Here is a 72,089-nt window from a genome sequence, read left to right as displayed (position 1 = left end):
ATATTAAGACAACAACAAGCAGGTGGTGAATTTCCTGAATGTAGTTGAGGAAAGGCGCCCCCTTTCGACTCTCGAAGTGGTGCTTCGGGAGTTCGCCTCTGCCAAGGTTGAGCAGCTAGTTTTATGGCAAACTGCTCTTTGGCGTCGTCGTGCTAAGGTTCATTGGTGCATGTTTGGAGATGAGAACTCCCAATTCTTTCACGCTGCTGCAAATTGTCAGGCCCGCAGAAACAAAGTTAAGGTCCTTGTTCAAGATGGTGTGGAGATCTACTAGAACAATCTCAACTTGGCCCTGGCTACTAGCTACTTCAAAAGTCTGCTAGGTCAGCCTGCTATGTCTTTGCCTATAGTTCAGCTCAGCTCCTTATATGCGCCAACGGACCTGACCGAGCTCGTGGCTGATTTTACTTTGGCAGAAATTGTGTCCGCCATCAATGGAGCCCCCCAATAATAGGAGCCCTGGCCCGGACGGCTTCACTAATGAGTTTTACAAGGACTTTAAGCATCTGATCAAGGATGATATTCTGAAGTTCTTTGCTGATTTTCATGCAGACAATGTATTGCTGGAAGGGATTAACATGGCCTATATCACTTTGCTGCCTAAGAAAGATACTCCACTTGCTTTAGGCGATTACAGACCTATCTCCTTGGTTCACAGTATGCCCAAATTGGTCTCTAAGGTCTTAACAAACAGATTTCAACGCCGAATTCCAGATTTGGTGCACCCTTTGCAATCGGGTTTTTTGAAAGGTCATTCAATCATTGAAAACTTTGCTCTAGCCACTGAGCTGGTTTAGATTGCTCATAAAAGGAAGCTGCCGGTTATCGCCTTAAAGTTGTACTTTCAAAAGGCTTTTGACAATGTGAGTTGGAGCTGCCTTTTGCAGATCTTACAAGCTCGTGGTTTCCCGCAGAAATGGACCTAATGGATTTCCTCCTTGTTATCCACTGGCAAATCGCGTGTTTTAATGAATGGGGAGCTTGGTGATGTTTTTTCTGCCAAGAAGGGCTTCCATCAAGGGGTTCTCTCTCTCCATACCTCTTCATCTTGGTTGCGGATGTGCTTCAACGCCTATGCTGCATGCATTTCCAGGCCGACAGCTTGCTGCACCCCCTCGGTTCAGATGTTCTATTCCCAGTTTTGCAATATGTGGATGACACTCTGCTTATCTTCCAGGGAAATTTGCAACAAGCTCAGGTTATCAAAAACATCCTTTTTGCTTTCTCGAATTTCTCCAGTCTGCAAATAAACTTCCACAAAAGCACGTTGGTCCTGGTTTCAGTTGAGGTTGATACTACGTTGGAGATTGCTCAGCTTCTTGGTTGTCCAGTCTCCTCCTTCCCATGCACGTACCTCGGTCTGCCTTTGTCTCTGCATAAGATTACTCATGGTATGCTCCTACCAGTGATTCATAAAGTTGACAAGAGGCTGTCGGGCTGGCCAGCTACTTTTCTTTCATGGGGAGGCAGGCTTACATTAATCAACTCGGTGCTTGCCGGCATTCCGAGCTACTTCATGACTTGCTTCCCATGGCCAAAGGAGTCCATCTCTAAGCTGGAGGGTTTGCTACGCGCCTTCTTCTGGCAAGGAAAGAGCAAAACCTCGGGCAGCCACTGTCTTGTGGCTTGGGACAAGGTTATCCAGCCACGATGCGCAAGTGGCCTGGGAGTCAGGGATCTATCAGCTCAGAACCAAGCTATGATGTGTAAGTTTGTGGCCAAAGTTCTTCAGTTTTTAGACATACCATGCTATCAATGGCTGGCTTCGCAATACTATAGAAATAACTTACCCAGTGGCAACAGTACGCGCAACACAACTTTCTGGAGAGGTCTCAAAACTTATATTCCGCTGGTCTTGTTTTCCTCTTGCTGCTCGCTTGGCTCCGGGGCTCTCGTTTCATTTTGGCAAGATCGGTGGCTCTAGGTTGGAAGGTTGATGTTTGTGCTGCCAGTTTTATACTCTTTTGCCAAGGATAAGCTATGTTCAATCCCGTCGCAAATTACTCAGGATGGTTGGGATATACAACTGCACCCAAATCTCTCGCATACAGCGACACAAGAGTTGCAGGTCCTGCTTGACCTCATCGCAAATGTCACTCCGACTGACGCCAATGTTGATCACCAGGTCTCTTCTCTCTTTGGGAAGGAGCTTGCTACATGTTATTTCTACAAGATGCTCACCTTCCGGGGAATGCGGTGTGCTTTTGAGCAGAGGATTTGGGATAGGATCATTCCTAACAAGCACAAAGTTTTTCTTTGGCTGGCTTTTCATGGGCGCTTAAACACAAGGGACAACATGTTCAAAAAAGGCTGGTCTGCGCTTGTCTCCAATGCTGACTGTGATATCTGCCCCGCTGTGGAGTCCATTGACCATGTCGTACTGCGGTGTCGGTCTGTCAAACATCTCTGGGGCAAGCTGCAGTTGAACCCGTTGGCTTGTGCTTCCCCTAATCTTCTCTCTTTCTTCGTGCGCGTTTCCCAGCAACCAATTCTCAAGAGGAAATGGATGTTGCCCTTGCAGCATGTGTCGTCACTCTATGGCATGCTCGGAATGATCGCGTTTTTAACAGTACTTCCTGGTCTGACCCATACACATGGTTCTATGCTACGGACTTGCTTCGTCTTTGGCTGCACAGAGCTAAGCGGCAACATGACAAGGATGATTTGAAGACTTGGGCGCTTTGTTTGTCCAACTAATTATGCTGTAGCTTTCTGATGTTCGCCTTCCTTCTCTTCCTCTCCTCTCTGTCTCTTCGCACCTTGGTGCGTTCCTCTTGATTCCTGTAATGGACTCTTTTGTCCCCCAGGCTACGGCCTATTTGAAATATATAAGGTAGAGCGATCTCTACCTTTTACTTTCAAAAAAAGTGTGGGGTTTATATATATTTTTTAGAAAAGGAGGATGACCCCCGGCCTCTGCATCTGGGTGATGCATACGGCCACAAGTGTGGGGTTTATATATGACCTTGAAATGGAATGTATGAACAGCAACGACTGAAGGCTCAATGTTTTAGTGTACTGTACTTGGCTGTGATTCCGATACAAATTTATTCGGCCGTACTTCCTTCCTAATCATGTTTCTACCGATTTTGATCAGGTTTGTAGGATATTGCACAAAATAAACAAATTGTTAAATCAAGAAAGACATACAATTTCTTCAGCAGTTGAGCTGAATGTTAATGGCATGCAAACTTAAACAAGATATGTTTAAATTTCCCCAGAGCATTGACGTGTGGTAAGTTTTTGATTTTATAAATTCCTACTTTTATTATGGAATTGGGGGGGGGGGGGGGGGGGAGTACCTTCCTAATGCTCCATTTACGAAATCACCGTAGGCGCCTCGTCGTCGACGGGAACGTCTCCTCCCACTGAAAGCGCATCGCCGGAAATCCTGAAATAAATCCAGGAATAATGCGAGCACCAGGATTTGAACCCTGGTGGGTTAGGATACCACTGTCCACCTAACCAACTCAACCACATGTTGATTCGCGTTCCATCTTTATTTAGTAAACTGTAAATAAGAAATAAGTGCTACCTACACACACACAAAAGAGAGCAATAATTGCTTACCATGTTCTGGTGCCTCTGTACATATATATAGCACAACAGTTGTGTCCACCAGTCCATCCATCTATCTGCACATAGATCCTTAACAGATCATACATGATGCAGAGAAGGTTCGACTGCCAGATGAAAGCAAATGCAGCAACCGTGCTACTCCTTGTCCTCCTTGTATGCCACGCGTTATCCGCAGAATGTAAGTGCATGTTATTTCTTCGAGTTTGTAACTGATGGTTATCGTCGCCGTCGTCCGGATTTCAAGATCCGAGGCCGCGGCGGCGGCGCCGGCGAGGTCAACCTTGACGTGTGCCGGCCAAACTTTTGCGGAGGTGGTTCTCAAGGCGATAACTGCTGGTGCTGTGAACCACTGGGGTCTTGCAGCTACGGGTCGCTGCAGGATTGCCTCGCGAACTGCCCCTCATCCCCAACGCCCTGCGGTTCCTCGGTAGTACAGACGACAGAGCGATGCGAGTTTAGTTGGCTGGATGATGCGAAACTTTCACTTTGAAAGAGACGTCCAGGCTAGAAATCAGACAGCACAATTCTGGTGCATGTCCGACGACAGATGGTCAATAAGAGAGTTACGGTAACGGGAGTTCATGTTAGCTCTTGAAAGAACAAAAAGGAAACATGTTCACATTTTCTACACTATCAGTTTTGGATTATGCCGCTGAAATGTTTTTTCAGATTCGCTCTCCATTCCCGAAAACAAAAGAGACAGATTTTGTTGCAAATAGTAGCTTTGTAATTTTTTTAATCATCGGCCCGGAGCCAAGTAGGAAAATTTCATCTCTCCACCGAAGATAACTCAACTAGATTTTGATTATTAAGAAGACAGGCGCATCTCTCTCCAGTCTCCACAGTCAACCATGATTGAAGGAAACCAATAAAAAGCTCTTAAAAATTCATCGGCGCACGTTCAACGGAGTAAATAAGAAAAAAAAGAACTTTCACATTTTTGGCTAGGGTTACAAAAAACTACCATTTACTTTAATTTCACAAAAAGTTATCACAAAATTGGTTGAATGTTCCAAAAAAACGCTAATGGTTGGATGATTAAAATTGGATCCGGATTATGACAGAGCGGGCCCACATGTTTGTTTGAATGTTAGGTTGACCGTTAAGTCTGATATTCTGACAGGTGGGCCCACATGTCAGCTTCTTCTTTGCCCCTTCTTCCCTAGCACCGGTGACCTCATTTTCCTCCGGTGTCGTTTCAATGGACGTTATCGAGGGGGATCCACGTCTGACGCCGTCGAGAGGGTAAGTAGGGTGGGGTAGGAGGTGCGCTTGAGGCCGTCGGGAGGGGAGGATGAGCTCGCAGGCTTGACCCCCGATCGTATCAGGATGCCCACGGTCAAGCCTCGACCAGATCTAGTAGCCCACGGCTGCAATGCACGTCCATGGCTGACCATGGCGGGGCGGTAGCAGTGGGTGCTACTTGTGAGTTGCGTTGGGTTTTCCCCGGAGAGGAAAGGAGAAGCAATACAGTAGCGGGTTGTATTGCCCTCAGTAGAAACCAAAGTTATCGAACCAATAGGAGATTCACACAGACAAAGGTCGACAATACCTACACATACAAACAAAATACTTGCACCCAACGCGGCAAGAGGGTTGTCAATCCCCTTGTTCCCGTTAATTGCAAGGATTAATTCTGATAGTGAAAGATATATAAATTGCAAAAGGAAATAAAAGTACATAAATTGCAGCAAATTTTTAGGTAGATAAATATGGTGAATGGACCTGGGGGCCATAGTTTTCACTAGAGGCATCTCTCTCAAGAACATAGCATACGATGGGTAGATAAATTGTTGTTGGGCAAGTGATAGAAAAGCGCATAGTTATGATGTTATTCATGACATGATCAGTACATAGGCATTACGTCTGTGACAAGTAGACCAAAACGATTATGCATCTACTACTATTACTCCACTTCGAGAGTGCTTCTATGCTTGCCTCTCTAGGTATTAAGTTCATAACAAATTAAGAGAGTGATGCATGAAGTGATGACACGATGTAGACAAAATAAGACCAATCAATATGGATCGAACCCCGTCGTTTTACCCTTAGTAGCAACAATACAAATATGTGCCTCGCTACCCCTTCTGACACGAGGTGAGGACACCGCAAGATTGAACCTACTACCATGCACCACTTCCACTGAAGATCTAATCATCAACTGGGCCAAAAAAACTCATAGATCAGAAAGTATTACATAACTATAACAATCACACATAATAAAGTTTAGAATATAACTCAATTACTTTGGCAGTCTGATCATAAACCCACAATTCATCGATCCCAACAAACACACCGCAAAAAAGATTACATTAAATAGAACTCCGTGGAGAACTTAGTATTAAAGATCAGAGAGAGAGAGAGAGATCCATCTAGAAAATCACTATGGACCCGTAGGTCCTGTAGGAACTACTCACACATCATCGGAGGTGCAACTAGGTTGATGTAAAAGCCCTCCATGATCGATTCCCCCTGCGACAGAGTACCGGCACAGGCCTCCAGATGGGATCGCGGAAGAACACAGGCTTGTGGCGGCGGAATAATTGTTTCGAGTTGTCACAACCCTAGAAATTGATTATAAATAGTTTCATCATCGTCCATGCATCATGTTTAAAATTCAAATGAATTTGAAATGGGGATGTTCAAACCCTAGCACCAAATGAAATTTAACTAGGATCAAAATAAAATATTTTCAATGAACCCAAAATGCCCTTTATTAATGTTTGATAATTTTGGCAAGGGTTTGGATCCAAACAAAAATAGTGCACATTTTTAAGGAATATTCCGGGAAATGAATTTAAATCATTATCGTATTTGAATTTAGATATATATTTTCAAATATTTTATGTGCATTTGGAAAATTCCATTTAGCAACATAAAAATATTCAAAGGGTTTCTGGTACTGTTTTGATTCTGTTTTGAAATTGAAACGGTGGCAAATGGATAAGAAAATAGAAATAAACATAAAAGAAAACATACATGGCGCTTACCTCTGCGGACCAGCACTGTAGCAGGCCTAGCCCACTAGGGACAAGGGCGTCTTCAACCTCTCGCCAGTAGGATGCCAGACGCGTGCCCGACTCGTGCGTGCTACGCGCGCCACATGAGCTGCCTACCTGCCTCCCCAGGCCACGTCGATGACGTGGATGACCCCCTCGTTGTTGTCCGATATGGATGACCTCCCCATTCACCACGCAGCCCTCTCCCTCTTCCTCCTGATGCCATGGCCGAAGCCATCGAAGCCGCGCCACCATAGTAACCGCAGCCACCGTGCTCCCTTGTATTCCCACCGTGTCTACAAACTCTGCCTCTGTCGTAAGTGTCATCTCCACCAAGACACGAGATGCCGAACGCCCTACAACGTCATCGACTCCGTCTTCTACCTCCGGCCTCTGACATTGTCGTGGACTTAACACGGCAGATACCGTAGCAAAAGGACTTAGGTGTGGAGCCATCACAACTAGGTTAGCTTGAAGGGGTTGAACGGGACAAAGGACACAGAGAGTTTACCCAGGTTCGACCCTTCTCAATGAGGTAAAAGCCTACTCCCGTTTTAGGTTGTATTGCTTTGGTTTCGATTACTAGGGAGCGAATACGCTTGACCTAGCTCTTGATTGAGTGTTAACATACGGCGGCTCATCCCTTTGGCCGGCTCACACAAACGTGACCGGCTCGGTTTCTAACTAAACTTTCCTTACAAAACAAGTTAACATACGGCGGCTCATCCCTTTGGGCCTCAGGTCACCCCCGGGTCTTGGGCCTGCAATAGGCTTGCTCTATGAACCACCATCTTCATGTATTCTTGGCCCTTATCGGGACTCTTAATCTTTAAGTCGCCAATGGCATGACCCGACCCCTCTTGGGCGGGTCATACCTAGTAGTTATATCTCCAACATTAAGCCCTAGGTTGATTTGAACTTGTTCACATCAATCTTCACCTCTTGACTCAACAACATCTTCCATTATCAATTCCTCATCAATTCATTGTAACCCGCCATGACGTCACATTTCAGAACCGTGATAACCCGTCATGACATCACTGCGCATTAACTTTGCACAAAGCCCAAGACATCTCAACAGATCTTTATCTTAATGGACCTCCCAAAAATCTAGGCCTTCACATAGCCGCATATTCATTTTCGGCCTCCTTGATTCCCGTGCCCGCCATCTTATCTTTTCCTTATAAATAGGGGTAGGGGTCCTTCCTTTCACTTTTTACCCTTGCCTCCTTGTCTTCGTCTTCCTCCTTGCGACGCCTCTACAAACCCGAGCTCCGCCGCCGTTGTCTTCCTCCAGTGTCCTCAACTTCGGCTGCTGCATCGACCTGAACGGACCAGAGAAACACGGAACTCTTCCGCTGTTCAACAACATCAATAGGTACCCATTCCGCTTCGCATCAGATCTGTACTAGGGTTCACACAATTCATCGGAGTTCTCCGGTGTCCATCAAAAACTCCCCATTGTCCTCTTGCACATGCTCAGTTTGATCCAAACGCAATACAAACTTGATGCGTCAGTAGTTTTAGCCTTTGTCTCCTAAGCACAGATGCGTTATGTCCTCCTGAGATGCAATACCCAGCTCGCGTGTTCTTCCGCCGCTGTAACTAGGTTTAGTAATTTATATTATTTTCTGAGCTGCTGTAGATCCAAAATCATAGAACCGATTCGTGGAACCTGTTTGTTCAGTACATAGACAAATTTCATTTATAGACCTCTGGGCACTTGTAACTTCAACCGTGCTGGTGGTTTATATGATAGGTCGTAACCCGCTAGACACCATTAGGCCCTCTTTAAGCCGTTAGTATATGTTCAAAATCTATGTAACCCGGCATCGTCTTCTAGTGTAATCATGCCAACCGTTATAACACATATTTTTTGCATACGAATTAGCCTTTCTTAACACACTTATTTTTTGATCTCTGGACGGCTTAACATCATAACCTTAATCCGACAATATTTTCCTTTCTAGGCTTTCATCAACAAAATCACCAAAACCGTCACTTCATGCAACTAGGTCGCCTCCCGGGTTACAAAGCAGACGCTGAATGAGCATGTTCAAGTGGGTGTCTTAGCCGCAATGACATTATCCACTGGAGAGACTGAGGAACAGAAACCACCCCTGATCCAAAAGAAGGAGAAGTCGTAGTTTTTACTGATCACATGCTCTAGGGGTTCACTCCGCCCGACTCAAAATTCTTTTGTGATGTGCTGCATTTCTTCCAACTCCATCCGCGACATATTGGGCCCAACTCTGTTTCAAACATCTGCAACTTCCAAGTGTTTTGCGAAGTGTATCTTCAACAGGAGCCCACTATAGAACTATTCAGGGAATTCTATTACCTGAACCGCCAAACAGAGTTCACAGACGGGCCCAACCTAGAACTAGGTGGCATTTCCATTCAGAGGCGGAAAGAAGCCACTTTTCCTACTGTCACACCTCCCAGCCATCCTAAGGACTGGAACCAGACTTGGTTCTACTACAAAGACACCTCTCTAGAAGGCGAAAATCCTGTGCTAGGTTACCGTGAAAACCTACTTAGAAACAGACATCCTCTCCCAGAATCGATCATCACAGAAGAACGGGCCAAATATATGCCCATTTTTTCAAATATCAGAGCCATGATGGCCAACGGTTTGATTGGAGTCAATCTGGTTTGATGCTGGGTCGCATGGAGAATCTTGCCCTTAAGTCGCCGATCCGGCTTAATGTGTGAGTATACCGGCGATGTCAAAGATCCGTTGTGTTACTCTCTAATTCATCTGGAAGATAAAAGATCAATGATATGACGAAGACTCTGCTCAACGAGAGTTTAGAGACTTGCAGTAAAGTGGGGTTGAATCCCTTCTGTACCCTCAACAAGCCGCCAGCTGTAAGTATTCGAACAACTTTCACTAAATCCTTAATTATCAATCTGCCTTCTCATTATTACTTGAACTTCTGCAGGCTGACTCCCCCTTTTGGAATAAGAAACTCCAAGATAAGCCGGCCAAGAAGGTCATAAACAAGACCAAGGTGACCAAGAAACCTGCCAAAAAGAAGGCAGATGCAACTGATCTTTTTACTCTGGATGATGAGTCGAAGGTAGAACTTGACTCCCTTGGCTCTTTCTTTGCTCATCTTATTGACATTGATTTCTATCAGGATGACGCAGAGGCCAGCAATGCAGATGGTGAAGAGGTAACTATCCTTTCCTCCTACTCAGAACCTCTGCCAAGACAGAAAGTTCATCAAGCGAGCCGGAGAGTAAGGTTTTCTCACCCTTTAGCTTACTTGGATCCCAACTTTATTTTGAAGAAGCAGCAGCACGAAGTTCGCCGCACGATCCGGAATAGAGGCGGTGGGAATCTCTCTTCTGGCTTACCCAACACGCCGGTTCCTCGCAAGCACCGAGCAGAGGTTTCACATATTTCCGACTTAGCTTTTTCGAAGGCGGGTCTTATTTGACAACCTATTAATCCTTCTGATTCAAACTATTAGGGAACTTCTCACTCCTCATCTGGTGACTCCAATGGGACTCGGATCCCCCTCTCCAAAGTCGCCCCAGGATGAGAACATTGAATTTCTTTGGTTTTGAAACCCTTTGTAAATCATCATACTAATGTCTTTGTGTCTCATTGCTAGTGGTAAAGCCAAGCCAAGCAAGAATGTGAAGACAAGTAAGTCGGGTGATGACACCAACACCACTGAGCCGGAGAAGCAAATGATGTCAGAGGCTTCCCATCAAACTCTTGAAGCTGCCACTAATGATCCGCTGCCAGAAGAGCACCATGTCACCATGGATTCTATGGATGTTAACCCGGCAAATGCTAAGCCGCCAAGTCCTTTCAAGCCTGCTGAAGAAAAGGCTGAAGATGTTATTGTCACCGGGTTTGGCTATACAGAACCGGGAAACCCCACTGTCTTGTCAAAACATAGCGCCAAGGAAGGATTTTCAGCTGCTCACAAGGGCAAGTGGAAGCTGGACTTGGAGCGTTATGCCCTATTTAATGCTCATGAGATTCATGCGGATTATCTAAACCGCCTTCATACCAACCATGACTTTGAAGCCGGCTTAGTCAATCTGATGAAGGAGCGCTTTGAGGTAAACACTCAAAAACTCTTCTGATATATATATACATATATATAGGATGGGTCTATTATGATAACACCCTTAAGACTCTTATTCTTCTAACCCCTCCGACCCACCCCGTTAGCTACAAACTAAAAAAATAAATCCCACCCCATCTTATCCTCTCGTCACCCACCCACCTCTCTCTCCCTGTGCTCCTCAATCAAGTCTACACGCCTCCCGTTCTAGCCCGCCGCCGCACCATCTCCTCCCCGGCACCACCGCACTACTCCCTCCCCGCGCCGTGGCACCAACCCCTCCCCGTGCCGCCGCACCATCTTCTCCCCTGCACTACCACACCACCTCACTCCCCGTGCCGTGGCAACACCCCCTCCCCGCGCCGCCGCACCATCTTCTCCCAAGCACCACCGCACCACCTCACTCTCCGCGCCGTGGCACCACCACCTCCCCGCGCCGCCACACCCTCTCCAACCACCTCCCTCCTTGGGCCACCTGCCCCCGCGTCAGCCAGCCATCGAATCTGCCCCATCACCATCCTCCCACGACTACCCGATGACAGATCCGGTTGTAGCCGTCCTGGGGGCGTTAGCAATGGCCGACTCCAAGGATTGGAGGGGTTACGTTGAGCTTGGGGGTCGCCGGAGACCCACCCCTCCACCCCTGCCCAGATCCATCAGGCGCGTGCCGGTTCTTGCTGCCCACCCCTCCGCCGCCGCACGAGTCGTGCGGTTGACTTTTTTTGTTTTTGCTACAGAAAACTTCAATGCACCGTGAGGGATGGCTTCGGGGCTCATCCGACGTCCTCCGGATGCGAATGTTGAAGTCCCTCCCCTCTCTTCCACTACGTTGCCTGATTCCCTCCAATTCCTCTATTTGGCAGGTCTGGCAGCACTCCCGCATCGATGCAGCTCACTTCGTCCATATGGGTGTTTTTTTGGATCGAAATGCAGCTCACTTCGCCCAGTTTCCGGAACAGCATGAGCGTGCGGGCGTCCCTGCCCTGCAGCCAGGCGACAGCACCCGTGCAGTCCACAAACGAGGCCGTGAAGTTGAAGAGCGACCGGTGAGGTGGCCCTTTCCAGCGAGAAAATCATGCAGTGCTGTCGAGTGTGGCGTGCAGTGCAACTCGCCTCGGCGTGCAGTCTACGGCTCTCACCTGCAGCTCTCTCCTACACTTCTTGTTTGCACGCGGCGGGAGACAAGTGCACTGCACTATGGTGGCCGGCCGCATAATTATTTCTTTAGTAGTTCATCTTTGCTGTTTGTTTTAGTTTCACCATGTTTGTGGTTCCCTTATGGCATCTCGTAGTACGTATTGCATATACATGCAGTTTTTTCTAATGCGAAGATAACAATATAATGGTGTAACAGAAAAGTTCTAGAACAAAAGAACACAAATAGTTAAAATAATGCAGTTCACTAGTCTTGTCTACTAGTTTGGACGTAGTAATAGAAAAGGTTTACCGGAGGGCTGATGTGCCCGGCAGCGCCGCCATGCAGTTCGCTGGCGATGCCAGAGATGCCGCGGACGCGAGCGGTTGAGATGGCCCTGGTGTGCCGCTCAGATGGGCGGCGTGCACAATTCAGTTAGAAATTTTCTTTTTTAAAACTATTCAAGGATATGTCCAAGCTGGTGCAGGTTTCTGATTTATTGCAGCTCGGTTGGTCCCCAAAATACAGTTCTGCTGATCCTCTATTGCAGCTCTGGCAGGTGCTAGTGCTGATTTTGTGTGTATGTATGTGTGTGTGGCTGTGTAAAACAACTGATGGATGCATTGTGCCCATGAACATCATCAGCGACCATAGACAGTGGCGCAATATAGAAAGTACTTTGGTTGGTTCGACCGTGTAGTACTTTGTGTTTTTGTGCGGTTCACTTGTTCTTTTAAAAAATCAAAATAATGTTGGTGGGAGGTAACATTCTTTGATGCAATGTAATTTTTAATGCACCCCATTTGCCCTTTTCATGCAGCTCACTAAACATTGACCATGTAGTCTAGTTGAAACTAAAAAAACTCAACAGAAACCAAAACATCTTGAAGAAGTTCACTTCTTATCTGATGTGGTTCACTCGCTCAGTCTCTGCGGTCCACTTGTTAGAAAAAAAGTAAAAATAATTTTTTTTTATAAAATGACGAAAGAGATCTTGAAAGCTCACTTGACTATCTGATGCAGTGCAGTTTTTGGTCTGAAGCAGTGTGTTCATGTGTCTTATGCAGAAAACACGACGATTTTGGTCTCGCGAAAAACAGAGTGTCTGTGTTTCGGTATTTTTAACATTACTCTTAAACCATAAAGAATTAGAGATAGCATTCTACATGAAAAAGTTGCGTCTTGATGATACCTTTCTAACGACGTAGCGTTTGGATCATTCCGACGAGCGGTTTTAGAAAAATTACAAAAAACAGTCGTTGCCACTCGTCGTCCATCACATGATTTTCAAAATTTACTAAAAACCGTAAGAAATCTCAAAAACATTTCAACATATGAAAGTTGCGCCTTGTCCGTAGCTTTCCAACGGCATATCACATGCCTCGTTTTGACAAACGGTTGAAAAATTGGAGCGAAAACAGTACCTAAAACTTGATTTTTTAAAAAAAACGGAATTTCACGATTTAGTAAAATTAAAACTGCTCTTAAACAGTAACGAATTAGAGAAAGTAATAGATATGAAAAAGATGCGCCTCGACGATATCTTTCCAATGGTGTATCATTTGCTTCATTCCGATAAGTGGTTTAAAAAACGGAAAAATACGCTCACTGCCACTCGTTGGGCGCCCACCATTTTCAAAACTGCTCTTAAACCGCGATAAATCTCGAAAAGTGTTCAACATGTCAAAGTTGCGCCTAATCCATAGCTTTTCAACGGTTATTATATGCCCCGTTCTGACAAACGGTTAAAAATTAGAGCGAAAATAGTACCGAGAAAACACAACGTGCAGTTTTTTTCGACACGAAGTTCACTAGTCTCTGTGTTGCAGTACCTTTGCTACTGAAAGTGCAGTGCCCTCGCATTGAGCATGCAGTACGGAAGTGTTATCAGAATAGTTATTCTGCTAATATTAGCAGAATAGACCGCCAAGTCTACTGAATATGAAAGAATTGAACATATTGTAGACTTAATTAAATAGCACCTTTGACCTTGTAGCTATTCCATCGCAATTTTTTAACTCTGCTGAATGAAAGCAAGTAGTTCCCAATGGCCGGCTTAAACTGGAAGGTTAAGCCGCGACTTCAAATTGTAGTGCTAAAATCCGCATATGTAGCCCCCAAGGGCCGGCTTAAGCTGCATAGCTAAGCTGGGACTTATCACCATACTTATGAACAAATCCTCATATGTAGCCCCCATGAACCGATTTTCGTTTAAGAAACTAACCGAGTCATAAAGATTTGCCTTTAAAAAAGAGCAATACAGATTAGCCCCCAAGTGCCAAGTAAAATGGTTGTATTATGCTTGGGACAAATAAGATGATTAAAATAACCACACACTGCCGCTTAATCTCTTTGTCTCGCAGGCTGAATTAAATATGAAGGAATCCCAAGTGGTGGATCTGCGGTAGAACATCCAAACTCAGCAATCTAAAACTTCCAAGGCCAAATCAGACCTGAAAACCACTTTGGAAGACATTGAGAAGTTGAAAAAGGATTTCAATGCTAAGAGGAACAGCTGGGATATGGAGAAGGCGACTCTATTGAAAAGAGCTGAAGATGCAGAGGCTGCTCTTAAGCCGGTGACTAACGATTTATCCGGTCTGAAGCGTCAAATTAATAGCAGGACAGCCGCCATCTTTGGTAAGTAACATTATACTTCAATCTTTCACCACCAACATATAATAACCCTCAGCCAATTTATCAATATCTTTGCCAATGCAGGTTCCAGAAGCTCCAACCTTGGTGAAGATATGTGTGTGAAGCTTAAAGCTGTGTATACCCTTGTGGAACAGTTATACACCGGCGCTCAACGGGCTATATCCGCTATCTCACATAAGAAGCAACCACCTTCACTTATCAAGGAAGTGCTGGAGAAATTTTCCGTGCTGCCTCAAAGAGTTGAAGAGCTAAAGCGATCAGCGGCCAGAGCTGGTGCCATCACCGTGCTGAGTCGGGAAAAGGCATGGCAGGCAGAACTGGACCCAAAAAAGTTGGCCACCGGCTGCCCAAGCTTGAAAGAGGACATGCCTCCCTTCGAAGCAGCAGATTTCACCAAATGTGTAAGGGAAATGCGCCCTTTAGCAAGCAAGCTAGCTGAAGAGACTGACTTGTCAAAATGTCAGGCGGCTTACACCAAAGAAAACTCAAGGGTAGCAGCACCGGTTCATGATGCTGTGGATCTCATCCCACCAACACGTAAGCACACCTTCGCTCCCGATATTGACCCGTCGACCCTCATAGATGATGAAGCTGTATTGAAAGCTTTGACTGGGTTTAACTGGGCCACATCTGACTTCCAGATGACAGGCGTGAAGAGCTGGCGCAGGATGACCCGGAATCCGCAACCCGCCAGGACCATGAGAACTGACCAAAGGGTCGGTTTGCAAACTACCACATAGAATTTGTGCATAGAAAAACACATATTCTTTTGGGCCGTCTGACGCCTTGTAATAGGCTAGCTGAAAACAATGATCTGCCATGCCATCATGCATGTTTATTTGCATAATACATTAAACCACCGATCTGATGCTGAAGATCTGCTGCTTATGCTCATAATATTATCAATCACATAGGTCATGTTATCATATTCCCTGCACACAAGTAGAGAACATGTGCCCTGGCGATTCACACCTGGTGGGTCATGATGTCCCATATAAATTTTTTCTGGTGACTTTAAAGTCTATAACTAGGGCGAGTTATCAAAGCTCGCCTATTCATCCCACAATAAACAAACATACCTGGAAGATTGCCTCAAATTGCCGGCTTATATCACCGCATCCAGTGAGGGTGACAACCCAACACTACAAAAAAGACATATCCGTGACATTTTGGGCCAAACAATTTTTTTTTCTGTCATACTTATGACACCTCTATGACGATAATTGTGACAAAACCCGGTATCATCATAAATGTGGTGGGGTCCTACTTCTATGACAAAAAATCATGACAGAAAATGGGCTTTTCGTCCTGGGCGGGCCGGAGACGCATCTGCATGACATTCTTTGGGCCATCCATGACGGAAAAAACCGTGGTAGAAGCGAGGGCGCGGAAAATATCGGGGAGTCCCCGGTTACGGTGGGTGGTCGGGGGCCGAGCGATGCGCGTTTCTCTCGTAGGTACGTGTGTGTGTGTGAGGCGTTGTGCTCTAACTGAACCCGAGTGAGGCGTTGGGCTCTAACTGAACCCGAGTGATTGCACTGCAGGCTACGCGTTACTGAACCCGAGCGATCGATCGATGGCTGTTAACTGAACCCGATCGAGCGATTCCTTCGCTACTGCTGCTAACCGAAGCCGATCGATGCTGCCTCTAGATGAACAGTGAGTGTTGGGGGGGGGTTGGATGAACAGTTCCCAGTGGGGGTTGATGAACATGACCCCGTGGTGTTGCCTCTAGATGAACAGTACCCCCGATCGATCGAGCCGGTTGAGGCTGGATGAACAGGACCCCATGGAGGGCAGGATGAACAGGACCACCCTGTGGAGGGCAGGATGAACAGTAGACAGTGGAGGGCAGGATGAACAGTAGCCCGTGGAGGGGTGGTTGAATAGGAGCTCGTGGAGAGGGCTGGTTGAATAATAGTCGGTGGAGTAGTGCGCGGTGGAGGCTGGATGAACAGGAGCCCGTGGATGAACAATCGCAAGTGGAGGCTGGAGGAGGTCGACGGTGGATAAACAGTAGCCCGTGAAGGCTGGAGGGGGTCGACGGTGGAGATGAACAGTATCCCGTGAAGTCCCATTTTGCGGTACGCCACACCCCTCCCGATGAACAGGACCCCCGTTTCGACCGTAGCGCTCCAACCCAAGTCCGTTTCCTCCATTTTGGCGTACGCCACACCCCTCCCGATCAACAGGACCTCCATTTCGACCGTAGGAGGTCCGTTTCGTCCGTTTTGCGGTACGCTAGACCCCTCCCGGTGAACAGGATCCCGTTTCGAACATGGCCGGTCGAACACAAGGCCGTTTCCTCCGTTCTACGGTACGCCAGGCCTGGTTTCCATCGGCTGTTCCGTCCAAGCCCTCCCGATGAACATGACGACACATTCCGTTCCGACCCAGCCGGTTGGCTCCCCATGAACACGACGACGACACTGTTTCTCCGTTCCGACCCAGCCATGTACACGAGCCTTGGCTGTACGTATGCGCGAGTAGGCGTTCGAGACCCTGCCAGTATGTACGTACGTGGCCGTATTTTCTTTCTTGCACACTGGCCGATGTACGTACGTGTACATGCTACGTGCGCGCATCTACTACGACACGTGCGTGTCTCTACATCGACCAGTATGTACATACACGTTCGCGACCTGAATGAAACGCTACGTACGCTTTGACCAGGTGGGTCCCGACTATTAGGCACTTTCTTATCTGCGAAGATGTAGCTGGTGAGTCCCAGCAGTCAGGGGGGTGAATCAATTTTTTTGCCCGGACACACTTCCTTGCCTATGAAAATGTAGCTGGTAGGTCCCAGCAGTCGGGGGGAAACATTTTTTTCGTGAAATACAGTTGCCCATCCGGTGGGTCCCTGCTGTCAGGTGGAGGAATAATTATTTTGCGCATAATAAGGAGGCACTTCCTTGCGGCTGCCGTGGACCCAGCTGTCAGCCTCTCCGATGGAAGTCGTTCCTTGACCATGTTGACCACGCCGCACCGAGAGCACCAGGGCGGTGGACGACGGCGAGGCCTAGGAAAGGGATGACGCGGAGCCGAGGAAGACACGACAGTCGAAGCCGGCGCAGAGAGGAGTACGAGGGTTCACTGGTTCGGCTGCGGTGTGAGGCTGCCGTCGCCGCAGGGCCTGGCATGCGGTAGGGACAGTAGGGGCGGTGAGGCCTCTGCGGAAGCACAACCGGCCATGGGAGGCAGGAGCACGCGGCACGACCGGCGCTGCTTTGGGCGGCTGAAGCAAGAAGACCAGAGGTTGAAGAAGCACTACGGCCGTTGGATGGACATCGTACGATCACTGGAGCTAGAATCGTTCATATTGACTAAGTTGACAAAGCACTCCGTCCCCGTCAACTTAGTAGGCCCACAAGTCAGCCTCCCACCTAGGTGGGTCCCAACTAGCAGGGGGAGTATCCATTTTTTTTGTGCGTAATAAGGAGGCATCTCCGGTGGGTCCGAGCTGACAGCGGGGGGGAACGTTTTTTTCGTGAAATATGTTGGCCCGTTCGGTGGGTCCCAGTAGTCAGGGGGGCAACGTTTTTTTGCCAAATACGGTGGACCGTCCGGTGGGTCCCTCCTGTCGGGTGGAGGAATAATTATTTTCCGCGTAATAAGGAGGCACTTCCTTGCGGCTGCTGTGGACCCAGCTGTCAGCCTCTCCATGTACAGTACTTTTCCAATGGAAGTCGCTCCTTGACCATGTTGACCACGCCGCACCGAGAGCACCAGGGCGGTGGACAACGGCGAGGCCTAGGAAGGGGACGACGCAGAGCCGGGGAAGACGCGACAATGGATGCCCAGTTGCCCACACGTAGAGGAGTATGAGGGTTCACTCGTTCGTTGCTGTGTGAGGCTGCTGTCACCGCAGAATAACAGGGGGTGTGGGTGAGTGGAGGGATGGCCTAGCCAGCGGTGGGAGTAGTAGGGGCGGTGAGGCCTCCGCAACATCACTGTCGGCCATGGGAGGCAGGAGCACGAGGCACGACCGGCGCTGGTTTGGGCGGCTGGAGCAAGAAGACTAGAGGTTGAAGAAGCACTACGGCCGTTGGATGGACATCGTACGATCACTGGAGCTAGAATCATGCATATTGACTAAGTTTACAAAGCCCTCCATCCCCGTCAACTTAGTAGGCCCACAAGTCAGCCTCCCACTATACTGGGTCCCAGCTAGCAGGGGGAGTATTCATTTTTTTGTGCGTAATAAGGAGGCACTTCCTTATGTGTGAAGATATAGCTAGTGGGTCCGAGCTGTCAGCGGCAGTAACATTTTTTTCGCGAAATACAGAGGCCCTTTCGGTGGGTCCCAGATGTCAGGTGGAGGAATCATTATTTTGCACGTAATAAGGAGGCATTTCCTTGCGTGCGGGCGTGGACCCAGCTATCAGCCTATCCACATACAGTCCACTTTAGATGCATGCCGGTCGTTGACCACATTAACCAGGCCATGCCGAGAGCACCAGGGCGGTGGACGACGGCGAGGCCTAGGAAGGGAACGACACGGAGGCAGGGAAGACTCGGCAGTTATTTCCCACGCGGAGGGGAGTACGACTGTACGAAGGTTTACTGGTTCGTCTGCCATCGCCGGAGAATGACAGCAAGTGTGGGTGAGTAGAGGGATGGCTAAGCCAGCGATGGGAGTATGGTGGGGAGGTGAGGCCTGCGCGGCAGCATAGCCGGCCGCGGGGAGGAGAGAGCAGGCAGTCCTGCCGGTACTTGTTTGAGCGGCTTGAGCAGGAAGAACAGAGATTGAAGAAGCACGACGGCTGTTGGATGGACATCCAACAGTCATTGCTTGTTCTTTAACCTTTTTTTAGGAAAGCCTCAAATCTCTGGAAAACATCATACAGCCCATCTGCCATTATTTCTAATAACTTAAGGTTTTTTTGGAGCCCATATTCTTTTTGTTAGCATTACAGCCCATATTGTGGCCACGGTTAAAAAATTATATGAAATTTTGCATATTTCGGTGTGGTCCGAACTGTTTTTAATCCTGAAATTTTGAGTCACATTAAAACTAATTTAAAAATAAATGTATATCAATATAAAATCCAACAAATTTTCCATGCATAAAAATCAATGCAATTTAAAATCTCGAAATGAAAAAAAGAAATTTGAAACTAATTGCCGGTTTGATGTGTTTTAAAAATGTACATCCCATTTCTCATTACTGATAGGCCATTTTCTCGGCCAGCCGAATGAAGCTCTCCTTGTCTTGAAAGATTTTGCAGCCCAGCAGGCCTGACAAAGCGACTTACTTGGCAAATCACAAAAAAACCGGGCTGTGGCCGTGGACCCAGATGTCAGCCTCTCCACATACAATACTCTTCTGATGGAAGTCGGTCGTTGACCACGTTGACCATGCCGCGCCGAGAGCACCAAGGCGGTGGACGACGGCGAGGCCTAGGAAGGGGACGACTCAGAGCCGGGGAAGACAGGGAAGTGGATGCCCACGCGGAGAGGAGTACGAGGGTTCACTGGTTCGGCTGCGGTGTGAGGCTGCCGTTGCCGTAGAATAACAGGGGGTGTGGGTGATTAGAGGGATGGCCTAGCCAGCGGTGGGATTAGTAGGGGGCGGTGAGGCCTCTGCGGCATCACAGCCGGCCATGGGAGGCAGGAACACGCAGCACGACCGGCGCTGGTTTGGGCGGCTGGAGCAAGAAGACTAGAGGTTGAAGACGCACTACTGCCGTTGGATGAACATCGTATGGTAACTTGAGCTAGCATCGTTCATATTGACTAAGTTGACAAATCCCTCCATCCCCGTCAACTTGGTAGGCCCACAAGTCAGCCTCCCATGATGCTGGGTTCCAGCTGGTAGGGGGAGTATTCATTTTTTTTGTGCGTAATAAGGAGGCACTTCCTTGCGTGCGAAGATAGCTAGTGGGTCCGACCTGTCAGCAGGGGGCACGTTTTTTTCACGAAATACAGAGGCCCTTCCGGTGGGTCCCAGATGTCAGGTGTAGGAATCGAAGACTTGAGAAGGCATACAGAACAGGCTAGTGTACCAGTAAAGAGACGTTGCTGAGTTTTAGAAAAAAGAGAGACGTGCTCCTATAGCTGGTTCGAATACAAACCTAGACTATGACTATATATGGTGCTATGCTACCCTGCAAGTAATGAAACTGGCATATCCAACGTTCGCTTCTCCTCTTCTCTACTTACTCTGCCTAGCATCAGAAGCTGTGGCCGCAACACCCTTGTCCGCTGGCTGCTCGTCCACCTGCTCTTCAGCAGGCAACAACCAAATATGCGCCAAGTCACCACTCGTACCATCGCATGTGGGTCCCATCACACCCCCGCTGGCACGTGCACCGCAGTCGGTTACTCATCGCAAGCCGCTGTCGTTGGTGTGGTGCCACTACTGCAAATCATGCAGAGTCATCTGTCGCGTCTCAACAACAATCCTCAACCCTAGCCGAGTCTTCTACAAATGCCCAAATCATGGGGTAATAATATATTTAAGTGTTGTTCTACTGCTTTCAGTTGCTGATTTTTTAATAGTTTGGTTGATGATCTTCCAATTTGATTCGTGTAGAAAAGGGAAGATTCGTGTGATTTGTATTTCTGGGAAGTTGCTGATGTGGGGGAGTCAACTATGCTGATTATTTGGTTAGCCGAGGAATCCCAATACCGGCAGGTTGGGGTGTTGGATAAGTAACTGAAGGAACGAAAAAAGAGGAAGATGCAGAGCAGAAGGTTAAAGATGTAGTTCCTCTAATCATGGACAAGCAACAGCTGTTGAACGGCCTTGACAACAATGAGGAGATGAAAGAGCTTGTGAAGATAATGGGCAAAATCGATGTGCTCTGTAGGATGATTGTCACTTTATTTGTAGTGTATGTAGCACTCGTGATGTATTCAGTGGCTATGACATGAGCACTTTGCTGAAACTAGTAATGAATGAAACCTGTGTAGCAGGCTGGGCGTAGTGTTGTGAACATCTAATGATTTCTATTAACGGAAATTAGGGGGTATCCCATTTTTCTCATAAATAAATAAATAGCAAAGGCCATGTTGGTAATAAATAAATAAATTAGCAGAGGACCTGTCGGGTCAGCATTGTTCTCATTCGAAGACGTCGAGCAAATTGCAGTCCAACAGCAAACTATGTCATCAAATTCAAGTTTCACAACCAAATATGAGTACAACTAAACAACAATGTCATCATGTTTTAGTCGTCATACAATCACCAAACACAAATCAGCATACATAACAAGTGATGTTCTCACAGGAAAATACTAAACAACATGTTCATCAGGTTTCAGTTGTCATAGCAAACACAATTTCACATAGTAGAAAAACATCTTCTGACAAGAAAATACGACAAAAGCAATGTAATCATCATCCGCAGCAGCAGTGTCAACATCTTCGCCATGTGTATCAGTCTGAATCGTAATTCCCCACGGTGTCATCTTCTTCTTCGTCCTCAACGTCCTCGAACGTTGGCTTCTTCTTGATCAACTCTTGTATGTCCACAGCACGACATGCAATCTTTTCGCTGGCGTCATTGATGTGATGGTTCTCAAAGATATTAGGAACATCTGTGTTATCTTGTACATCAGGAGCAGTGTAAGCATCATCTTGTTGTGCAACTTCATCAAACAAATTCCTCTCCTCAAACCTTTGCACTACTCTCCAGTCATCGCTATGTGCAAATGTGTCTTCCAAGAAAAATATCTGTGTTGCTTGATTTGCCACAATAAAAGGCTCGTTGGTCTGGTACGCCGCCTTGACATTGATGGATTTGATAATCATCACCTCTGGGTTTTGCAATCCTAGAAAGCAGGTTATACCAATGACAGCACAACAGAACCACACACTGATGATCCTCGAAACTGGAGATATACTGCAACTGAACAATGTCTGTTATGTTAGCATACATTTTAGTTGTCTCTTTGTCATACGTATCCGTGCTCATGATGGCACTGTTTTGTGTCTTCCTGCCTTCGTCTCGTGCAAGGGTGTTGTAGCGCACATCTCCAACAACGCAAGATTCATAATGTCTTACCCGAGTATCAGGACCCATTGCTAGTGAGTAAAGGGCATCATCAACTGCCTGCCCATCCTCCCGCATCTTCTTAACCTATGGTTAGAAAATAGACAAGCTAATCATCTTATGTACTCAATATATTAAAAAAACTGACAGTGCAATTCAAAAGCTTACATGGCTCTTGAACCATTTCGCAAATCCTGCCATAACCAGTTTGTCAATGTTTCTTGGATTTTGCGGCAGTAACTCCTTTTTGTAGATGCTGCACAACATAGTGATCGCGTCAAACATCTAAATGTATAAGAATGTGCTGCAATTTTAGTAGATTACGATGTATAAGCTGTAGTACTTAGCACTTACTTGATATAAGGTAGTATCTCAGGACAGTTATTCAACACATACCAAACCATTTTGTCCATATCTTTAGGTTTATCCTCTTGTCGACTCTTCCGTGTAACTCGAACAGAATAATCGAAGACATTGAGCCCAGGATTGTCTTCATCCACGTCTTTGCTAAGCTGATCAACTGTTTCAATGTATTTTGAGCAGAATGTCAACGCTTCTGTAGCAATGTTGGCCTCTACAATGGAACCCTCGGGTCTACCTCTGTTCCTAACATAGCCCTTGAAAGTGCCTAGCCGTGTTTCAATAGGGTACATCCAGCCATACTTTACTGGACCTCTAAGTAGTGCCTCATCAGGTATATGAACAACCAAATGCACCATCACATCAAAGAATGCCGGAGGATATATCTTCTCAAGGTCGCATAGGACAGTTGGTATCTTGTCTCTAAGACGCTCCAAAGCATCTATCCTGATATTTGTATTGCAGAGTTCCCTGAAGAATTGTCCCTACTCTGCAACTGCTCTGTATAAGTCAGGGTGGCCCAATCCTCTAAGGATAATAGGTAAAACCCTTTGAAGTAGGACGTGACAGTCATGAGTTTTCAACCCTTGTACCTTGTCTCCATCTGACCGACTCTCCTTTCAGGGTTGGAAGCAAATCCATGTGGGAATCTCACACGTGACAGGACCTTGCAGAATTCTTTTCTTTTTACCTTGTCCAAGACATACACAGCTGGTGCCATATCCCGTGGTTTACCTTCATCTTGCACCTGCAAATCCTGTCTGATACCCAGATGTGTCAAATCAATCCTAGATTTTAAGGTATCTTTTGTCTTGCCTTCAATATTAAGAAGTGTGCCGACAATGCTGTCACATATATTTTTCTCAATGTGCATCACATCAAGATTATGCCGCAGATCCAAATCTTTCCAATACTCCAAGTCCCACAAAGTGGACCTGCGGGTAAACAATAATCTCTCTTCTGCACTGCCACGCTTCCTTTTCCCGCTACCATTATGAGGATGGTTTCCTAGTGTAATATGCCTGACCTTCTCTAATTCCACTTGCAACTCATCGGCAGTGAGCCTCTTTGGCACATCACGGTTTTCATGCTTTGCATTGAACACATGTCTTCGGTATTTTCTAGGATGCGGCTTGTCCTTGGCAAGGAAACGGCGGTGTCCAATGTAACAGATCTTGCTAAGTATTGCGTATGACAACAAATTCCTGTCATAGCGAACACATGCATTGTAACCATGTGTCATTCGCCTTGACATAGTGCCCAAAGCCGGATAATCATGGATGCACCAAATTATAATAGCACGCAGAAGAAATCAGCTGGTGGGATGCTATATAGGTCTCGAGTGAGAACACCCCTCCATAGTTGTTGAAGTTCCTCCACAAGAGGCTCCATGAACAAATCAAAATCCTTTCCAGGACTTTTTGGACTTGGGATGAGCAAGGCCATCATGTAGTTTGATTCTTTGGTGCAGACATTTGGAGGCATGTTGTAAGGGATAACAAGCACTGGCCACATGCTATATGTGGTGCTTTGGTGGCCTAATGGGTTAAATCCATCTGAAGTTAAGACAAGTCTAATGTTTCTCGGGTCAGCAGCAAACTTTTCGTGCTTCCGATTGAAGCTTTCCACTCACTACCATGTGATGGATGGCTCATTACATTCTGATCTCTATACTCCTGGTTCCTAGAATGCCCCAGTACATCCTCTCTTGTTTCAGCATCATGAAACAACCTCTCCAATCTTGGTGTAATTGGAAAAATGTCTCAAAACATTACGAGGAATCCTCTTCACAGCATCGCCATCTTTCCATCTTGATGATTTGCATTTTGGGCATTCACTTAAGTTGGCATAATCCTTTCGGAGCAGAACACAATTATTCTTACAAACATGGATCATATCATATCCAATTCCAACTGCACGAAGGAAATTCTTCATTTTACTGTAGGTGTGTGGCAGCTCAGACTCATCTGGGAAAGCTTTGCGGAAAGCAGCCAACATCGCATCGAATGATTTGTTGGTCATCTTCTCAGATGTCTTCACATGAAGAAAGCTGACCATAGTTGAGAATACTGACAGCTTATTTCTTGGGGTGACAGCCACGTTGCATTGTTCCAACATGCGGGCCCATAGTTTTTCTTCTACAGGTGAAAGTTCACGGAATGCACGAGCATTTTGTAGAATTGTTTCAATGTTGGTCAAACTCACTGGCTTCGCCACCACCACCTCCTCCTCCTCCTCTTCCACCTGAGCATCAGGAAGATCAAGATGGTGGTTTGCTGCTTCCACGTAGTCAATAACATTGACGTTCATAGCTTCACCATGATGAACCCACCTAGTATATGTGACCGACATCCCATACAAGTGTAGATGATTTTGCACAGTTGACTGGGGTCTTGTAACTGAATTCATACAACTGCTACACGGGCAGAGCACATCTGATTTCGGACCACCGTACTCAGCTCTGATAAAGTTCATGAAGTTTTCAACCCCCTCGACATATGCAGCGAAGAATCTTCGAGCAGAAGTTATCCAAGTCATGTCCATCTGTTAGACATACAAATTAGTTCTTCTACTAGATATTACAAGAAAAACATATATGATTTTTTATGAAGTCCACAAGAAAATACCTAGGTCGATGTCTAAAGCTATGGCAAGATATTTGGACGAGCAGATCTAAGTACCGAAATATATGTAAAGCTAATTCAGCAAACAAATTTGAGTGCTAAATTATGGCAGGCTGTTTCAGGAGTTAATGAGGCCGACCACACAACCATCAAACTATCGAAGGCTCAACTTGAGGCGGAGCGCGCGGATGCCGCTGCCATCGAGGCCCTCCTGCAGGCGGAACCAGACGTCCTGGACTTGAACCGCGCGGCAGAGGCTCAACTCGACGTAGACCGCGCGGATGCCGCTCTCGTCGAGGCCCTCCTGCAGGTGGAACCGGACGTCCTGGACTTGAACCGGGCGGCGGAGGCTCGACTCGACGCGGAGCGCGCGGATGCCGCTACCATCGAGGCCCTCCTGCAGGCGGAACCGAACGTCCTCAAGTTGAACTGGGCGGTGCTCTCGTCCGTGCAGAGTGCCTGCACGCTCCGCGTGAATGAGTAGCTGGAGTCCAAGGACAACCACGGTGCGGAGACACACGTCGGCAGCTACGGCTGGTTCGCGTCGGCAGCCAAAGACAACGAGGCCGCATCGTTCCGCGAGCAGTGATAGTTTTTCTTTATGTTGTTGTTTTTATGGATCTTTTGTTGTGTAGTAAAAACATATATTGGATGCAAGTCATCTGACTTGGGTCAGTCTACCATTTCAGGCGATTGGATGAATATCCTATGTCTCCTAACCCTTCTTCCTCACCTCTTCTTCTTCCTCAACAGACCACCGCACGGGCCGTACGGATACTCCCCAACATGCGGTTGGATAAACATACTCTATGAACAAAAATTATGTGTCAGTGGTAGGATGGCTGAGTTTGATTTGTTCACATGTGAGAACACATGTCAGTGAGGGTGCGTTCCCTTGGTTGGGTTTGCGGCGTGCAGGAGCGACTGTGCATGTGAGGGTGCGGTGCGACCGCGGCATTCAGGAGCGACCGTATCAGGGTGCGGTGCGACCGCGACAGCCGTGCGCAAGTGTACCTCCTTTTCATTTTGAAAACTTTAGGCAAGCTTGGCCACAATGTGTGGTGAAGTATGGCAAGGCAAGGCCTAGACCCAAACATGATAAGTACATAGTACTACGTACTAGGAGTACTAGTGTTAAAAAAGAAAGGCGGGGTTTTCCTTCACGGGATTAATCGATACAAATCCTTGTTTCACGTGTCAATTAATGCGTATTTTTTCTCCAAATCCCAAAGAGCTAACCATCTCACTCCTCGTTGCTTGATTAATGCAATGCCATGCAAACCAACCTTCTCATTTCCGCATGCATGCAGGGGATATTAATGTCCTTGGTTGCTAGTACGAGGCAAACCCCATCAATTATGCCTCGATTAGTGTTAGTGCCCTTTTGCAAAATGTAATTTTGATATACTGGCCTTGTGTACAAAAAATGGAGGTAGTAACTATATTTGACTTCCTTCCCCATTGCGGTGACGTTGACGATATCTCGAACGTTGTGGTTTGGCAAAGTGCGTTCAACGGAGAATACCATTGAGGGGGACCACGGTAAGTCGTTCGCAAGTGTTGCCTACAAGCTGAGACAACCGCCTTATTTGCATCCAGGAAGTCCGTTGAACCAAATGGCGCATAAATGTACTAGTACTATTCGTACACAATAGCGTCGTCTGTCCAGCTTAGTGTGGTGAGATGGTTTCTCGAAGAAGACAATGGAGAAGCGGAGGCAACGAAGAGTGAAATGATGGTTGCTTTCCACCGTGCTTTGTGATTTGACACCTCACTGCTTTGTGATTTGTGATAGATGGGACAGGGGAGTAGACTCTGTCCTCTATACTGTACATGCGTCCGAGCACGGGAGAAAGAGGAGAGACGTTGCATTTTTCTCTTCCTTCAATCAATCAACCAGGGAGCTTAGGTTCCAACCTTTTGGCTTCGGCAACACCGTCCAAAATGGTTCCCACGATGCCGAAAGCTATTTTCACATTTGGCTACACATTGTGGATGCCCTTAACCGTACCACTTGGTTTTGCTCATGTGTGCTATCTATACAAATCTCAATTATATTGATCTAAAAAATTATAGAATCAAGATTAGTAAAAAGGAGGTGATTTTGCCACGCGGATGGCGGGGGAGGTTTCTTATTTTTAGGGGACGTTGTCCTGGAGGTTTGCTGACATGCGGTCCCATGTGTCAGTGCTTTACCAAGCCGATCCGCTTCCCACATGAGGCAGAACAATGGCAGAAGCAACACGTGGTTAACTTGAAGAAGATGAGGGAGAAGCGGATTCAGCAACGAGTGAAATGATGGTTTCTTCATCCCTCCAACTTCTTTTTTAGCATTATTACTTCGTCCCTCCAACTTAACTGCGGGAAAGGTGGAGCTTTGTGATTTGACGCCTCATTGCTCATTACTACGCCGGCGCCATGACTGGGTGCTTCACCCTGGCTGCTCTGCACTGTATTCCGGTATGGCACGTGGAACCGGTAGCTTAATGCCCCACATGTCGGTGAAAGGGATTAGAAGATTTATGAAAGCGAGCGCTCCACTCTTACGATGGAGGAATACACGACATGACGGCCCAGTGAACTATCACTTGTACTGTATATAGTACTATAGTTTTGCTGTTTCGCACGATCCATCGATACAAACCCGATTAAACATGAAAGGGCGGGATTTTCCCCGCACGGTATATGATACTGACCATACATTTCAAAGGCAATTTTAATGTATGCAAACTGAATAATTAAGTAACAATATGATAGCTAGTAAAACTAAAAACACATATGATTTATTGTGTTAGAGTGTAGTAGTAGTGTTGTATTGCATAGTTGTTAGATGTAACATGCGAGAACGTGTAGAGATGTAGTTTTGGAGGGCCTACAGAGAGAAAAGTGTAATACTTTCACCAAACTTCAGAATAAGCTGATTACGGTCACTATATACGTTTTGCGGTGATTATACGGTCACTTGCTCACGGTTCAGCATCGGATTGCACTCTGTTGACCGGCCAAATAGTATGCGTGGCACCATGTTGACTAGTTAAATTGACCATGTTCCTTGTGGGTCCCACCTGTCAGTTCGCATAGGGAAAAGGTCAGATAAACACAAATTTATGCAGGCGCGACAAGACTCCACCTCGTGTGTGGAAATCACCTGGTTGTGTATGTGTCTGTCAGGGCCTGATGTGTGCGCATGCACGTGTAGGTTGAGCACTTGAGCGTGAGAGTGTCTGTTGGTCGTGTGGTGTACTAGTGTGTGCATGCATGTGTGCGTGTGTGTGCGTGAGTGTTGCGTGCGTGCGTGGCTGCATATGTACGTGTGAGTGTTGCGTGCGTGCGTGGGTGCATGTGTTCGTGTGAGTGTTCCGTGCATGCAGTTTGTGTGCATGCGTGCGTGTGTGTATAATACCACACCAGCTCTTGTATGTTAAAACAGACAACTCATCATACCAGTAGAAGGCCACCTTGTCCGCTATGCCCGCGGTCATGACTTCGAACCACCGCCCAATATTTTTTTGTCGTTTGTTTTCATTCTTACTAGCAAGATGCCCGTGCGTTGCACGTAACATCAAGATGCATTTGTATGACCAGTTTATCTTGTGAGAGAAAAGGATGAACGAGGGAAGGCCTTATTTGCAAATTTGGAGAGGTGTGTGGGTACATTTTTGCAAAATTTTCATAGTTTCTTTCCTATCTGTCAGATATAAATCGGACGGCCTATATTGCAGGATGGCAGGCACACCATCATCACCAACTCTGTTTTTTATAAGAGTCTATTTTATCCCCACTCTTATAAAAAGCATAGTCGGTGATGATCGTGTGCCTTCCATCCTGCAATATAGGTCGTCCGATCTATATCTGACAGATAACTATGGCAATTTTGCAAAAAGATACCCACACCCCTCTCCATACTTGCAAATAAGGCCTTCCCTTGTTCATCCTTTTCTCCCACAAGATAAACTACTCATACAAATGCATCTTGATGTTCGGTGCAACTCATGGGATCTTGCTAGTATTTTATAAGAGTGTAGATGTAGAGTAGATACAAGCCGACAGGTGGGCCCGATGGTAGTGAGATAATGTGATGCAACACTAGAGGTGCCACGTGGAGCGTTTAACTGGTCAACTAGTCGTGTCTTGAGCAAATACAGAGTTGTACGGTGAGCCCGTGACTGTATAATAACCACAAAATGTAAATGGTGACCGTAATGAGTGGATTCTGAAGTCCAATGTACGTATCGTGGTTTCGCTTCAAATACAATGATCGTCACTGTATATATCGCGAGAGAAAGATGAAACATGCGTGAATGTGTTGGGGGCTTACTTTTAGAGGACCTGGAGATAGTTTGTGTGCGTATGTGAAAGGGGCGTAGAGGGGGGTATGCGATGGAGAGAGAGATGCTCTTTGTTTCTCTTTATTATGACTAACTTTATATATAGTATAAAATATACAAATTCACAATGCAGAATAAATATCATTGTGGGCACCATGCAATGCAAGCGTTCATACTCCTCCATATAATTTTGTAATGTTGTATATATGTAGAAATTCTAAAACACTTTTTTGGCCACACTTTATTCAAAAGGAATGTTGTATGCTATATAAACATGAAGAGAGGGCTTTTGAGATCAACGGGGTACGTGATGTAACATGTGTGAATGTGTAGTTGATGCATTTGGCAGGGCCTAGAGAGGTATGTGTGTGTATTACGTATTCGAGAGAGGCATGGATAGAGGGGGCTGACAAGGGGGGTGTGGGAGAGATAGCACGAGAAATGAGAGTGGTCTAGAGAGAGAGACGAATATGACGTCACGGCGAGAGATTCCCTTGAGTGTGTATATGCAAGGGGGGAGTGGATAGAGGCACCAGGAGAATATATTTTTTGTGTGTGGTGTCTGTGTTGGTATGTGTGGGTGTGAGAAGATAACGAGATGTGGGGGCAGAGGGTGTGCCACCGCGTGAGGCCCGGTGGGTCGAGGTGAGGCCCTTCGTTCGGTTCCGTCCTGCACCACATTGGTCGGCCCGTGACACATTTAGGGAGACCCATGGATGACTAGTCGTACAAGACAAAGATAACATAATTGTGAATGACTCTATGTCCACTAACAAAGCCGGCTAGGATTTGTAACCCTAGGTTCTCGGACTAAGGTAACCCCTTTATCTCTGATATTACTATTCATCCAACCTAACTTTAAGGGGCATCCTATAGAATGCTCTGCTAGAATCATACTCATCGATTAGGAAGAGAGGTGTGAGACAATGCATGAGAGACATGCCTAAAGATAATGTGCGTACATGAGACACATAGGCAGGTCTATGTATGTAGAAAGGGTCGATGGGGATTGTGCGTGTGTATGCTTGCGAGAGGAAGAGTGCTTGTGATAAAGGTTAGTGAAAACAGTCGTAAATGGTTACGAGAGGGAGGGAGGGTTATATCGAGAGCATGTGTGCGAGAAAGACACCTCGGGAGAGTGTGTGTGAGCATGTGTGAGAGACCACCGATGGAGAGTGAAACTACATGTACAAGACTGCTGTACACATTGATTAAATATATAAGTTGTATCCAAATATTAGGATGGGATCATGATATTTGCACTTCGCGTAAGGAACGTTCATTGATCCATCAGACATCTAGATTCTATCATATTTGAGCATGTCTATGTTATTACTTGACACAATTGATCCACATAGTTAGTTTTTTGAAGTCCAGACAATGCATCGCTTTAGCAATCGAATATAAACGTGAGTATAGTTCATGTTGTGTGTGTAAAGCATATTATACACACGAAAGTTACACAATGAACATTATAAATAGCTACCTATGAACTAGCATACATTTGAATTCAACTTAAGGTGGTTTAAAAAAAGCAAATTCAACATGAAGTCCATTCAATTATTTGAATTTGATATCATGGCATTTGTAAATCATACGTAAATTATGGGGGCACCAATATTTGCTCTGATTTTGTACATAATAGCATTTGTAGTCGTGTACAAAATAGATTCTAATTTAGCTCCTCCATTCCAAAATAATCATAGTTATAGGATTTTCAAGTGTCAAAATTTCAAGAAGAAGCAGATAATTTAATGAGGTTTTCAAACATACAAGGTCAAATTTAACGTTTTCTATTTAGGTCAGTCCTGAAAGTTCAAGAGTACTCTAAACGTGAATGCTTGTGTTTCAAAATTTCAAACGAAGCGCCAAAAGAGCCTCTACTCGCCCAAAACCGTGTGAGACCGATGTTTGGTAGTACAAGGAAATTACTTTTCTAATAACTCCGACCCGTGAAACCTACCGGCCCAACGTCCAAAGGTCTAAACCGGGGTAGGTTTGTAGCTTCATCTAGACGCCACGCAACCGCCTCCGAAAAACATTCGTACACAATGGCCGCCTAAGCACACATGCGTGCGGCCGAAATCGCTCCCGCCCACTATTTGGGACACCTGGGATTACCATCCTACCCCGACCCGCAGTAGGTCCGAAATTTAAGAGGGGGGCAAAGTTTGTACTTTCCCCAAATTTCAAACAAGCACGTCCCATATTTTGTTCATAAAAGCCAAAAACAAGCACGCCCCAGACCGAAACATGGTTCTCCCCCTCCCTCCTGCCCACCCGTCCGATTCCCCATTCGTACTCCATGGGCGCAAAAACTACCTCTCCACCAGCCTCGAAACCCCGGCGTCCTCCGTCCTCCACCCCATTCCACCCATCAACCGCTGCCCTCCTCCATCACGCAGGAGCCGATACCCTGACATCGTCGTCCACCGCAACCTGAACCGCAACACCCTCCACGACTAGTAGTTGAAGTCGAGGATGAGCCGTCCGTACCCGAGCCAGTTCAACCACGCCGTCCTGCACCTCAACGCTGCTGCTCCAACTTCGCCACCCTCCACCGCACCGGAGCTGTTCCTGCTATGCCGTCCTTCGCCGCCTCGGATCTGCTTCCCCTCCGCTGACATACGACCACGGCAACACAGTCAACAATTTGGCCATGGGTTCATCCAAGCCTGCACCCTCTAGAACATCGGTTTCCCCAGCAAAAAGAAGAAGATCGGTGTGACATGTGGAGGCGACCACACCGGCACCGAAAATGGTACTCCTCTTCCCTTATTCGTGCAAATCTTACGTGTTTGCTTGCACGGTATTTGATACATCTCCAACGTATCTATAATTTATGAAGTATTCATGCTATTATATTATCAACCTTGGTTGTTTTATATGCATTTATATGCTATTTTATATGATTTTTGGGACTAACCTATTAACCTAGTGCCCAGTGCCAGTTTCTGCTTTTTCCTTGTTTTTGAGTTTTACAGAAAAGGAATATCAAACGGAGTCCAATTGCCGTGCCAATTTTTGACAATTTTTATGGACCAAAAGAAGACCCCGGAGTAAAAGATTTAGGCCAGGAGAGTCCTGGGGCGTCCACGAGGGTGGGGGGCGCGCCCATCCCCCAGGCGTGTGGTCCTGCCTCATGGATGCCTCGGGCACCTCCTTGACGTGAGACCGACGCAAAATTCCTATAAATACAGAAACCTTAGAAAATTAACCTATATCAGGAGTTCCGTCGCCAGAAGCCTCCGTAGCCACCAAAAAGCAATCTAGGCCCTCTCTGGCACCCTGCCGGAGGGGGCCATCATCACCGGAGGGCATGGAGGAGGATCCCGGAGGGGCCATCATCACCATGAAGGCCAAGGACCAGAGGGAGAACCTCTCCCCATCTAGGGGGGAGGCCATGGAGGAGGAAGCACAAGGGGGGAGAACCTCTCCTCCTATCTCTTGGTGGCACCGGAGTGCCATCGGGAGGGGAATCATCGCCGCGGTGATCGCCTTCATCAACATCACCATCATCATCACCATTGTCATCTCTTTTACGCGTTCCACTCTCCCACACCCCGCTGTAATCCCTACTTGAACATGGTGCTTTATGCCACATATTATGATCCAATGATGTGTTGCCATCCTATGATGTTTTGAGTAGATATCTTTGGTGTTTGGGTTGATTGATGATCTAGATTGGTATGAGTTGTATGTTTTACTTTGATGCTGTCCTATGGTGCCCTCCGTGTTGTGAAAGCGTGAGGGGTTCCCGCTGTAGGGTGTTGCAATACGTTCATGATTCGCTTGTAGTGGGTTGATGAGTGACTGAAACACAAACTCTAGTAAGGGGGTTGTTGCGTATGGGAATAAAGAGGACTTGATGCTTTAATGCTATGGTTGGGTTTTACCTTAATGATATTTAGTAGTTGCAGATGCTTGCTAGAGTTCCAATCATAAGTGCATATGATCCAAGTAGAGAAAGTATGTTATCTTATGCCTCTCCCTCATATGAAACTGCAATAGTGATTACCGGTCTTGTTAACGATTCCCTAGGATAATTCTGCACACCGATCCACCATTATTCCACACTCACTATTTATATTTAGTAATATATTCTAACTTCATGATAACAACACTTAATTTTATATTTTAGCTCTCCGATATCAAGTTATCCTCTTCATACCCACAACCTAATTTTATTTCTCGTTGCTAGTTGGAAGCAAACGTTCGGTGTACGTAGAGTCGTATCAGTGGCAGATAGGGCTTGAGAGAATATTGATCTTACCTTTAGCTCCTTGTGGGTTCGACACTCCATACTTATCACTTCCACCTTTGGAAATTGCTACGATGATTCCTTGCACTTGGGGATTATTAAGCTCTTTTCTGGCGCCGTTGCCGGGGAGCAATAGCGTGAGGTTGATATTCTTGTGTGTGCTTGTTTGCTTTCTTCACTAAGTAGATTTTGTTTTTCCTTTTTGTTTCTGTTTAGTTGTGGGTGAAACATACAAAAAAATTAAAAGAATGAAAATACCAAAAAATATTACTTGCCTCTCATGCCTAAAAAGTTTTTCAAAAAGAGAAGTGATTGGAAAGTTATGCATTGAAGAAGTGAGGGTCGACCTTGTGCACTCGTGTTCATGCTCACGGAAACAATGTAGAATTTTTCATGGAAGTTTCTCTGTAAATAATTATCCCCTTATATATATCCATTGTATTATAAAAATAATGTGCCAAGCTTTGGTTTTAGGATGATTAGATTGCTTGTTTACTAGGTGCAGAACAAAAACAGAAACTTTTACTGTAGCGCGTGATTTTACATTTTTACTTGAAAGTCAAATGGGTCTGAAACTTTTCGCACATTACTTCTTTATAAATTGTTCAAATTTTCAAATTTATTTCATAATTTTTGGAGATACATAAGTTTACTAAACCTTCAGATTACTAAAGACTGTCCTGTTTTAGACATATTCTGTTTTTGATGCATAGTTTGCTTGTTTTGATGAAACTATCGATTTATATCAGTGGATTAAGCCATGGAAAAGTTATATTACAGTAGCTACAATGCAAAAGCAAAATATGATTTGGTTTGCAACAGTACTTAGAGTAGTGATTTTCTTTATCATACTAACGGATCTCGCAATGTTTTTGTTAAAGTTTTTTGTCGATGAAGTGTTCGAAGAACGAGGAGTTACCGATGTGAGAAGAATAAAGAGAGGAAATAGCTCAAGCTTGGGGATGCCCAAGGCACCCCAAGTAAATATTCTAAGGATACTCAAGCATCTAAACTTGGGGATGCCCCGGTTGGCATCCCATCTTTCTTCTTTAACAATTATCGGTATACCTCGGTTTTTGTTTGCTGCACATGATTTGTGTCCTTTGTGTTTTTTGTTCTTCCTTTATGAACCATGCTAGTATTAGATAGACCTTCATTGAATTATATAAGGCTTCATGTTCTTCACTTATATCTTTTAAGTATGATCTTATAGAATTGCTCTTTGTGCTTCACTTAAATCTTTTGAGTATGGTTTTATAGAATGCTTTGTGTGCTTCACTCATACATTTTAAGCTTGGACATTGGTTAGTTTATATTAATTGTAGAATGCTCCATGAACTTCACTTATATCTTTTTGAGTGTGAATAATACTATCATCTAAAGCGGGTTTGGAAGAGTGTCAACTCTAGGAACTAGTGATCCCGCTATTCCGAATGAGAAGAATTTTGCTTATGTGGAGAGTAGAAAAATGTCTATGCTTGTAGATCATGAAAAGAATGCTTGATGTGATGGCTATATTGTTTAAATCATTCATGATTCTACTGAAAATTATTATGAGGGAGGAATACATGCTTGTAGGAGTGCAATAATATCAAGTTTTTCTCTCTATGTGCTTAAAGTTTTGAAGTTATACTTGTTTTTCCTTCCTATGCTAGTTGATTCTTGTTCCCATAAATTGTGTGATCACAAAATCCCTAGGCATAGGAAGTGGGTTAGGTTTAAAATGTGCTAGTCATATTCTTCATGATGCTCTCTTTATGTTCAAGTCTTATCTTTCATGTGAGCATCATTGAAATCATCATGCCTAGCTAAAAGGCATTAAAGAAAAGCGCTTGTTGGGAGACAACCCAATATTTACCCTTAATGTTTTTGTGTATCTACATGGTTAAGCTACTGTAGTAATCATTTTTTATAGCTTGTGTTTCAATAAAGTGCCAAGTAAGACCTTTGGGAAGACTTGGGTGAAAGTTAATGTGATCTTGTTGTAAAAAACAGAAACTTTGCGCTCACGAGATTAGCTGCCATTTTTTACAGAAGAGTGCTTTGGTGCTGATTATTTTTGCAGAAGATTAATAGACGAATTCCTCACGTCCACCAATTTATTTCATAATTGTTTTAGTAGCAGAAATATGGTTAGTGTTCAGATCATTACAGATTGTTCTGTTTCTGACAGATTCTGTTTTCATTGCATAGTTTGCTTGTTTTCTAGTTTCTATGACTTATATTTCTCAATATAAATTGTAGAAATGATATCGTACAGTAGGCATTGTGTGAGAACAATTATGAACCTTGTCTTTGACAGTACAAAAGTGAATCACTACTAGGAAAAGCTATGCTAGTGGTGCACCGAATTTGCCTTCTAATGGCGCACTACCGGTGCGCCACTGGCATCACGCCATTAGAATTAAATTCTAATGGCGCACCACTGGTGCGCCATTAGTATCTGGTGTTCTAATGGCGCACCACATAATGCGCCATTAGTATAGCCTGCAGTGCGCCATTAGAATGCCTCCCAGGGGGCCATATGTACCCATGTGCTTTGGCATTCTAATGGCGCACCAGCAGTTAATGCGCCATTATTGTGATGATCACAGTGCGCCATTAGTGTATTGTGTGGTGCGCCATTAGTATGAATATTAGGTTTTATTTTTTTTTTGCTTTTCTGATTTTTGCACAGGTTACAAAATATATTATTGGACAGAATATAGACAGCAGCACACAACAACATCAGATTCATCGAATACAATAGAAGATTAGTCTCCAAATACAATTCATCATATTAGTCTCCGAATTCAAAAGACCGAACAAAGATAAAACATTACAAGTCTCAAGACCGCGAGTATCGAGTTTGCCTTCACATTACAAGTCGATATCGATCATCTAAACTACCATCACATAGAAGAGAGATGTGGTCATCACGATGAGCATCATCACGATCAAACTGGTCTTCATCCGGTTCCTCCAACGCTCCCTCCTCTCTCCCGCTAGATAGCGGGCGTATCTACATTCGGCCTCCGCCCTAGTGGTGTACCCTTTGTAACTGTTACCGCTGAAACGGTGAACCTGTCTCCAACACTCCTCCCAGTTGTCGTAGACTCCGGGAACCTTACCCTTGTACACGACATACGACGGCATCTCTATGCACAAGCCAAACAACATACAATACATAAGCAATATGTAAGTATGCAACAAAAGGATCGGAAGAGAAAAGCAAGACATTAATAGCACGATTCATGGTCCTACTAATAAATAGCATCGATTACATCTAAGTTGAACGACTGTCCAAACCAAAGGGACATACGAATTCATTAAAGTATAATTACAACATGAGCCAATCAATGTTTCAGAACTACACATCACTACTTTCGACTCGACTCATCGGACAGGAACGTGGATGAAGCCGCCGTCTGTCGTGATGGTCATGAAATCGCGGTCGTTGTCACCCTGCATTTGTAGCATTTCATCTATCTCACTGTTGGACGGTTGATATCTGAGGAAGAACTGCCCCGAGGTATGAAGGACATCTTGATGGATGATGTCCGCAAACTCCGACTAGATGCGAAAGAATTCTTGTCTGAGGTCCGCGTCCTGGACTGCCGACAAGCTCGCGGCCCAATCTTTGAGATTATCTGGTAGCAGAAGTTGATGATGGTCCCTTACGATCGCCCGCATGTGATGGAGGGCGTAGTAGGCATCCTTCTGACCGCCAGGCGGCTGCTTGACGCAGCATAACTTCGTATTGTGTGAGAACATTTGCTTGCCGTACTTACGAACTGCCCTGGTGAAGGTGCCTCCAGATTTGGTGTAGCCGGGGAGAACATCATCAAGAACTTTCTTGACATTTGTGTAGTATATGTTGGAGTTACGGTTCGGGTCGAAATACATGGCCATGGAATATTTCGGGCTTAAGAGGATGAGTGTGCAATGTGTGTCACTGCACAGAACATGGAATGTTAGAAAAAAAAGAACGATCGAAATCTAAGAAATCATATGTTACGGGGCGGTTAAGGGATGACTTACTCGGGAAAGTAAGCCACAAGGAAGTTATCCTTATCTGGGTTTGCCAGAATGACGCCTTCGAGGTGTGAACTCGCAACTTGGCGGTCCCCAGCACTGCTCAAGTGCTTGGCACACATGTAGAAGGGGTCGACTATCACGATGTCCGGGGTCTTGTCTCTAATGACCCGCATCTCCATACTCAGCGAAAACAGCCGAACGAAGGTGTAGTGCAGCGGATGAAGGTTAAACATAGCAAAGATGTCATCAAACCGCAGGACAATCGTACCCCCGATGTCGCCATCCACAAAGCCCTTGCCCTCTGGCACCTTGGCCACGAAAACCGGGTATACCACATCCTTCTCTCTGAGACGCTGCTTCTCCAAAGAAAGAACATTGTCATGTAGACTCCGCATAGCACCGGTTGCAGCATTCAACATATTTGGCGGTAGCATCGCCCTACCCGCCACATGCACCCTCCTCGAGATATCCTTAGGTGAAGGTGGCCCGTCCTGAGCACGGATCGAACTCGGTGCTGGCTGGCTTGCACCGGCGCCCTTGTTAGTCTTTCGTTTCCGTCCCTTCTTCTTGATCTCCTGTAATGGGACCGAGTTCTTCTCACAGACCGCCTTCTTGAGCGTGTTGGGGCTGATAATATTTTGCACCTCAGCTATCTGAGGCTCGGTGAAGGCGGGAGCTGGAGGCGTGTCCTGAGAACTGAACGCCAGACGACGCCTGTTGCAATTGGAATTCTCCGCCGTACCAGCTAGATCGCGGTGGTCTTGGTTGGGTTCTTGAGAAAGAGGCCCGCAGAACTCGTCAGCGTACCCATGTTCGGCAAAGTACTTATCAACGTTGGTAAATGTACCGTCGTCGTTGTCGTCGCCGTCCGGATCCTGTGCCATAGGACTGTCCGGATCCTGTGCCATAGGGATGTCCGGCAGGTCCGGTAGCATTGCGGCGTTCTTGCCATGGCTTGGCGCCGGCACGACTGGCGGTCTTGTCTGTGGGGTGGTGTCCCCCGCCCCCAAACAAGTCTGGCTCTTCGGCCAAAGCAGGGGCCAGTTTACGCAGGCGCTGAGGGTCATCTCATCTTCTTTGTCGGCCCCAGCGGGTTGAATCGGAGGTAACAGCTCGTCGCAGCCTGGCAGCACCCGAACCACTTCAACCCTATACATTGTGGGTGGCCTCGGATTACCGTGGAACATGGGGTTGCCCGGTTGAACGATTCTGCCCTTGGCGACATCGACCAACTCGGCGCCCACGAAGTGTAGAAGAGTGCAAGGAACGTCAGTGGTGCCCTGCGAAAACATGTACAGGGCGTCAGGGATGCCCAGTCAAAGGCAAGGAGATGAAGTCATTGGCGAGAGGCTTAGTTACCGTGATGCCGTCGAGCTCGGCTAATGTCGAGGCACTGCCAACGGCGGGCGTGCAACTGACGGAGGGGGCGCTTGTTGGCGAGGTGCCGGCCGGCGTACACCCGAGTGCATTAAGCTCCAATGCCCGTGCCGGCGCCGGAGACACGAATACCGCCTCCACCGGAGACACCAATGGCGCCGCCTGCGCGCTGTGTGAGTTGCTGGCCGTGAAGCTGGGAACCGGGGGAGGCCCCTGTTGGCCGCCCGCAATCCACGTCGTCAGCCCATGAATCAACATAGGCACCATGGCGTTGAGCGTCGTTCCAAGTTGTTGTTGCACTTGCTCTTGGACAAGCTCCGGAATCCGCACCACTTGTGCCTTGAGTTCTTCAACCTCGCGCGTCTGGCTTTCCGAGCTGGTCTTTTTCTCCTTCCGCACACCAGCGGTATAGTATGACCCCCATTTTGTGGACAAGCCTTTGCCGGCCACACGACGAGCTGACATCGGCTTAGTGAGCTTATCCTTGTTTTTCATTACGTTCAACGCCCTATTTAAAGGGGTGTCGAAAGGGGAGCTCTTAGACAACCCCACGCTACTGCTTTCAGTGTCCTGCGAAAGGAACGTGAACCATTTAGAAATATTGCGGATTAATTAGAGTGCAACCATATGGAGATAATTACGCGGGGGTGTATTCCTTACCAGAAGAAGCTCAAGCGCCCTGGTCTTCGGATCCGTGGTAAGCTCCTTTGTTATCGGGTCCTCCTTGTACCGGGCCCTGACATAGTTCCCGGTCTGCTTGTCACCGCTGTATTTCTCGAAGCGGGGCGGTAGGCCTTGCTCGGCACGCTCCGCGTCCTCCTTGTCCCATATAGGCTCTGCCACTCTGTAACCGCCGGGACCGAGTTTGTGTTCCCCTAAGTTCAACTCCCGCATTTCTTCCCCCCACCGACTTGATTCGGAGGTTGCACTGCTCTCACACTTGATCTTGAACTCCTTGTACTCATCTTCGCTCATCAAAGGATATTTCGCCTTGATCTTCTCATAACTATCACCTTTATCAATTATTCTCTTCACCGTGCTTTTCCAAGTAGACAGGGTTGTGCTCATCTTTGTGAGGGCGGCATTGTTCACTTTATTCCGTGAGAGGCGTGTGTTTTCAAATTCGGCGGGGAACTTGTATCGTTCATGCAGCTTCGTGAAGAGGAGGTTGCGCAAATTCCCTCGGTCCTTATGCCTAAGGTTCTCGGTGTTGATCGAGACGGTGCTCCGGAGAATGCACCCGAGCTGAACCGAGTACCCCTTGACTATATGTTTGGGCTCCGTTGGATTCCCGTCGGAGTCCACTTGAGTGAATTCCTCCTTGAGGGTGCAGAGCGCATTCGGGCGCCAGTCCTTCCTTTGCTTCTTCGGTTGGCTGCCATCTGTGTGTGCGCCGCCATCATCAGTGGTGGCATCCTCGGCAGCACCATCAATGGTGTCATCCCCGACGCCACTAGGGGTTGTGTAATTAGGATCGTGTCTTCCGCGGCATCCTCATAGCGGTGAGGTTGTTCCTCCATCTCCTGGGACAGCTCCCAGAATTGCTTGCCGTCCGAACCACCGGCCTCATCGTTGTGGGCCATGTTTCGCTCTAAATAGGAAAAAAGTTTGGTCAAAAAGTTGGTTATTGTCAAGGAACAAGATCATGGTCTCATCATTTAGGGTTTGTCGACGCTGAGGCACCGTAAATGCTAAGTTTTCATCATTTAGGGTTTATCGATGCCGAGGCACCCTAGGTTGGGCCTAATCACTTGGCACTAATCAGTTGGCTCTATTGCCACCTATGTTGGGTTTATCATCTAGGGTTTATCGATGCTGAGGAGAATTTCTAAGTTGGGCCTAATCAATTGGCTCTATTGCCACCTATGGTTTAATGCAGCAAGAATAAAGGGATAGTTGATCCTACTTAATTAAGTACTAAGATACCCCGGCCCATGCATTAGTAGCAAGTACCTCATATGTCCAATTTTTAGCAAAGTCATGCTAAAATTCACGGAAAATTTCAGCATGACCTTTGCTGAAAATAGGACATATGGAGTACCCGAATTTGCCGGAACGGAAGTTAATCGACATTCCGGCAAACTCAAGGGCCTCTCGGGGTACCTGCAAAATCATCACGACACGAAGGGCCTCTCAAGGGCCTCAAGCAGCAGCGGCGTCTCCCAGGACCCCATTTTTTTGCTAAATTTCTTTGAGCAACAATCAGAGCAGAAAATTCAGCATATTTCTATACAACAACACTGTAAAGATGAAGAACAGTTCTACAGCAACCCATCTTTGATCATCATCTTTGCATCTCTTTCTCAATGTGATCACAAGTAATTCATAGGCATCACAAGTAATTCAGAGCATCACAAGGCATTAGTAGTTCAGTACATGAACAAGTTTTACAAAGCACATCAATATGTTACAGCAAACAAAAGTTCTGAAATTTGTGTGCCTAACTGAATTAACTAAATTTTTAGTAACCGAATAAACTGAATTTTCAAAACTGCAAGAAGCAATTTAAAAAAATCCTCTCATCTCATATGAGGAGTGTTAATCCTAAGACTAATAGTTTGTTGTCCCTATCCATTTGTCCCTCCCCAACTAGATACTAGAGTAGCACTGTTGATGCCCTGTTCTTGCTGAACTTTATGACAATATATACAAGAACTTATCCTAAATGTGGCTAGAACTGCAGATTTACAAATTAAAGGATACAAACTCAAGCAAGCTTCCTGAACAATACCCTGACAGAAAACATAGGACAATCAATGATTTATATAACCAGTAAGAACAAGGGGATGATTTTAGCAAGTTAAGTGCAGCTCTAGCACCTATGCATGAAATGTATCATGTATCAAACCATCAATTAGCTGCTGAAAAACATAAATGTACCATGTGAACATATAATACCTTCACGAGCGAACTCAATGAGTGTGAACCAACAGAGTGTGGGTCACCACAGATTGTGTAGTCAAAAACCTTCAGGACAGAGTGAAAATAGTTACAATATGCTTGCAAGTAATTTGAGGAGGGAACTACACTACACAAGAACTAAACTTTGGTTAACTGAATGCATTAGCTACTAAGCTGTCCAGATTAACAAACTACAGTGCACAAATCTCCTGTCATCATCAGTAAGTTCACAAATCTGATTAGGTAATGTTCCACTTTGTAGTTCACAAACTATAGTTCACAAATCTGATTAGGTAATCTGATTAGGCCCCCCACGCTTCTGCAAACCAGCCCAGTGTTCCAACCAATGATAGACTTGAGTAATAACTTAGTCAATAATATACTATTCTTAAACATCAACCACAAGATAACGGTAATCTTAAGAGGTACTTTAATAAACCATAATTTTCTAAAATGACATCTAACTTGCAAAGCTTTGATCATCAGGTACATTGATCTAATCCATCATGGAGATTTGTGCATTATACAATCTATGTAACTTACTACACAGTGGAACATTACCTAATCCATCATGGAGATTTGTGCACTGTAGTTTGTGCACAAATCTCCTGTCATCATTAGTAAGTTCACAAATCTGTCATCATCAGTAAGTTCATAGTGGAACATCATCTACAGTGCACAAATCTGAACCTAGGAACCTAGGAACACAGGAGAGGGAGGAAGGAGGAAGGAGGAGAGGTACCTGGGTGGGAGGACGGTGGCTGCGGCGGCAGCAGCTGGAGGACGGCGTCGTCGACGAACTCGAGGGCGGGGGCACCGGATGCTCCTCTCATTGATGGGGGAGGGGAGGGGCTGGAGGCAAACCCTAGCCGCCAAGCGCACGAATGCTGCAGCTAGGTGGAGTAACCTCTGCCGGAGACGACGGAGCAGGTGGCCGGCGTCGTGGTTGGTGTGGAGCAGGTGGCTGGCGTCGTGGTTGGTGAGGAGAGCGCGAGGAAGAGCGCCCCGTGCGTGATGAGGAGGCGCGGCGTCGGCGTCATGGGTCGGGAGGCGGCGCACGTAGGGGGAGGCGGCGCTCGAGGGGGAGGAAGGGGAGAGGGAGACGGCGGGGGTGCGTGGGCGGCTGCGGCGCCGTGGGTCGGGGCAGCGGCGGCGGCGCGGTGGAGGGAGGGACGAGGGAGGGAGCGGTGCGGTGGAGGGATAGGAAGGACGAAGTGTCTGGCGAGGGCAGTAGGTGGAGTGGGGAGGGTTCTAATGGCGCACCTCCCCTCGGTGCGCCATAAGTACGCCTATTCTAATGGCGCACCTCCCCTCGGTGCGCCATTAGAATTTTGTTTTAATCTAGCCCACTAGCCCTATCTACAACCTAACCCTATCCACACCAGAACCCGCCCACTAGCCTGACAGGTCAACACGCAGCACACACACCAGGAGGTCCTGGGTTCGATTCCCAGGCTCCGTAATATTTTTTTGCATTTTAAATGCTGTTTGATATTTATTTGTGTTTAAATATGTTGAAACTTGTTTAAATCATAATAGTAATATTTTTTTATAAAAACAGTAATAATTTTTTAAAAAATATGTTCAAATTTGTTACTCGTCGGCGGCGGTGGAGGGGGATCGAGATCGAGTGTCCTCATGAATTCAAAAAGTGCCCATGAAATTTAAAAATATTCATGATATCAAAAAGTGCCCATGAAATACAATCGAGAAATGAAGACTATGATTTAAATACAATCGATCTTAGCTAGCTATCTGTTCACAATCTTCTTGCCCTTCTTTTTCGCAAATGGAGTTCTTCTGTGGAACGGACGTCCTTTAGGTAGGGTGGTCCTGCTTCTTCTTGTGGTGTGTGCTGCTACTTCATCGTCGTCGTCATGTTCGATCTTCGGGTCGCCATACTTGTCGAAGTCTTGCTCATTGGCTACTCCATCCATTCCGATGATCTTCCTTTTGCCTCTCCTCACGACAACACGACTGGGCTTTGACGGGTCGGTAATGAAGAAGCATTGGTACACTTGGGAAGCCAGTTCCCATGGCTCATTTTTTGCGGTGACGTTTGCGCCCGCGGTCTTGGATTTGGCTTCGGGTATAACCATGGTGGTGAAATACCGGTCTTCTTTTAGGACGCTCTTGGCCCATCTGACACAAAACACGGAACACGGATTGCAACTGGAAGTATCTGCGTCATCAGCATGTGACAGTCATGAGACTTCATCCCGCTGAACTTCTGCTTCGCTGGGTCTAGGTATCTGCTTATCTTCCCCGCGTAACCGTAAGGAAGTTTTACTCCTAGGAGGCAGGTGAAAAACTGCTCGATCTCCTCCTGACTTAGAGTGAAGCACGCGGGAGGGTAGTCATTTCCGGTCTTCTTGGCCTTTTTGCCTTTGCGACGACTTTCTGTGTCCTGCTTCGCCTCATCATCATCATCATCATTAGCGTGAAGCTCCTGCCTGATGCCCATTGATTTCAAGTCTGCCCTTGCTTTTGGCCCATCTTTGGTCCTCTCTGGCATGTTAAGCAGGGTACCAAGCAGACTCTCGCACACGTTCTTCATGATATGCATGACATCAAGGCTGTGAGGCACACGATGGATCTTCCAGTACGGCAAGTCCCAGAAAACAGACCTTGTTTTCCATACCTTCAGCAGGGGCTCTGGCGCCTTTCGCTTCTTTCCCGTCTCTGGCGCCTTTTGCTTCTTTCCTGGCAGTGGGCAGTCTTTCCAATTTTTCAATAGCTCGTTTATTTCCTTGCCGCTCCTCGTACATGGGCGTTTTCGGGGTTCGGTTTCACCATCGAACAGATCCTTGCGTTTCCTCCACGGGTCATCGTCGCGAAGCCACCTTCGATGTCCCATGAACACGGTTTTTGAAGACCCGGGATCTCTATCTAGCTGGCGATACGTTGTGTCATCCATGCACCTTACGCATCCAGAAAATCCGTGGACTACCTGCCCCGCGAGATATCCGTAACCGAGATAGTCGTGCACCGTCGTGAGCAGTGTGGCTCTCATAGGGAAATATTCTTTCTCTGCGGCGTCCCACGTATTGGCTGGCGTTTTCCACAACGTGTCTAGCACCTCCTTCAGCAGCCCCAGATACAGATTGATGTCGTTCCCTGGTTGTTTCGGCCCTTCAATTAGCATACTCATGTGAATGTACTTCCTCTTCATGCACAACCAGAGGGGAAGGTTGTACATCCACACAAACATAGGCCAGGTGCTATGTGTGCTTCTCTGGCTGCCAAACGGATTGACTCCATCGGTGCTCGCGCCCAGCACGATGTTCCTTGGATCCTTCCCAAATTCTGGGTATTCGAAGTTCAACGCTTGCCACTGGCTAGCATCCTTAGGGTGACTCAACATCTTGTCTTTTTTATTTATCTCCGGATCATTTCCGTCATCTTCCCGCTTCTTCTCCTCCCTATCCGCGTGCCAACACAGGAGCTTTGCTACCTTAGGGTCCGCAAAATACCGCTGCAGACGAGGAGTGATCGGAAAGTACCACACCGATTTTCGAGAAGCTTTCTTCCTCTTCTTGTATCGAGTGACGCCGCACACCGGACATATGGTAGACTCCGCGTGCTCGTCCCGATAAATGATACAATTGTTCATGCACACATTGTATTTCACGTGCGGTAAATCCAGAGGACACACGATTTTCTTCGCCTCCTCGAAACTGGTCGGGCACTTGTTCCCCATGGGAAGACGTTCGTGCCAGAATGACATGTTCTCGTCGAAGCATGTGTCGGTCATTTTGTGTTTTACCTTCATCTCCAGAGCCATGAGCGTTACTTTCAGGCAGGTATCCTCGGGCCTGCATCCTTCATACAATGGAGTAACCGCGTCTATCTCCAGTTGATCCAGCGTGGCTTTCTCTCGGGCGGCAACTCTTGCGTTATCCGTCTGCTTGAGAGGCAGCTCTTGAATATGAGGGTCCTGCACCCAGCCTCCATCGTCGTCTGCCCCGGCATCTTCATCTTCATGATCATGCCCTTCATCTTGATCTTCCTCATCATCATGTACGACATCTTCTACATGATGACTGTGTACAGCATCACTGTCGTGATCATGTCCTGGAGATTCTTCGTCTTCTCGCCCGCCCTCGCCGCGGTGGTACTTGTCTTGTTGCCCTTCCTCATTTCTTGCCCAGCCCCCATGGACGACTTCATAGTCATCTTCATCACCTTGCCACCGATAGCCATCCATGAAACCACGCAAGAGCAGGTGGTCCCGCACCTGCCCGGAATCCGGGTCTGCAATAAGGCTCTTCAGCTTGCATCTTCGACACGGACATCTTATCTCCGTCTCGTTCTTTTGAAGCATCTCGGCCTTTGCGGAGATCAAGAACCTATTCACGATGCCTTCAGTCATCGTGCGGACCATGGTCACCTGCGGGATAGAGCAAAACAATATTTTAGAACCAAGAAATTTTTTGGCATGACCTTCCCTAAAAATAGGACCAAAAAGAATGCATAGTGCAAAAATTCTCGCCGAAATGGAAATGAATCAAAAAATTCCGGCAAAATATTGGCAACTATCGCATTTCAAATACCGGTACCTTCAAACACAAACATATATGCAACACCACAAACATATATAGATCTAGCTAGGCCACAAAAAGTGCATGTGCACGTTTTTGGAGCGAGCTAGGGAGAAAAAAAGTAGATCTACATCATGAAGATAGCTTTCCCCTTACTTACCTATCAAAAAAGGTAATTTCACCACTTAATTTTGATGAATCTATGGTGGAAATGAGGTGAGGAGGAGGAGGCAGCCGAAAGCTTGGAGAAGGAGGTGGAGGGAATGAAGTGGGGAAAGTGAGTGGGTAGGTGTGGGGCTGTCCAAAATATCTTGTTGGGGTCCCAGGTTACTAATGGCGCACCACCAGCAAATGCGCCATTAGTAACCCTGGTTACTAATGGCGCACCTGCAGGTGGTGCGCCATTAGTAGTTTTGCCAAAAAGTAAAATAAATAAATATATATACTAATGGCGCACCGGGTAATAGTGCGCCATTACTAGTGCGCCATTACTAGTTTAAACTAGTAATGGCGCACTGTGAAATGGTGTGCCATTAGTAGTTTTGCAAAAAAAAAGAATAATTTTCTTTACAGTAATGGCGCACTGTCTGCCTGTGCGCCATTACTAGTTAGAACTAGTAATGGCGCACTTCGACCTGATGCGCCATTAGTTTGTATGGAAAAATGGAAAAAATTAATACTAGTGGCGCACCCTGTTTCTGGTGCGCCATTAGTATATAGTAGTGGCGCACTGCTTCCATGGTGCGCCATTAGTATCAATCCTATCTATAGCCCTTTTCCTAGTAGTGAATGGTTTACTCTTTATGATACTAACCTATCTCACAAAGTTCCGTTAAGTTTTGTGTGATTGAAGTTTTCAAGCTTTGGGTGAGATATCGATATGAGGAGAATAAGGAGTGGAAAGACCCTAAGCTTGGGGATGCCCGAGGCACCCCAAGGTAATATTCAAGGAAGACTCAAGCGCCTAAGCTTGGGGATGCCCCAGAAGGCATCCCCTCTTTCGTCTTCAAAACTATCGGTATACCTTACTCGGAGCTATATTTTTATTCGTCACATGATATGTGTTTTTCTTGGAGCGTATTTTCAATTCTACTTGTTGTTTGAATAAAATCATTGTATCTGAATTATTAAATGAAAAGGAATCCTCCGATGGCTAGTTAATTATTTGACTACTCAGTGTCCTTCACTATTATCTTTTGGAGTAGTTTGTCATTTACTCATGTGCTACACGTATATCCTATGAGTAAATGGTTGAATAATTGAATATCATAAATATGAATTTATGTATTTTTCATATGCTTATACCATGGGGAGTAATGACTTCACATAGAATAAGTATAGGTAGTAAACTTATTGAAAGTTAGCAAACGTAGAATTGGTCACTTGAACAATTCATGAAAGAATATTGAAGGAAGAGAGATTTCACATATAAATATACTATCTTGGACATCTTTGTACTTGTGAGCACTCATTAAAATAAGACATGTTAAAAGGTTGATGTCGGACAAGGAAGACAATGTAATGGGTTATGTTTTCTTATATCCGAAATAAAGTATATTGTCTTGGATCATCCAACATGTTGAGCTTGATTTCCCCCCTCATCCTAGCCAAATTCTTTTCACCAAGTAGACATACTACTTGTGCTTCTAAAAATTCCTTAAACCAGTTTTGCCATGAGAGTCCACCATACCTACCTATGGATTGAGTAAGATCCTTCAAGTAAGTTGTCATCAGTGCATGCACTAAAAATTTCCCTCTAAATATGTATGATCTATTAATGTGGAGAAAATAAGCTTTATACGATCTTGTGATGAGTAAGAAATAAAAGCGATGGACTGCATAATAAATGTCCATATCACAAGTGGGAATATAAAGTGATGGTCTTTTGCATTAAGATTTTGTGCATCCAACCATAAAAGCGCATGACAACCTCTGCTTCCCTCTGCGAAGGGCCTATTTTCTACTTTTATCTTCTACCCTTATGCAAGAGTCATGGTGATCTTCACATTTCCTTTTTACATTTTATCCTTTGGCAAGCACATTGTGTTGGAAAGTATATATATCCAATTGGATGTAAGTTATCATGAACTATTATTGTTGACATTACCCTTTAGGTAAAAGGTTGGGAGGCGAATCTATAAGCCCCTATCTTTCTCTGTGTCCGATTAAAACTTTGAACCCATAAATATCACATGAGTGTTAGCAATTGTGAAAGATTAAATGATAGTTGAGTAGGTGGAGTTTGCTAAACCAAAGCTCTGACATAGACCCTTCCTAAAAATATGATGAATTGCAATTGTTTGATGACTGAGAATATAGTTTGTTAGTTTCAAGAAAGTTTATGATCTATACTTTAACATGTGAATAGCTTGTTACTTGATCATGAAAAGTTTTACGAAGATGAGCTACTATTATGATATATAATGATGTTATAAAAAGTGATTGAAACTATCATTGATGAAACTTATGCACTTGCTAGCATTCAAACTTCATAAATTATTTCTTTTATCATTTACCTACTCGAGGACGAGTAGGAATTAAGCTTGGGGATGCTGATACGTCTCCAACGTATCTATAATTTATGAAGTATTCATGCTATTATATTATCAACCTTGGATGTTTTATAAGCATTTATATGCTATTTTATATGAATTTTGGGACTGACCTATTAACCTAGTGCCCAGTGCCAGTTTCTGCTTTTTCCTTGTTTTTGAGTTTTACAGAAAAGGAATATCAAACGGAGTCCAATTGCCGTGCCAATTTTTGATGATTTTTTATGGACCAAAAGAAGACCCCGGAGTAAAATATTTGGGCCAGGAGAGTCCCGGGGCGTCCAAGAGGGTGGGGGGCGCGCCCACCCCCCAGGCATGTGGTCCTGCCTCATGGATGCCTCTGGCACCTCCTTGACGTGAGACCGACGCCAAAAATTCCTATAAATACAGAAACCTCAGAAAATTAACCTAGATCGGAAGTTCTGCCGCCAGAAGCCTCTGTAGCCACCGAAAACCAATCTAGGCCCTCTTTGGCACCCTGCCGGAGGGGGCCGTCATCACCGGAGGGCATGGAGGAGGATCCTGGAGGGGCCATCATCACCATGAAGGCCAAGGACTAGAGGGAGAACCTCTCCCCATCTAGGGGGAGGCCATGGAGGAGGAAGCACAAGGGGGAGAACCTCTCCTCCTCTCTCTCGGTGGCACCGGAGTGCCATCGGGAGGGGAATCATCGCCGCGGTGATCGTCTTCATCAACATCACCATCATCATCACCATCCTCATCTCTTTTACGTGGTACACTCTCTCGCACCCCGCTGTAATCCCTACTTGAACATGGTGCTTTATGCCACATATTATGATCCAACGATGTGTTGCCATCCTATGATGTTTTGGGTAGATATCTTTTGTCTTTGGGTTGATTGATGATCTAGATTGGTATGAGTTGTATGTTTTACTTTGATGTTGTCCTATGGTGCCCTCCGTGTCGCGCAAGCATGAGGGGTTCCTGCTGTAGGGTGTTGCAATACGTTCATGATTCGCTTATAGTGGGTTGGTGAGTGACTGAAACACAAACCCGAGTAAGGGGGTTGTTGCGTATGGGAATAAAGAGGACTTGATGCTTTAATGCTATGGTTGGGTTTTACCTTAATGATCTTTAGTAGTTGCAGATGCTTGCTAGAGTTCCAATCATAAGTGCATATGATCCAAGTAGAGAAAGTATGTTAGCTTATGCCTCTCCCTCATATGAAGCTGCAATAGTAATTACCGGTCTTGTTAATGATTGCCTAGGACAATTTCGCACACCGATCCACCATTATTCCACACTCGCTATTTATAATATTTAGTAATATATTCTAACTTCATGATAACAACACCTACTTTTATATTTTAGCTCTCTGATATCATACAAAGTTATCCTCTTCATACCCATAACCTAGTTTTATTTCTCGTTGCTAGTTGGAAGAAAATGTTCGGTGTACGTAGAGTCATATCAGTGGCAGATAGGGCTTGAGAGAATATTGATCTTACCCTTAGCTCCTTGTGGGTTCGACACTCCATACTTATCACTTCCACCTTTGTAAATTGCTATGATGATTCCTTGCACTTGGGGATTATCATTATTCATCCCATAGAAGATACTAGTTGACCGCTTCTTCTTGATACTAGATGTTCCTAGTAACTCGCGATGCACAAGGTTTCTCCTCATATACTATTTCACCTTAGCTAGAGGTCCGTCGCCCCCTTGAATTTCAATTCCTGGTCAGTTGATTCCCAATTAACGGAAGCATTCCCTGGCGTAACAGGCGCTAGTCCTCCTATTACACCGGGGAAGCAGCGCCTCGGTGTTTATCTTAGGGGTGTGTGGGGCCTAGAGCTACTGGCGCCCGATCTGGAGGTCGGCCGGGATTAAAGGGATCGCCTGGGGGCGCTGCCAAGCACGGCAGTGGTGTGAGGTCGAGGGGAGGGTGGGGCGGCGGAGGAAGGGGTCTGGGCCGGTGGTCGCTGGCGGTTCGAGAAAGATCATCAAAAGTGACTGGCGGGAGGTAGACGAAGGCCATCTGCCCGTTCCTTATAGATGAGACGGTTCATTAAAAAAACCGACTGACCTATTTATTTTCAGTCGACTGTTATCTTGATATGACCACATGTGGTGCTGTGCTAGAGGAGTACCTACATTTCCTGTGCTCATATATTACAAAATCATATGGAGTAGAATCTAATTTTGTTTGCCATGCAATGTTGTAGAGCTATCATATGTCTCGTGTCATTTATTTTTGAGCCACCTGGTATCTGCTACTTTTATAGTGCACTAGTTATGCACACACTTCACCCATACTCTCACTATTGTGTTTTATGCAAGGGTATTTCAGAGTCTGCCTCGAGAGAAGCAGAAAAGAAAAGAGAGAAGTTGCTCCAGCTTTCTACGCGGGTAAGCACGACACGTTACAATGCTATAAAGGGTGCAGTGTCAGCAGATGGAGACGGTAAACGTAGCTCTAGAGTTGATGACCGCGCTCGCAATGAACCACCATCCCAGGTGCTTGCTTTAACTTCGCGGTCTCATATGTGGCTGCATGTTCCATATGGTGTCTAGCTTGTATTCAAAAGGCCGAAGTCAGTCTTTATTAAGATAAGGAAAGATATGTTTTACACGAACCACCATCCCGTGAGCACCAGAAGACAAATAGCTAGTCAGGGCACTGGCCGAGCTAGTGATAAGCCCAGAAAAGAGAGGCATCACCTGGAAGCCAACTAAAATGCCGCGATGGTGGCGAAGCAGCCCGCCTCCCACCAGGCTCTTAGGTCCTAGATGATCATCCTCACCACTCCTGTCGGATGTCTAGCTTGTATTGCTTCCAATTTGGTTAAATTGCATTTGCTTAGCTTACACATTATACCTTTGAATATGACATGCCTTTCTGTTTTTGGTACATACTAGTACATCTGTGTATTAACCATGTTCTTACATCAAACTAATGTTCTTGTGTATCCCTCATCAATCACTTATGATGAGGCAGTCAGGCAAGTGGATTACTCCTCATTTAAAGAATGCAGCGTCAGCCTCCCGACATGATTCTTAAGAAACAGTAAGGCTAGATGAAGATAGTGAACGTATCCCTGTAGTTGATTACCGCATTTCCCCTACACTAGCATCGCAGGTGCTTGGTCTAACTTGACAGCGTGATATGTGGTTGCATCTTGCATATGATGTCTAGATTGTAATTCTTCCAACCTGGTTAAACTGCATGTGCTATTCTGCTTAGCTTATACATTATACTTGTTAATGTGACATGCCTTCCTGTATTTAGTACATAGTACATTTGTCTATTAAGCATGCCCTCACATAAAACTATTTTTTTATCCCACATAAATCAATATGACGAGACACCTTCAGTATATGCAGTGTGATGTTAGTTGCATCTTTGATATGATTTATAGCATAAGCTGCTTCTAATTTGTTGAAATGCCATTTATGATGGGACACTTTTAACTTGGCAGAGTCATATTGGTTGCATCTTTCACATGGTGTCTAGCTTGCATTGCTTCTTATTTGGTGAAATGGTTTCTGCTTAGTTTACACAAACAATTGTGTATATGCCATGCCGTCCTGTTTTTCGTATTATTCCATCCTGGAATCATGTGTTTGCCTTACATCAAAGTAGTGATTGTCAGTATCATGCACGAATGAGTTCTGAAGAGTGAATTTTATTGCTTTTTCTTGTCGGTTTTACTTGACAATTCAAAATCAATAAAGCAGAAGGAAGTTAGCAAGGCAGCGGATGAAGGTGCTCCTTCCAAATGGAGGGCCTCTACAGATTCTACTCCTCCATCCCCCAAGATGATTTCCAAGACAACACATGCATAGACACTCAACGTAGCTATGTTGGTGATGAGCACGTCTCCCCTAGTGCACCATCACAGGTGCTCCCTTTAACTTGGCACTGTTATATATGGTTGCATGTTATGTATGATGTCTAGCTTGTATTGCTTCTAATTTTGTTGAATTTCATCCGCTTACTTTACACATTATACTTGTGACTAAGACATGTGTTCCTGTTTCTAGAACATACAATATCTTTCTATCACACCATGTTCTTACGTCAAAGTACATTTGTTCTGAAGAACTAAATTGTTATTCGTTTTTCTTGTTGGCTTGACTTAACATGGCAAAGAGAAAGTGGAAGCAAGACAGGACGATAGGGAAAGGGAAGCGGAACAATCCTGCAGATTCTGCTGGTACTGATGGTGCAATAGAAGGTCAAAGTCCAGCGGAAAATTGTACCGACAGGGTATCCCATGCTACACGAGCTGCAGAACAAGCCAAACAGAAACAAAGAGCTGCCACCAAACAAGCAGATACAACCCTAGTTGTTGCAACACCTTCCATAGTACCACCAGCTACACGATTTACTCGTTCGTCAACTCTGCTAGCAGCATGTTCCCAAGCTCCCTTGCCACCTGACACTACTTTCGAAGCACTCTTGACACAAGATGAGTTGGCAAGATCAGATGAACTTTGTGAGCTTCAACAGCAAGAAGGTAGTTGCTGGAGTCAAGTTACAATTGCATGCTTCCTTATATGTAGTCTCACAATTTGATGTACACTAACACTTTCTATGTTTGTTGTTGGACTAGCACCTAGGCGCAAGAGGAAACAAACATCAGGGATAATGCTCGATAGGTTAACTAAATCTAGAGGAGGAAGAATGGAGATCCGTTTTGAGGCAGGTTTAAAAAGGCCACGTGATGCTACAGAGTTGGCCAAGTTAGTATCAGAGGCAGCAGTTGCTATTAGGTGTCATGTACGTATCCTCCCAACATGGATTCAGTACAAGAATGACAAAGACGAAACCCAGTTCAACACATTCCTCGAACATTTATCTGTAAGTATGGTTGCTACCTCTTGAGCACTGCGTTGGTTTTCCCCGAAGAGGAAGGGATGATGCATCAAAGTAGTGTAAGTATTTCCCTCAGTTTTTGAGAACCAAGGTATCAATCCAGTAGGAGGCTACGCGTGAGTCCCTTGCACCTGCACAAAACAAATAAATCCTCGCAACCAATGCAAATAGGGGTTGTCAATCCCTATAGGGCCACTTACGAGAGTGAGATCTGATAGATATGATAAGATAACATTTTTGGTATTTTTATGATAAAAGATGCAAAGTAAAATAAAGGCAAAGGAAATAGCAAAGGAAATAACTAAGTAGTAGGAGATTAATATGATGAAGATAGACCCGGGGGCCATAGGTTTCAGTAGTGGCTTCTCTCGAGAGCCTAAGTATTCTACGGTGGGTGAACAAATTACTGTTGAGCAATTGACAGAATTGAGCATAGTTATGAGAATATCTACGTATGATCATGTATATAGGCATCACGTCCAAGAAAACTAGACCGACTCCTGCCTGCATCTACTACTATTACTCCACTCATCGACCGCTATCCAGCATGCATCTAGAGTATTAAGTTAAAAACAGAGTAACGCCTTAAGCAAGATGACATGATGTAGAGGGATAGACTCATGCAATATGAAGAAAACCCCATCTTGTTATCCTCGATGGCAACAATACAATACGTGCCTTGCTGCCCTTACTGTCACCGGGAAAGGACACCGCAAGATTGAACCCAAAGCTAAGCACTTCTCCCATTGCAAGAAAGATCAATCTAGTAGGCCAAACCAAACTGATAACTCGAAGAGACTTGCAAAGATAACCAATCATACATAAAAGAATTCAGAGAAGATTCAAATATTATTCATAGATAGACTTGATCATAAACCCAGAATTCATCGGTCTCAACAAACACACAGTAAAAAGAAGATTACATCGAATAGTTCTTCACAAGAGATGGGGTGAACATTGTATTGAGATCCAAAAAGAGAGAAGAAGCCATCTAGCTACTAACTATGGACCCGTAGGTATGAGGTAAACTACTCACACTTGATCGGAGAGGCTATGGTGTTGATGTAGAAGCACACCGTGATCGATGCCCCCTCCGGCGTAGCTCTGGAACAGGCCCCAAGATGGGATCTCGTGGATACAGAAAGTTACGGCGGTAATTAGGGTTTTGGCTCCGTATCTGATTGTTTGGAGGTACGTGGATATATATAGGAGGAAGGAGTATGTCGGTGGAGCAACAGGGGGCCCACGAGGGTGGAGGGCACGCCTGGTGGGGGTGGGCGCGCCCCCCTACCTTGTGCCCTCCTGTTTTGTTTCTTGACGTAGGGTCCAAGTCTCCCTGGTCTTATTCGTTGAGAAAATCACGTTCCCGAAGGTTTGATTCCGTTTGGACTCCGTTTGATATTCCTTTTCTTCGAAACCCTAAAACAGGCAAAAAACAACAATTCTGGGCTCTGCCTCCAGTTAATAGGTTAGTCCCAAAAATAATATAAAAGTGGATAATAAAGCCCAATAATGTCCAAAACAGTAGATAATATAGCATGGAGCAATCAAAAATTATAGATACGTTGGAGACGTATCAAGCATCCCCAAGCTTAATTCCTGCTCGTCCTCGAGTAGGTAAATGATAAAAACAGAATTTTTGATGCGGAGTGCTACTCGGCACAATTTTAATGTAATTCTTCTTAATTGTGGTTTGAATATTCAGATCCGAAAGATTCAAGACAAAAGTTCATATTGACATAAAAAATAATAATAAGCATACTAACAAAGCAATTATGTCTTCTCAAAATAACATCGCTAAAGAAAGTTATCCCTACAAAATCATATAGTTTGGCTATGCTCCATCTTCACCACACAAAATATTTAAATCATGCACAACCCCGATGACAAGCCAAGCAATTGATTCATACTTTTGACATTCTCAAAACTTTTTCAATTTTCACGCAATACATGAGCGTGAGCCATGGATATAACACTATAGGTGGAATAGAATGGTGGTTGTGGAGAAGACAAAAAGGGGAAGATAGTCTCACATCAACTAGGCGTATCAACGGACTATGGAGATGCCCATCAATAGATATCAATGTGAGTGAGTAGGGATTGCCATGCAACGGATGCACTGGAGCTATAAGTATATGAAAGCTCAAAAAGAAACTAAGTGGGTGTGCATCCAACTTGCTTGCTCATGAAGACCTAGGGCAAGTTGAGGAAGCCCATCATTGGAATATACAAGCCAAGTTCTATAATGAAAGATTCCCACTAGTATATGAAAGTGATAACATGAGAGACTCTCTACAATGAAGATCATGGTGCTACTTTGAAGCACTAGTGTGGTAAAAGGATAGTAACATTGTCCCTTCTTTCTTTTTCTCTCATTTTTTTATTTGGGCCTTTTCTCCTTTTTTTCTTTTTCATGGCCTCTTTTCTTTCTCCTTTTTTTCGTCCGGAGTCTCATCCCGACTTGTGGGGGAATCATAGTCTCCATCATCCTTTCCTCACTGGGACAATGCTCTAATAATGATGATCATCACACTTTTATTTTTGTTACAACTCAACAATTACAACTCGATACTTAGAACAAAATATGACTCTATGTGAATGCCTCCGGCGGTGTACCGGGATATGCAATGACTCATGAGTGACATGTATGAAAGAATTATGAATGGTGGCTTTGCCACAAATACGATGTCGATTACATGATCATGCTAAGCAATATGACAATCATGGAGTGTGTCATAATAAACGGAACGGTGGAAAGTTGCATGGCAATATATCTCGGAATGGCTATGGAAATGCCATAATAGGTAGGTATGGTGGCTGTTTTGAGGAAGGTATATGGTGGGTGTATGATACCGGCAAAAGGTGCACGGTATTAGAGAGGCTAGCAAAAGTGGAAGGGTGAGAGTGCGTATAATCCATGGACTCAACATTAGTCATAAAGAACTCATATACTTATTGCAAAAATCTAAAAGTTATCAAAGCAAAGTATTATGCGCATGCTGATAGATTGGTAGGAAAATACCATCGCTCGTCCCCGACCGCCACTCATAAGGAAGAAAATCAATAAATAAATCATGCTCCGACTTCATCACATAACGGTTCACCATACGTGCATGCTACGGGAATCACAAACTTCAACACAAGTATTTCTCAAATTCACAACTTCTTAACTAGCTTGACTTTAATATCACCATCTCTATATCTCAAAACAATTATCAAGTATCAAACTTATCATAGTATTCAACACACTCATAAGAAAGTTTTATTATTAATCTTGTATACCAAGCATATTAAGATTTTAAGCAAATTACCATGCTATTTAAGACTCTCAAAATAATCTAAGTCAAGCATGAGAGATCAATAGTTTCTATAAAACAATTCCACCACCGTGCTCTAAAAGATATAAGTGAAGTACTAGAGCAAAATTATATAACTCAAAAGATATAAGCGAAGCACATAGAGTATTCTAACAAATTCCAAATCATGAATGGCTCTCTCAAAAGTTGTGTACAGCAAGGATGATTGTGGTAAACTAACAAGAAAAGACTCAAATCATACAAGACGCTCCAAGCAAAACACATATCATGTGGTAAATAAAAATATAGCTCCAAGTAAAGTTACCGATAGAAGTAGACGAAAGAGGAGATGCCTTCCGGGGCATCCCCAAGCTTTGGATTTTAGGTGTCCTTATCTTGGGGGTGCCATGAGCATCCCCAAGATTAGGCTCTTGCCACTCCTTGTTCCATAATCCATCAAATCTTTACCCAAAACTTGAAAACTTCACAACACAAAACTTAAAGTAGAAAATCTCATGAGCTCCGTTAGCGAAAGAAAATAAAAGATCACTTCAAGGTACTGTAATGAACTAATTATTTATTTATATTGGTGTTATACCTACTGTATTACAACTTCTCTAAGGTTTATAAACTATTTTACTAGCCATAGATTCATCAAAATAAGCAAACAACACACGAAAAACAGAATCTGTCAAAAACAGAACAATATGTAGTAATCTGTAGCTAGCGCAAGATCTGGAACACCAAAAATTCTAAAATAAACTGATGGACGTGAGGAATTTATCTATTAATCATATTCAAAAAGAATTAACTAAATATCACTCTCCAAATAAAAACGGCAGCAGTTCTCGTGAGCGCTAAAGTTTCTGTTTTTTACAACAAGTTCAACAAGACTTTCCCCAAGTCTTCCCAACGGTTCTACTTGGCACAAATACTAATTAAACACAAAAAACACAACCAAAAAAGAGGCTAGATAAATTATTTTTTACTAAACAGGAGCAAAAATCAAGGAATAAAAATAAAATTGGGTTGCCTCCCAACAAGTGCTATCGTTTAACGCCCCTAGCTAGGCATAACAAGCAAAAATAGATCTAGGTATTGCCATCTTTGGTAGGCAATCCATCAGTGGCTCTCGTAATAGATTCATAAGATAATTTAATCTTATTTCTAGGAAAGTGTTCCATGCCTTTCCTTAATGGAAATTGGAATCTAATATTTCCTTCCTTCATATCAATAATTGCACCAATCGTTCTAAGGAAAGGTCTACCAAGAATAATAGGACATGAAGGATTGCAATCTATGTCAAGAACAATAAAATCTACGGGAACATAATTCATATTTGCAACAATAAGAACATCATTAATTATTCCCATAGGTTTCTTAATAGTGGAATCCTCAAGGTGCAAGTTTAGAGAGTAATCATCAAAATCACGGAAACCTAACAAATCACACAAAGTCTTAGGAATCATGGAAACACTAGCACCCAAATCACATAAAGCATAGCATTCATGATCTTTAATTTTAATTTTAATAGTTGGTTACCACTCATCATAAAGTTTTCTAGGGATAGAAACTTCCAATTCAAGTTTTTCTTCATAAAATTGCATCAAGGCATCAACGATATGTTTAGTAAACGCTTTATTTTGACTATAAGCTTGAGGAGAATTTAGCACGGATTGCAACAAGGAAATACAATCAATCAAAGAGCAATTTTCATAGTTAAATTCCTTGAAATCCATAATAGTGGGTTTAGCAACATCTAGGGTTTTAATTTCTGCAATCCCACTTTTATCAAATTTAGCATCAAGATCAACAAATTCCGAATTCTTGGAATGCCTTCTAGGTAAAGGTGGATCATATTCAGTCCCATAATTATCAAGATTCATATTGAAAATGAAGATTTAATAGGGGACACATCAATAACTTTTAGATCTTCATCTTTATTTTCATAGCAACTAGAAGAACACGCTCTTATAAAGGCATCTTTCTTAGCACGCATCCTAGCGATTCTTTCTTTGCACTCATCAAGGGAAATTCTCATGGCTTTGAGAGACTCATTGATATCATGATTAGGTGGAATAGATCTAAGTTTCAAAGAATCAACATCAAGAGCAATTCTATCACCGTTCCTAGCCAAATCATCAATCTTAAGCAATTTTTCTTCAATCATAGCGTTAAAATTCTTTTGCGAAGTAATAAATTATTTAATATTAGATTCAAAATCAGAGGGCATATTATTATAATTTCCATAAGAATTGTTGTAGGAATTACCATAATTATTAGAGGGATTACTAGGATAAGGCATAGGATTGAAATTTCCTCTATAAGCGTTGTTACCAAAATTGTTCCTACCAACAAAATTCACATCCATAGATTCATTATTATTCTCAATTAAAGTAGACAAGGGCAAATCATTAGGATCAGAAGAAACACTCTTATTAGCAAATAATTTCATAAGTTCATCCATCTTTCCACTCAAAACATTAATTTCTTCTATCGCATGCACCTTTTTATTAGTAGATCTTTCAGTGTGCCATTGAGAATAATTAACCATATTATTATATAGGAGTTTAGTAGCTTCTCCTAAAGTGATTTCCATAAAAGTGCCTCCCGCGGCCGAATCTAAAAGATTTCTAGAAGCAAAATTCAATCCGGCATAAAAGTTTTGTATAATCATCCAAAAATTTAAACCATGAGTAGGGCAATTACGTATCATTAATTTCATTCTCTCCCAAGCTTGTGCAACATGTTCATGATCAAGTTGCTTAAAATTCATAATGTCATTTCTAAGAGAGATGATCTTAGCGGGGGGGGGGGGATACTTAGAGATAAATGCATCTTTGCACTTGTTCCATGAATCAATACTATTTTTAGGCAAAGAGAAAACCAAGCTTTAGCACGATCTCTAAGCGAAAAACAAAATAGCTTCAATTTAACAATATCATTATCCACATCTTTCTTCTTTCGCATGTCACACAAATCAACGAAGCTATTTAGATGAGTAGCGGCATCTTCACTAGGAAGGCCGGAGGACGGATCTTTCATGACAAGATTCAGCAAAGCAGTATTAATTTCACATGATTCAGCATCGGTAAGATGAGCAATCAGAGTGCTAATAAAATCATTGTTGTTGGTATTGGTGAAGTCGCACAATTTAGTATTATCTTGAGCCATCATGACAAGCAAGCAAACTAACACACAAATAGAGAGGGATGATAGAGAGAGAGGGCGAATAAACGGCAACGGTGAAGTGGGGGAGAGGAAAATGAGAGGCAAATGGCAAATAATGTAATGCGGGAGATAAGGGTATGTGATGGGTACTTGGTATGTTGACTTTTGCGTAGACCTCCCCTGCAACGGCGCCAGAAATCCTTCTTGCTACCTCTTGAGCACTGCGTTGGTTTTCCCCGAAGAGGAAGGGATGATGCTGCAAAGTAGCGTAAGTATTTCCCTCAGTTTTTGAGAACCAAGGTATCAATCCAGTAGGAGGCTACGCGCGAGTCCCTCGCACCTGCACAAAACAAATAAATCCTCGCAACCAACGCAAATAGGGGTTGTCAATCCCTATAGGGCCACTTACGACAGTGAGATCTGATAGATATGATACGATAATTTTTTTGGTATTTTTATGATAAAAGATGCAAAGTAAAATAAAGGCAAAGGAAATAGCAAAGGAAATAACTAAGTAGTAGGAGATTAATATGATGAAGATAGACCCGGGGGCCATAGGTTTCACTAATGGCTTCTCTCGAGAGCATAAGTATTCTATGGTGGGTGAACAAATTACTGTTGAGCAATTGACAGAATTGAGCATAGTTATGAGAATATCTACGTATGATCATGTATATAGGCATCACGTCCAAGACAAGTAGACCGACTCCTGCCTGCATCTACTACTATCACTCCACTCATCGACCGCTATCCAGCATGCATCTAGAGTATTAAGTTAAAAACAGAGTAACACCTTAAGCAAGATGACATGATGTAGAGGGATAGACTCATGCAATATGAAGAAAACCCCATCTTGTTATCCTTGATGGCAACAATACAATACGTGCCTTGCTGCCCTTACTGTCACTGGGAAAGGACACCGCAAGATTGAACCCAAAGCTAAGCACTTCTCCCATTGCAAGAAAGATCAATCTAGTAGGTCAAACCAAACTGATAATTTGAAAAGACTTGCAAAGATAACCAATCATGCATAAAAGAATTCAGAGAAGATTCAAATATTATTCATAGCTAGACTTGATCATAAACCCACAATTCATCAGTCTCAACAAACACACTGCAAAAAGAAGATTACATCGAATAGTTCTCCATAAGAGAGGGGGAGAACATTGTATTGAGATCCAGAAAGAGAGAAGAAGCCATCTAGCTACTAACTATAGACCCGTAGGTCTGAGGTAAACTACTCACATTTCATCGGAGGGGCTATGGTGTCGATGTAGAAGCCCCCCGTGATCGATGCCCCCTCCGGCGGAGCTCCAGAACAGGCCCCAAGACGGGATCTCATGGATACAGAAAGTTACGGCGGTGGAATTAGGGTTTTGGCTCCGTATCTGATCGTTTGGGGGTACGTGGATATATATATAGGAGGAAGGAGTACGTCGGTGGAGCAACAGGGGGCCCACGAGGGTAGAGGGCGCGCCTGGTGGGGGTGGGCGCGCCCCCTACCTCGTGCCCTCCTGTTTCGTTTCTGGACATAGGGTCCAAGTTTCCCTAGTCTTATTCATTGAGAAAATCACGTTTCCGAAGGTTTCATTCTGTTTGGACTCCGTTTGATATTCCTTTTCTTCGAAACCCTAAAACAGGCAAAAAACAACAATTCTGGGCTGGGCCTCCAGTTAATAGGTTAGTCCCAAAAATAATATAAAAGTGGATAATAAAGCCCAATAATATCCAAAGCAGTAGATAATATAACATGGAGCAATCAAAAAATTATAGATACGTTGGAGACGTATCAATGGTTATGTATGGAAACTAGTAATATCGTCTTGCTCTGTCCAATACTTTCTAGGTTGCTGATAATGAGACTCCCATAATTTTCAATAGATGAGGTTCAAGTTGGATAGCCAATATGATGCAACCAGACAACCTTGCACCCATGTTTTCAAGTCTGCTATGCGACAGTATCGGTATAACTTGAGGAAAACTCACTTTGAAGGCAAGGCTAACAGTGAACTTGCCCAAACATCTCTAGTGGAAAATATATCTGATGACGACTAGAGAGGCCTCGTTAAACACTGGTCCGATCCGAAGTATCAGGTACATTATATATATGTGATCAGATCACATGTTGAAGTCCTATTTACGCATGTGCCACACAAATCTATCTTCTTGTAGGTGAACTATTCAAAGAACAAGGCCAACCGTATGGAAGTTAAATTCCAACAGACAACAGGATCTCGTAGCTATATTGCACATTGCGAGGCTCTTGTAATTAGCTGCTGTTTCACTCTTTTCGCTGTACCATATTATCAGATCTATATTGACTTGTTCCAAATGCATAGGAAAGCCCGCAAGGACCAAAAAGTACGTGAACCAAATGTTGTCGAAATCTTCAAGGACTGTCACACCAGCAAGAAGAAGGGCATGACTACACCAGTCAAAGCCGCTGTTGTAAGTCCTTAATCCTCATGCCTTTTAACTACTGCTTACTCTGACTTGTGCCTTAAACTGCATGGTTTGCAGCCAATGTCTATTACTCTTTTCAATTTTATACACAATTGTATTAGCGTATCATTGCACCTTACAAGATTTAAAAGAGAGGAGTGATGTTCCTTTGATCTTGACCTGTAATCTAGTTCCGTGCTGGACTTGCCCACACAATGTTACAATTGCATGTTTGTCTGTTCTCAGTTGTTTTGTGATATGAATGATGTCATACAATGCTTGAGTATTATAAACATCGTCTCTTTATCGTTAGCCCTCAATAGAATGTGAAGAAATGGACAATACATTAGCGATGGTACATGGTCATATGTTTGGAAACTGGTTTTATTATGTACTTTGCAATAAAATACAACTATTATTTTACATGCTTTCACCCGAATAAGTTCTGTATATAGACCAAAGCTATTTTGTTTGGTTTTGCTGCCTCCTTAATATCTTCTATTTTGGTATTACTAATGTAAAACCACAACTTTTCAGTGAGCTATGGAAAAATGGTGGAACTGCCACCTTCTGAAGGTGGCGAGGCAACTATGACCACAATGTCAGCTCTTGCTGCAGTGGGTCAGTACCTGTCCACTAACAGTGCCAAAAGCACGTTCCTATGTAATACTGGCTTGGTTGTTGAGGCAATCTCGTCCAAACTGCCTCATGATCAAGATATGCAAGGTGAAAACAATGTTGTATCTGCGCTCCAGACACAAGTCCATTCCCTAACAGAGACCCTTTATGAAACAAGGAGAGACATTGTTCGGTGTTGTCAAGATATGCATGGTTTTGAAACCAGACTATCAGACATTTGCTATGTTGTTCAGGAGCCTAGGAGAACTGAAGGCGAAGGTTATGGTGCTCCATCGGACAATACAACATGAAAACGTAACAGTCAGGTCAAATGAACTGAGCTTCTGAACTTCTGGCGGTGCATTTATCTGCTAGACTATTAACTTTTATGCCAACCTTCCTTTTGTTTTATAGTTGTAATTTGTTTTGGTGCGATACAAAATTTGTTCTTAACGTGCAGCCACCGGCTGAAGAAAACAACAAGCCATTTTTGTTTAGTGTAGGGTGTTCCCTATATTTTCACTGGTGGCGAACTTTGATGCCCACTGGCTATAGTTAACATGGGCCTCCTACGGGCCGTAGAGACAATGGGCCTTCTAAGGGCCGTAGAAACAATGGGCCTTCTACGTGGCATAGAAACAATGGGCCTTATACGGGCCGCAGACACAATGGGCCTTCTATGGGCCGTATCATCAATGGGCCTTCTATGGGCTTATGATCGGTTGGCCAAACATGGGCCAATAACAGACCACATTAGGGGCCGTAAATGGGCTAGAGTTGAAATCGTCCGTTCATGGGCCGACCATAACAGGCCGTCGTTAATCGGCCGTATTTTGATGACGCTATGAAAACGGCCCGACGTATTAACGGGCCACAAATGGGCCAACTGTAACCACGGGCTGAATTTGGCCCACAAGCAGAAAATGACAGTAACAGGCCGTAAGTAAATGAATGTGGAAATGAGCCCAAAAATAAATGGGCCCCGAGAAGGCCGAAAGATAACATGGGCTGGAAACGGGCCAACGGAATAATGGGCCGTTAATGGGTATAAAGTGATACAATGTTCATTACGGGCCAGTTTCACCACGTGCCGTTAATGGGTATAAAGTGATACATTGTTCATTACGGGCTAGTTTTACCACGGGCCATTAATGGGCCAAGAGTAATAAGGGCCTCATACGGGCCGAAAGACATCATGGGCCATACATGGTCCGGAAGTTAAAACGGGCTGGAATTATATTAGACGGCCCAGATGACGCAACTAGGCCTAATTCGGATAGGCCGTAAACGGGCTCTGGGTTAGCGGGCTGTAAATGGGCTATATGCGAACAGGCCGTTAACAGGCTTGCCGTGGGTCGGCTCGCCACCTTTTGACCAAGTCAAACGGGCCGGCCTTTTCATAGGAATGGGCCTCTGTTGGGCCGTGCCACGTGTCGACGTATCATAGGCGCTTTGGGTCCAATGAGTGGATGACATCTGTCCCAACGGCGAGCCGACACGTGTTTCCTCCAGCCAATAATGATTTTACACGTGGAAAATCCCCATTGGTCAGGGCTATTAATGGGTTATCGGATCCAAAACCGGACCCGATAGCTTAACGGTGTTCCGTTACAGTGGATGCCACGTGTCGGTCACCCTTGACGAAAGCACTTCTGTGACGTGTGATTTATCGTCATGGAAGTGGACACTTCCGTGATGATAATTTTGGTAATGTCATGGAACACTTCTACGACAGCACAGGTATGACTATCTTGATTCTGTCATAAATTTTTCATGGATGTACATGCATGACAGAAACCGTGACCTACTGTGAAAAACACGTATCATCACGGAAGTGTATTTTTTTGTAGTGCAAGTATGCATGAGTGCATAATTCCAAATGCGCAATCAAAGTATACTGGCGACTTAACGTCCAAGGCCTTACCGGGTTATCAAAACCCCAAATATGCTCAAATATGAGTCGTAAAGATTAAGGCTACATGGCCTGAATTGTTTTAAATAATATGTTAGTGTGGAACAAGGATATGAACCCAAAACAATGTTCAGAAAATAACAAATCAGAAAAACAAGGCTTTTCATAGGCCGCCAAGCCAAAATTTCAAGTGCTTTCATGGCCAGCACAGCCACTAAGTTAGTCCTTCATTCAACTCTATAAGCCAGCCCTCACATGACCAATCGCCGCTTTAACCTCGACAAGTTTAGGGTCTTTTACAAGATTGGCTGTTGAGAGTACAGCAGGTCATTCCAAAGTGACCCAATCCTTTTTGTAGCAAAGGTAAGCCTGGATGAACTCTTATATAAAGAAAAGCGCTCCCGAGGACACATGGGAATTGTTGTCAAGTTAGTTTTCATCATGCTCATATGATTCATGTTCGTTACTTTGATACTTTGATATGTGGGTGGACCGGTTCTTGGGTGCTGCCCTTCCTTGGACAAGCCTCCCACTTATGATTAACCCCTCTCCCAAGAATCCGCAACTACGGAAGAATAATTAAGGTAAACCTAACCATAGCATGAAACATATGGATCCAAATTAGCTCCTTACGAAGAAACGCATAAACTAGGGTCTAAGATTATGTCACTCTAGCAACCCATCATCTACTTACTACTTCCCAATGCCTTCCCCTAGGCCCAAATAATGGTGAAGTGTCATGTAGTCGACGTTCACATAACACCACTAGAGGAGAGACAACATACATCACATCAAAATATCGAACGAATACCAAATTCACATGATTACTTATAACAAGACTTCTCCGGTGTCCTCAGGAACAAACGTAACTACTCACAAAGCATATTCATAATCATAATCAGAGAATTATTAATTATCATTAATGATCTGAACATATGATCTTCCACCGAATAAACCAACTAGCATCAACTACAAGGAATAATCAACACTACTAGCAACCCACAGATACCAATCTGAGGTTTTGGGACCAAGATCGAATACAAGAGATGAACTAGGGTTTGAGAGGAGATGGTGTCGGTGAAGATGTTGATGGAGATTGACCCTCCCTCGATGAGAGGATCGATGGTGATGACGATGGCAATGATTTCCCCCTACCGGAGGGATGTTTCCCCGGCAGAACAGCTCCACCGGAGCCCTAGATTGGTTTTGCCCAGGTTCCGCCTTGAGACAGCGGCGCTTTGTCCCGAAAAACTTCTTCTTGATTTTTTCCAGGGTAAAAGACACCATATAGCCAAAGATAGGCACCAGAGGCCTGCCAGGGGGCCCACAAGGTCGGGGGCGTGCCCAGGGGGTAGGGCGCGCCCTCCACCCTTGTGGCTGGCTGGTGGCCCCCCTCTTGTTCTTTCTTCGCCCAATATTTTTTATATTTTCCAAAAATAAGCTCCATGAAGTTTCAGGACTTTCGGAGTTGTGCAAAATAGGTTTCTAATATTTGCTCCTTTTCCTGTCCAGAATTCCAACTGTCGGCATTCTCCTTCTTCATGTAAACCTTGTAAAATAAAGGAGAATAGGCATAAGTATTGTGATATAATGTGTAATAACAGCCCATAATGCAATAAACATCAATTGAAAAGCATGATGCAAAATGGACCTATCAAATAACGACGCAAATCTTGCTGGTAGATTGCTGAACGAGCCGCTGCAAGGTCATGCTCCTCATCTAGGAGGTCAAGATCATCCTGATGTGCCTTTTCATTATCAGCTTCCACATAAGCCGCCACGCGGGGTGAGTCATGAGGGATGTCATTGGGAAGAACCGCCTTTGCTCCATAACCATCAAGAAAGGTGTATAACCCGTGGATCTATTGGGGGTAGTATTGATACTCCAAAGTACTGAGGGTAACTCCTCACCCAACAACCCGGTGTCCTCTGCAAAGGGACCATAAGACGGGGCTTTATGCCTCTCAAGATTTCTTGATTGGCTCTTTGAGCTTGACCATTGGACTGGGGGTGAGCCACTGATGAAACATCAAGATGAATATGCTCTCGTTGATAGAATTCTTTCATAGCACCCTTGGACAGATTAGTACCATTATCAGTTATGATGCTATGAAGGTAGCCAAAACGGAAAATCACCTTTTTGATGAATTGAACCGACGTTGCCGCATCACACTTGCTGACCAGCTCTGCTTCAACCCACTTCGTAAATTTATGAACCGCCACCAAGAGGTGGGTCTTTTTGTCCTTGGACCTCTTGAAAGGTCCCACAATATTCAGCCCCCAAACTGCAAAATGCCAAGTGATTGGAATCATCCTCAATTCTTGAGCCGGCACATGAGCTCGTTTGGAAAATTTCTGTTAGCCGTCGCACTTGCTAACCAGATCTTCTGCATCAGCATAAGCCGTCAGCCAATAAAACCCATGACGAAAAGCCTTAGCCATGAGAGACTTAGAGCCGATATGATGGCCACAATCTCCTTCATGAATCTCTCCTAGAATCTCACAGCCCTCCTTAGGAGAAATACAACGCTGAAACACCCCCGTGACACTGCATCGGTGCAACTCGCCATTAGCAATGGTCATTGACTTAGACTACTAGCTTATTTGCCTCGCCAAAGTTTCATCCTCAAATAACTCACCCCGGGTCATATAAGCAAAATACGGAACTGTCCAATCTGGAATAACATGGAGAGCCGCCACCAACTGTGCCTCTGGGTCGGGGATAGCAAGATCCTCCTCCGTGGGCAATTTAACTGAAGGGTTATTCAAAATATCAAGAAAACATTAGGTGGTACCAGCTCACGCTGAGACCCCAGCCGGCTTAAAGCATCAGTCGCCTCATTTTTCCTGCGATCAACATGTTCCACTTGATAACCCTTGAAATGACCAGCAATAGCATCAACCGCTCGGCGATAAGCCAACATGAGTGGGTCTTTGGAATCCCAAGTTCCCGAGACTTGCTGAGCCACCAGATCTGAATCGCCAAAGCACCTCACTCGGCTTAAGTTCATTTCCTTGGCCATCTAAAGACCATGGATTACAGCCTCATACTTAGCTGCATTATTAGTACAAGGAAACATCAGCCTTAAAATATAAGAAAATTTATCACCTCATGGGGAAGTCAAAATAACTCCAGCCCCGAGCCTTCCAAATGCCAGGATCCATCAAAATGAATAGTCCAATATGTATTATCAGGCTTCTCCTCAGGCATCTACAACTTTGTCCTGTCATTGATGAAATCCACAAGCGCCTGAGACTTGATAGCTATCCGAGGCATATACTTTAAACCATGGGGTCCAAGTTCAATGGCCCACTTGGCCACCCGGCCTATAGCTTCTCTATTTTGAATAATATCTCCTAAAGGAGCAGAACTAACCATAGTGATGGGATGACCAAGGAAATACTGCTTCATCTTATGACTAGCCATGAACACTCCATAAAGTAGCTTCTGCCAATGTGGGTACCTTTGCTTAGATTCAATTTATACCTCACTAACATAATAAACCGACCTTTGAAGCGGATATTCCTTGCCTGAATCCTTCCTTTCCACAACAACCGCAACACTGACGGCTCTGCTGTTAGCAGCCACATATAAAAGCAAGGGCTCTTTATCAGTGGGAGCTGCAAGAACCGGTGGCTCAGCTAACTGCTTTTTAAGCGGCTCGAACGCCTGATTTGCAGCATCACTCCAGACAAAGTGATCTGTTTTCTTCATCATCTCGTATAGAGGGATAGCTTTTTCTCCCAAACGGCTTATAAACCGACTCAAAGCCGCAATACGACCCGCCAAATGCTGGATGTCATTGAATCATGCCGCCTTAGTGATGACCCACAAGTATAGGGGATCTATCACAGTCCTTTCGATAAGTAAGAGTGTCGAACCCAACGAGGAGCAGAAGGAACTGATAAGCCGTTTCCAGCAAGGTATTCTCTGCAAGTACTGAAATAAGTGGTAACAGATAGTTTTGTGAAAGGATAATTTGTAACGAGCAACAAGTAACAAAAGTAAATAAAGTGCATCAAGGTGGCCCAATCCTTTTTGTAGAAAAGGACAAGCCTGGACAAACTCTTATATGATGTAAAGCGCTCCCGAGGACACATGGGAATATCGTCAAGCTAGGTTTCATCACATTCATATAATTCGCGTTCGGTACTTTGATAATTTGGTATGTGGGTAGACCGGTGCTTGGGTACCGCCCTTACTTCAACAAGAATCCCACTTATGATTAACCTCTATTGCAAGCATCCACAACTATAACAAAAGTATTAAGGTAAACCTAACCATAGGATGAAACATATGGATCCAAATCAGCCCCTTACGAAGCAACGCATAAACTAGGGTTTAAGCTTCTGTCACTCTAGCAACCCATCATCTACTTATTACTTCCCAATGCCTTCCTCTAGGCCGAAATAATGGTGAAGTGTCATGTAGTCGACGTTCACATAACACCACTAGAGGAAAGACAACATACATCTCATCAAAATATCGAATGAATACCAAATTCACATGACTACTAATAGCAAGACTTCTCCCATGTCCTCAGGAACAAAAGTAACTACTCACAAAGCATAAACATGTTCATAATCAGAGGGGTATTAATATGCATATAGGATCTGAACATATGATCTTCCACCAATTAAACCAACTAGCATCAACTACAAGGAGTAATTAACACTACTAGCAACCTACTAGCACCAATCCCGGACTTGGAGACAAGAATTGGATACAAGAGATGAACTAGGGTTTTGAGATGAGATGGTGCTGATGAAGATGTTGATGGAGATTGCCCTCTCCTAATGAGAGGATTGTCGGTGTCAAAACCGGCGGATCTCGAGTAGGGGGTCCCGAACTGTGCGTCTAGGCCGGATGGTAACATGAGATATGGGACACGAAGTTTTACCCAGGTTCGGGCCCTCTTGATGGAGGTAAGGCCCTACGTCCTGCTTGATTAATATTGATGATATGGGTAGTACAACAGTAGGTCTACCATGAGATCAGAGAGGCTAAACCCTAGAAGCTAGCCTATGGTATGATTGTATGTTATGATTGTTTTCCTATGGACTAAAACCCTTCGGTTTATATAGACACCGGAGAGGGTTAGGGTTACACAAGGTCGGTTACAAAGGAGGAGATATCCATATACGTATTGCCTAGCTTGCCTTCCACGCAAAGTAGAGTCCCATCCAGACACGAGACAAAGTCTTCAATCTTGTATCTTCATAGTCTAACAGTCCGGCCAATGGAGATAGTCCGGCTGTCCGGAGACCCCCTAATCTAGGACTCCCTCAGTAGCCCCTGAACCAGGCTTCAATGACGACGAGTCTGGCACGCAGTATTGTCTTCGGCATTGCAAGGCGGGTTCCTTCTCCGAATACACCGCAGAAGAATCTGAATACGAGGATAGTGTCCGACCCTGCAAAATAAGTTCCACATTCCGTCGTAGAGAGAATAATATTTTCGCAGATCTAATTTGCTGGCTTGTTTTGGCAGCATGACGTTATGTCATGGCCCAGTGATTATTCGAACCGTTTCTTTTAACCAGCCCCGCACATAACGCGAGACAGTTTTTCGACACGTCTTGTCAAAGCAGAGATCATGTCCCCTTATTACGGGATTCTCATCAATATGGGAGTGGGTAACCCAACCACGCCATCAATTGCGGCGCTTGGGGGATAAGCGTGTTTTACCAGGCAAGTGGGGACGCTTAGTTTGGTCCGCCCATATAAAGGGATAAGGATTCACCTTTCTATCCACGCCTTCCTCCTCCTCTGCTCATCCATTTTCACACACTCGAGCTCCAGCGCCCAAGTCCGCACTTCCCACCTCGACCTTCTCCAGTCATGTCCGGAGCGGGAGGCAAGTGGATGGTCTCCTTCGTCACGGAGGGAGACATCAAGAAACTAAGGAGAGCTGGATACCTGCCCAACGACATCGCGCACCGGCTCCCAGATGAGGGGCAGCTCATCCCCACCCCCAGGCCCCATGAGAGGGTGGTATTCCTCACCCATTTCCTCCGCAGACTGGGATTCCCTCTCCATCCCTTCATCCGGGGGCTCATGCTTTCTTACGGCCTGGATTTCCACGATCTGGCCCCGAATTTCATCCTCAACATCTCGGCGTTTATTGTCTTGTGCGAGGCCTTCCTCTGCATCAAGCCCCACTTCGGCTTATGGCTGAAGACCTTCAATGTCAAGCCGAAGGTGGTGGGCGACCGCCAGGCGGAGTGCGGAGGCGCCATGGTGGGCAAGATGGCCAACATAACATGGCTCGAGGGCTCCTTTGTGGAAACCATAAAGGGGTGGCAATCGGGGTGGTTCTATATCACCGAGCCGCGCGACCCCGCATGGGTAGCGGCCCCCGAGTTCCGATCTGGCATCCCCATGCGGCTCACCT

This window comes from Triticum aestivum, chromosome 6A (assembly GCF_018294505.1).
Source record: "Triticum aestivum cultivar Chinese Spring chromosome 6A, IWGSC CS RefSeq v2.1, whole genome shotgun sequence".
Taxonomy (NCBI): domain Eukaryota; kingdom Viridiplantae; phylum Streptophyta; class Magnoliopsida; order Poales; family Poaceae; genus Triticum; species Triticum aestivum.
The sequence above is the reverse complement of the archived record's forward strand: the minus strand, read 5'-3'. Positions refer to the sequence as shown.